A 72,089-nucleotide genomic window follows, 5' to 3' on the forward strand; every position below is an offset into this window, starting at 1 on the left:
TTTTGATGGAAAGAGTCACTGGTTTGCTTGCAAACACTTCTAACTAACGGAGACGCTCTTGCATCTGCGGGCGCAGGAGAAGAAGAGAGAAAGAAGAGGAACAAAGCGAAGAACATGACAGGAGAAAGTGGGGAGTCCATTGACCAAGATATGAGAAGTTTTCTTGCTAAATTGTTGAAGGTTTCTTGTATTAGTAAATAAGTGATTGTGAAACAATGAATGAATGGAGTATATCATATATATGAGAATCCTAAGGCCGGTATGGGTCTAAAATTTAGGAGCGTAGAATCTGGAGAACCATCTTCTTCTAACGTTGATGAACTCTTTCGTTGTTTTGTTATCTTCTGGGTATGTTGTTGTATTAGAATAATCTTTTGTAATTGATATGTTATTATTGTAATATGTCAATTATAGCTGTACATAGAGTAGTTTACTTGATATAGGTAGACAAATCCAAATCAATCCCTGGGATTGAGGATTACGCTACAGTGACTTTGTAATTAGTTGGATTAGGTTTTTTATTTTATTTTATTTTATTTTATTTTTTATAATTAGGAGTAAATTGGGTTTTTTGTTTGAAGGATGATGTGTCAATTTTTAGTTTAATGAGGTGGCGTATGAGGAACAAAAGTAAGCAGATCGTGACAGAGAAAATTGGAACAGAGGATCCGAATCTATTATTGTCAATACAACAAAATCTTTCAACTAAACATTCTTTACATGGTATCAAAGTGGGCCGGTTGACTGGACCCGATTAAATCCAAATCAAACAAACTCAAATCAAACAAAAAATCCCAAATTGAACCAAAATCAAACAAACCCTAAATGAAAAAAAAGGTGACCAATGTGGAATTGGTTGCACGTGTAGTCAACTAAAAAGTGGTCCCACGTGAGGAGGAGTGTTGAAGAATATATGAGTCCCACATCAGAAACTTAACAAAATAGGAAGTCCCATATAATGAACCACTCCTAATAACATGTGGTTAAGTTGGGGACAATATCAATGTTGCTAGTGCTGGGCCAAGGGTTTGTCCCTCTGAAATCTTAACATGGTATCAGAGCATTGTCCTAGTGCCTGATTACTTGACCCTTGCAAAACCCTAGCAAACTTTCCAACACCATGGTAGGAGAAGATTCAACACCCCCAAAAACCAAAAATTCGAACAATAGGAATGGTAATCCCGATATGGATTCATCAAACCCATACTATGTTCATAATTCATATCATCTTGGTCATATGCTCGTTCCAACAAAATTGAACGGCGCCAATTACCCATCTTGGAGTAAATCCATGGTGCATGCTCTCACAGCCAAAAACAAAATTGGCTTATCAATGGCTCCATTCAGCCCCCATTAGAAACAAAACACCAGGCACAATATGTTATTTGGAATCAGTGCAATAGTATGATTTTATCATGGTTTGCTCACTCAGTGGAGCCTGATCTAGCCCAAGGGGTTGCTCATGCCAAAATTGCCCAACAAGTGTGGGACGATTTCAAAGATCAATTCTCACAAAATAATGCACCAACAATCTATCAGATCCAGAAGTCTGTCGCCTTTCTCTCACAAGGAACCATGACAGTCGCGACCTATTTCACAAAACTCAAAGGCCTTTGGGACGAATTAGAGACATGCATAACTCCTCTCACTTGCAATGAGATGAAAGCACACAACGAACAAATAGAAGAAGATAACAATATGCAATTTCTCATGGGCCTCAATGACACATTCAGTGGCATTCGCAACAACATCCTCATGATAACATCATTGCCTAAAGTCCATCAAGCTTATTCACTCGTCATTCAAGATGAAACACAACAACATATGACATTGGGAACAACCGAGAACTTTTCTATTGCCGCAACTATCCAAAGCCGTCCAAACAATTCCAAAAATAAACATTATCATTGTGATCGTAATAGTCACGAAATTGCAGATTGCAAGCAATTAAAATTCCATTGCAATTTTTGTAATCGAAATAGACACACACATAAGAAACCTGCCGATTCAAGGATGGAACCTACACATCAAGTGGTCAATGAAATCATGCTAGGAATGAAAACCAAAGGTCCAATCGAGGTGCAAACTCATGTTGAAATTCCAGTTTCTCCTATAGTAACATGTGCACCTTCACGCAGTAGTCATATGGGTTTGTTCCACATTCGGGCTAATCTTTCCCATCCGCACACGTAGCCCAGCAAGCCAACTCTTCAAGTGTTGCACAACCTTCACAAAACCCAATTCAAGCTCCAGACTTTCTTGAGTGGACTTATTACTGAACAATACCAACAATTGGCCACAACCATGTCACTAATCAACAACAATGCATCATCATCCTTTGGTAATAACCATGCATTTGCGAATGAAGTAGTGTCAAATTTAGGAGGATTGAGTAGAGAGAATGGAAACTTGAGTAGAGAGAATGCAAAGAAATTGAAGGCTGCTCATATTTTCTGATTTCAACAACTTGTATTTCTTCTATATCTTGTAATAATTTATACAACTCATTTCTTTCTATTGTTATACAATCAAGACACACACACGGACTGAATAAGATCAAAAGACAAAAAAGCATGAAAACATGGTCCTTAAGACAAGGGAGAAAGTATGTTCCCTAAGACAAGGAGAGAGGTTTCCACTTTGTGTGTTTCCACTTTGTCACTTTGTGTTTCATGACAACTGCTAACACTCCCCCTCAAGTTGGTGCATAGATATCACCAATGCCCAACTTGATCAGTGAGTTGTGGAATACTCTGCTAGAAATTGCTTTTGTCAATATATCAGCCAGCTGGTCTTCGGACTTGACAAACGGAAGCTGAATTTCTTTATTTTCAAGTTTCTCTTTAATGAAGTGTCGATCCACTTCAACATGTTTAGTGCGATCATGTTGAACCGGATTGTGTGCAATGGATATTGCGGCCTTGTTATCACACTGTAGATGCATTCCTAATGTAGGCGCATATCCAATCTCTGTAAGCAATTTCTTCAACCAAAGGAGTTCGCAAATTCCTTTGGTCATTTCTCTGAATTCGGCTTCTGCACTAGACAAAGCAACAACATTCTGTTTCTTGCTTCTCCAAGTAACCAAGTTACCTCCCACAAATGTGAAGTACCCTGATGTTGATCTTCTATCAGTGACATTCCCTGCCCAATCTGCATCTGTATAGCCACTGATATTCAGATGACCATTTTTAGAGAACATAAGTCCTTTTCCCGGTGTTGACTTCAAATATTTAAGAATCCGAAAAACCGCATCCATATGATCTTCACTTGGACAATGCATAAACTGACTAGCAACACTTACAGCATACGCGATGTCGGATCGGGTATGGGATAGGTAGATTGTTGCATTCCTAAGAGGACACAAATTAATGTGCAAACAACCAATTAAAAATACCCGCAAGTGCACGAATCTATTGAAGTATAGATTATGTAAGTACGGGGTCGATCCCACGAAGAACTTGTCGGCTTCCTATAAGTTCTAATTTGAGTACGTAAAGAACACTTAATTGACACACCACAAATGTAAAAATGCAAAATGGAAACTAAAAATAAGTAAGGAAGTGTAAAAGAAATGAAACAACACAAGAAAACTAAAGAAAAACACAAACAGCACTTTCTATCGCCCTTTTATCACCTATTTATCACCTGTGATCAGTGCTGTGAATAGTATCACGAAACAATTTATTGAAGCACCTAGATTAATTAAAGCTTTCTCAAACAATTTATCACCAATTACACATGGAATTGTGAAACTTCCTGGATCTTCCAACTTGGGAGGAAGCTTCCTTTGCAAAACAACAGAAACCTCTTCCGTTAGTGCAACAGTTTCATCATCTTTGAAGTTCCCCTTGTTGGTACAAAGATCCTCCAAGAGAGGAATATTGACTTGCACCTTCCTACAAGTTTCCAATATGTCCTTGGCATGTTGAATTTTTTTAGAACCCATCAACCTGTGAGGAAAAGGAGCACGTGAGATATCTTCATTAGTAGGTTCACGACATACCTTTTCCTTTCTTGCCCTTCTTGCAATTTCATGCTTTGGGATCCACTCAGGTGAAGATGCTACTTGTGTATTTTCCTCCATGTTGATTGCATCTTTTTCCTTAGGCCTAATCACTTGCTCAACCTGTATCTCATCATCAATTTTAATTAGACTTTCAGAATTATCAACCTCACCATTTACCTTACCAGTTCTCAAGGTAACTGCTTGAACATGCTCATGCCCGGTTGGATTAATCGTTGTTTGGCTAGGCATCATCCTAGCTTCCCTTTGACTCAAAGCTGTAGCAATCTGCCCCACTTGATTTTCTAGATTTGATATGGCATTATCTCTCTTCTGCATGTGGGTGTCATTCCTCTGCATGTAGCCTTTTGTCTCAGTGATGAAACTATCTGTGTTTCTAGCCATTGAAGCAACAAGTTCTTCCAGAGTCGGTCCTTGAGGTGGTTGGTAAGATTGTGGTGGAGTGTAATGTTGAGGTTGATCATGAGGTGGACAAATATGATGTTGGCCTTGATATGGTTGATATGGCTCTTGTTGAAAATTTGGATTGTCGGTCCACCAGAAGTTCGAATGATTTCTCCACTCCGGATTGTATGTTTGTTGGAAATATTCATTCATAGTCAACTCATTCTGAAATGAGCCAAAAGCCTTTGCTTCCTCCATCCCAAATTTATTGGAGTATTCTTGCATAGTAAGTTCCACAATTTCAGTTGCGGCTGCCATTGGTGATGGTGAAGGTGACTCGTCGGATGTTCCTATAAGAAAAAGAAACAAAAACAAATCAAGATAAAATGAAACAACAATCAATAAACAAAAATAAAACTAAGTACTCTAAACATACTCAAACAAAACAGATAAACAGCCGTGCCAGTTCCCCGGCAACGGCGCCAAAAATTGTTGCATTCCTAAGAGGATACAAATTAATGTGCAAACAACCAATTAAAAATACTCGCAAGTGCACGAATCTATTGAAGTATAGATTATGTAAGTACGGGGTCGATCCCACGAAGAACTTGTCGGCTTCCTATAAGTTCTAATTTGAGTACGTAAAGAACACTTAATTGACACACCACAAATGCACAAATGCAAAATGGAAACTAAAAATAAGTAAGGAAGTGTAAAAGAAATGAAACAACACAAGAAAACTAAAGAAAAACACAAACAACACTTTCTATCGCCCTTTTATCACCTATTTATCACCTGTGAACAGTGCTGTGAATAGTATCACGAACAGTGAAAAATGAACAGTGATGACCGGTCGCATGAACAGTGACGACCGGTCGTTTTTGGCAGAGTCGAAACTCAAATTTGGACGTGATGAGCGACCGGTCGTTAGGTGAAAGCGACCGGTCGTTTTTCACAGAGTCGTTTTCTCTGTTTTTCAGTTTCGACCTCTGTCCAGTGTTTTGCCTATAACTTTCCAACCGTTTGTCCAAAATTCACGTTCTTTATACGGTTGGATTCAGCACAGAAAATGCAAGAACACAGCGTGGACCAAAAGTCCAAAACAATTACAGAAACAAATAAAATTCAGTAACAAAGACACATAACGTGTCGAACACACAACTCACACACACATATTGGGGGGGGGGGGGGGGGTTTGGTTTGGTTCAAGTGACCTATTTCTATTGCATGAAAGTAAATGAACTTTGAATTTAAATGAGAATAGCAGGGATGAATTATCAAAATGTGAAAGTACCAAGTAACAAACACTAGGGTTTCGGAATCCACCCTAAACAATTCTACCAATGTTCATGGATACTCAAGTGATGAACTCTAAACGTGTTGATGAAAATGTTCGCAATCAAGACCATGGGTCGTGGCTCAAGACGCATTGATTCTCTCTAATATACGTAAAGTGCATGGTTCGTGCTACAATACTTGTGCCCTCCCCATAACCGAACCTAGGTATGGTTCGTACTTCGATTCAATTATAAGGAGAACCCATTAAGTTCAAAGAGAATATGAACATCACAAGAATCCTAATAGCATGGTGTTTACATTAGGTATTCAAGAAACCAATTCACATGGATGATTCTTACTTCATCCATTTATTGCTTAGGACAACATGAAGATACACATAATCCCAACAATCTCAAGAAGCATGCTTTCAAAGGTGATCAATCAAAGAAGAACATACATCAAGGATAGATTAATTTGGTGAATTGGAATTCATCAACAATATCTAGAAATTCATACACTCAAGCATCAAAACAATAAGGTAATCATGTTTAGGGCTTCAACCTAAGCCCTAGCTATGGAGTTTAGTTCCTCATACTTATTTCAAATACAAACTCAAAACAAAACTAGAAAGAAGTTACAGATTTTGTGAACATGGGAGCTCAAGGTCTTCAATGGTGGAAATCTCTTCCACTTCTTGCTTTGTTGCCCTTGTCTTCCTCCTTGAGCTCCCTAGCTCCAAGCTTCATCTCCAGCTCCAAAATCTCTGCAAATTGTGGAATGATTCTGATTGCCATGGCTGATCCTCTTTGCACTCCTCTCTCCTCCTTTCCAGCTTTTCCAAAATATCTTTTAATATAAAACAATTACTTTTGTTAAAGCCTTAAGCCTTGTCTCCTTGCCATGATGGGCTCTTTTGTTATTGTCTTCACCAAGATGCTCTTTGTTTCAGAAAATAACTCTTTTACAAAGGTAATTCCTTGTTACCAAGAGTTATGGTAACAAGAAATTAAGATGACACAAAGGAGGTGAAAGCTGGCCAAAATCGGATTTCCAGAGCTGTGGTAACATGCTAGATTGGTTGGATAGGCAATACTTGTCCAATGGAGCTCAAATTTGGATATGTTGTAGTTAACATCCATTGGAACAAGTCTCATGAAGATCATGACCTCATCCGAGTATCAGAGCATGCTGATCCCAGGCCAAGAAGTTGACCTACGAAAATGAACAAAAACAAAGTTTATAACCAATAATGCACTTTTAGCTCATTTTCATTCCAACCAAGGTAAAATCTAAGAAAACACAAAAAGGAAGTAAAAAGCTATAAAATGTCAAGAACTAACTCAAAATAGTGGGTGAATAACATGAAAAATCATGTGTAAAAATGAACCGAACATAGATCAATCGTCCCACTAATCTTTGATACCTTTCTTTGTTAGTGGGTACTTGATTGGGATATACCCCAAGGTGGTGATTCTGAACGATTGGAGTGTCCACAGGTTTGCAATCTAACATTCCTGTTTCTGCCAATAAATCTAGAACATACTTCCTTTGTGAGAGAAATATGCCTTGCTTTGATCGAGCAACTTCAATGCCCAAGAAGTACTTGAGTCCACCAAGATCCTTCATTTCAAACTCCTTTGCCAAACATTTTTGTAGTTGAGAAATTTCCTGTGTATCATTCCCAGTAATAATCATATCATCGACATAAATGATTAGAGCTGTTACCTTTCCTCCCTTGTGTTTTAAGAATAGAGTATAGTCAGAATTACTTTGCTTAAAACCATAATTCTTCATTGCCAAGGCAAAACGCCCAAACCATGCCCTGGGAGACTGCTTCAATCCATATAATGCCTTTCGTAATCTGCACACCACATTAGCATGAGAAGATGTAACATATCCTGGTGGGATATCCATGTAGACTTCTTCTGTGAGTTATCCATGGAGAAAGACATTCTTCACATCAAATTGGTGGAGAGGCCAATCAAGATTTGCTGCAATTGACAATAGCACTCGAACGGTGTTAAGTTTTGCAACAGGGGCAAAGGTTTCTTCATAGTCAATACCATATGTTTGCGTGTATCCCTTGGCCACAAGTCGTGCTTTGTAACGTTCAATTGACCCATCAGCATTGTATTTCAAAGTGTAGACCCATCTGCATCCGACAGTCCTCTTTCCTTTAGGTAAACTTTCCAGTGTCCATGTGTGATTTTTCTCCAGAGCATGCATCTCCTCCTTCATTGCTTGAACCCATTTTGGATCCTTCAATGCCTCACTCACTTTGGTTGGAATATGAATTGCGGATAATTGGTGTACAAAGCCTTGGAGGGGTGCAGATAATTTTTCAGCAGAAAAATAGTTTGCAATTGGATACTTTGATGCCTTGCCATTATCCGGTGAATACCGAATTGGCGGTTTTCCATGGTTCTGTCTATCAGGTAATTGATATCTAACAGGTTCATCAATTAAAGCAGTAGATGTAGTAGAATCACGTACCTCATGATTATTCACAGGAGATTGATTAGCGGGTACTGAGATGTGAGGGGGGTCTTCATTATCATCGTCGATGAAGTATGAAAACAGGCCAATTTTCTTGTTGTGGGGCGACCGGTCGCTGGTCTCCTCGCGACCAGTCGCATTTGGACAGGTTCGAATTTCAGCTTCAGCATTGTGGTGCGACCGGTCGCTGGGCTCCTCGCGACCAGTCGCATTTGGACAGGTTCGAATTTCAGCTTCAGTACTTCGGTGCGACCGGTCGCTGGGCCCCTCGAGACCGGTCGCATTTGGACAGGTTCGAATTTCAGCTTCAGTACTTTGATGCGACCGGTCACTGGGCTCCTGGAGACCGATCGCATTTGGACAGGTTCGAATTTCAGCTTCAGTACTTTGATGCGACCGGTCGCTGGGCTCCTGGCTACCGATCATGGGTGGGCAGATTACATTTTCTCTCGGACTTTTTTGGCTCGTTTTGCTCCAATCTTCAAGTTCTTGAATTTCCAGAGCCTCCTTGCTCATTGGTTCTATTTGTATGTCTCTTTGGGGCAGAGAGTTGGACGTCGGATCATGGAAGAACATTTCAGACTCCATAAAAGTGACATCCAAGGTGACATAGGTACGACGAGTAGGGGGATGATAACACCGATATCCCTTCTGATGAGCAGCATATCCCATAAAAACACATCGGAGAGCACATGGATCAAGTTTTCTACGTTGATTTTTATGGAGATGAACAAATGCCACAAAACCAAAGATTCGTGGCACATCGAAACAGATGGCAGGGGCCCATAATTAGCAAGCGTTTGGAGCGGATTGGCAAGCGTTTGGAGCGGAGTCCGGAAGTCCAAGACCCGCGAAGGCATACGATTGAGAAGATAAACTGTCATGATGATGGCATCATCCCAGTGGTTCCGGGGAATATGAGCCCAATCAGTAGTGTTCGAGCTGTTTCAAGGAGATGTCTGTTTTTCCGTTCCGCAACACCATTCTGTTGTGGTGTTTGAGGACAAGTCGTCTCATGAATCATGCCGTGCATCTGGAAGTATGTTTGAAAGTCATGATTGACATATTCGCCCCCATTGTCGGAGCGAAGAACTTTGATCTTGGTAGAGAACTGAGTTTCAATCTGTCTGTGGAAAGACTGAAACATAGTAAACACTTCATTTTTGTTCTTCATCAAGTACAACCATGTCATCTGAGTACAATCATCCACAAACGTCACAAACCACCGAAAGCCAAAATGAGAAGTTATAGGTGAGGGCCCCCAAACATCAGAGTGAATTAACTTAAACGGAGTAGTACTCTTCCTTGAACTCAACAAGTAGGGCACACGGTGACTTTTAGCCAAAATGCAAGTGTCACATTTGAAGTCGGAGTCCTTGAAATCTGATAATAAGTTTGGTAGAATATGCTTCATATATCCAAAGGATGGATGCCCCAATCGACGGTGCCACAACCAGACTTGCCTTTGTTTGATATCATGTGTCACATTGTGAGCCATGCCTGTACTGAAATCCTCCACATAATATAGCCCCCCTCTCATAGTACCACGACCAATAATCTCCTTAGTGTGAATATCCTGAAGTAAACAAAAACTCGGGTAGATTAATACACAACAATTCAATTGTTTAGTAATCTGACTAACTGACATTAGCTTATTTGATAGAGATGGAACAAGTAAAGTATTAGATAATGAAAGAGAGGATGAGAGAGCCACAGTGCCAGCCCCTGTCACAGGAGAAGTAACTCCATTGGCATTAGCAATCCTAGTTCTTCTGGGTTGACTGGTACTCAGAAAATCATCAGGATCAAATGTCATATGATCGGTTGCGCCAGAATCAATTATCCAGCCCGTTGAATTTCCATCATCCGAAGTATGGAATACATAGCCAGAGTCACTACTTGCAGCTTCATATCTTTTTTGATCTTTTTCACATCGTGTAGTTTCAGTCGGGGTTGAGGTCTGGATCATCGGGGTCGGTTGGTTGGGTTGGCGACAATACTTAGTCCAGGTGAGGCCAATCGGTTGGGTCGGTGTCTGGGTCGGGATCGGTGTCTTCAATGCTTCTAGGTAGGTAGGTTGAGAAGAGTTGGTGGTGCTATTTCTAGCAGGGAAAAAAACATCTTCCCCCATGGAGGTAGCAAAGATTCAGAACAAGAGTCAGCAATTCTAAGATCGCTGCTCTGATACCATGTCAAATTTAGGAGGATTGAGTAGAGAGAATGGAAACTTGAGTAGAGAGAATGCAGAGAAATTGAAGGCTGCTCATATTTTCTGATTTCAACAACTTGTATTTCTTCTATATCTTGTAATAATTTATACAACTCATTTCTTTCTATTGTTATACAATCAAGACACACACACATGGACTGAATAAGATCAAAAGACAAAAAAGCATGAAAACATGGTCCTTAAGACAAGGGAGAAAGTATGTTCCCTAAGACAAGGAGAGAGGTTTCCACTTTGTGTGTTTCCACTTTGTCACTTTGTGTTTCATGACAACTGCTAACAAGTAGGTCTTTCCACCTTTATTGTCCTTTCAATTAATTCTGTTTCTAGCAAACCTTGGATTTTGGATAGCAGGGCTATAGATCATATTACATCTTATTCTACACTTTTCACAAAAATTCAACTAGCTCACACTTCCATTGTTAACTTACCCATTGGTTCTTCCGCACCAATTACTTTAATTGGCACAATTCCTTTTAATAACACCATCACCTTAGATAATGTTTTGTGTGTTCCTTTCTTTTGTTTGAATTTAATGTCAGCCAGTAAAATTACAAACTCACTCAATTGTTGTGCTATCTTGTTTCCCACATTTTGTATCTTGTAGGACTTGGCTACCAGAAGATGATTGGTATGGGTAAACAACGTGGTGGTCTATATTACATGTCGCCTTTGCCAAAGACACATGTTTCCTATCAAGTTTCACAAACGTCCAATTTATGGCACCTTCGTCTCAGACACCCTTCACCTGCTCGTTTTCATTTACTTTCTTCATTGCTTCCTTCAAAAATTGTTTATGTTGACAATAATTGTGGCATTTATCCTATGGCCAAACAAATAAGAATTTATTTTCCATTAAGTGTTCTATTTCATCACGTTCAACATTTGACTTATTACATTGTGACTTTTGGGGTTTGCATAAAATAGCCTCTCATTTAGGAGCTCGTTTTTTTTTTCCTAACAGTTATTTGAAGGGAATATTGTGGGAATGGTGTTGTGTAGAGATTTCTAAAAAACTCTACAACCAAACTTTGAGAGTATAAATCACCTAGCAAGCCATATCTAATATGAAATCAAAGTAAGAGCGGAAACATGAAATAAACTAGGGATTCATGCAAGTCTCATTTGGTCCCAATCTTTATAAGTCTATGAAAGTGTGCACCAAAGACTCTCTAAATCCTATTTGAGAGAAAGATAAGATGTTCATACCCTTGGAGCGAATATTGAAACCAAGAATGGTGTTTAAGTAGAGGGAGTGGTCCCTTTGTTGTTGGCTCTCCCTTTGATGTTGATTCTCCATCTTGTAGCTCTCCAAATAGATACAAAGATATGCACCTCCCCAAAGCTTTTCTCCAAGGATTGAATGGGATGAGAGAATGAGTAAACAAGTGAAGAGTGGTGCTAGCACCCTCACTTGATGTGATAGATTGAAGGGGTTAGGGAGAGAGAGCTTGATGTTTTCTCTCTTCCAATTTCACTAACTTGAAAACCCTAGGATGATAAGATTCCATAGCTACACACTTATAGGATAAAAAATGTCACAAGAGTGACAAAAATGCCCCCAAACCCTAGTGTAGCCACCCCCCCATTTGTGTGTCATCTTTTGCTATCTTGGTCCAACACATTAATCCTATAATGTGTCACATATGTGCCTAAGTCCATATGAGACCTTTAATTAAAGTTTCATAACTTTAATTGAATAATTAAATTAATCTAATCAATTTAATTACTCTAGTGACTTGACTAATTCAATCACTCATTTGTCTAACAAGTGTTGGTCCTGGTCATCCTTAGTTGACCGTGTCAAGTGTCGGGTCAACCGTTTGACCTTTAATGTTTGACTTTTGACTTTGACCAAGTCACAAAATCATTCATTCTCTTCATAATTTCCCAATCAATTCCTTTTCGATGAGCGATCTTATAGGTTTTAATTAGCAAGGCAGTGGGTATGAATGATTCACTCTGAATCAAGTGTGAATTGTATCCCTCCATACAATTCTCCCTATTGGCAAAGACTAATTATAATTAGTCATTACATGGCTTCCACAAGCCATGAGTGACACCTAGCAGTATGTCATGGCTACCCAAGCTAAAAAGAATTCATTTAGAGAACCTAGTCTGTTTGTGATTACAATGCAATTCGATCCTTCTCTAATTCAATACTCTATGTCATATTCTCGGGATATGGTAAACTTGTGTCAAAATCCCTAATATGACATCTCTAGATTATATGATTCAATTTGATGAAATTGCAAACGTTCTTGTTTCAATTTTCATCCAATACTTTGGCCAAAGATTCACGAATCATATCTTTAGAGTATTCTCTCTTCTTACTAAGAGCAAAGATTCCTTGTTGTACATTCACCTGTCTCTGCGTACACGCTGAGAATCCTGAGGAACACCTTTAAGTCACATCATTTTGATACGACCGTATAGTGCTCTCAAAGAGAAACAACATATACACAAGACAACTGTGATGTCACAGGTCTAAGGATTAATTTGCATTATCACAACTTAGAATTCTTTGTTTGACACTTGTGAGTAAGACTTCCATACAATAATTCTAGAGTTGATTGCGTTCAATGGGCTCCATCTTCTATAGAGCACCTACATATCTGTCTCAATGTCTCCACACGAATGACTTGAGACTAGTCATCCTCCCAATTGAGCAGACATAATGTTTACCAGTCTTTGCGGGTCACCATTGTCCAATTGGTGATCCTATGACCAAGAACATTTTAGGATAAGATATTTATATGTATGGAAAGGTCTCATGCATCTAACTTCTTTAGACCACTTTCCATTTATATCTTAATCCATGGCCTTGTTACTTTGTGAACGTTATGTATCTAAAGCAATGTTCTTGCCCCTTTGATTATTATATATTATTTCCTTAGAATTATCCATTTTATATTGGCTTATAAGGCATATATCTAACATTATTGATGACTTTACTCGATGCACTTGGCTTTTTTTGATAGTTTACAAATCTGAAACACAAACTCTTCTAAAATTTTATTTTACTTTTGTCAAAACTCAGCTCAATTTCAATGTTAAAGCCATTCGCATTGACAATGGTTTAGAAATTTTATCCATGAGAGAGTTTTTGCGAACCAATGGGATTGAACATCAACGATCATGCGTTCACACTCCACACAAAAATGGAGTTGTTGAGCGCAAACATCGCCACATTCTCAATGTTGTCCGTGCTCTACGTTTCCAAGCCAATTTCCCTCTCAATTTTTGGGGGGAGTTGTTTTAACCGTTGTCTATCTCATAAATCGTTTGCCCACTCCATTATTGTCTAATAAGTCACCCTTTGAGTTGCTCTATCACCGGCCACCAACCTTTGACCATCTTAGAGTTTTTGGGTGTCTTTGTTATGCTACTATGACTCATCCCCTACAAAAATTCGATGCTTGTGTCACACCCTGTATTTTCGTTGGCTATCCCATGGGACAAAAAGGCTACAAACTTTTTGATTTGCACAACTCCAATTTTTTTTTTCAATCGAGATGTTCAATTTCATGAACATATTTTTCTTTTCTTCCCTGTCCCACCTCAACTTGCTTCCTCCACTCATGTTCTTCCTAACCCAATTTTTGACATTCCCCAATCACTTTCTCTAAATCAAACCCATCTACTGTCTCCACCCATTTCAACCTTAGCCCCAATTACCCCTGACACACCTACTCAAGACCCCACGGGTCCACCTCCTGATGCATCCCTTGTAGAACCTACCAACCTCACTCATTCATCTTCACAACCCTACCTTGCCAACACCACTCTTCGGATTGCCACCACCAGTCTTGTGGCCCCCCCCACTTTTCCCATCTCCCGTTCATCTGACAACACCTTGTCTTTTATTCCTTTTCAATTAGAACCGACCTTGCCTAGTCCACCACATTCATCTCCCACAACTCCAACACATCATTCCACTCATCCAAGGCAGGCTCCAGTATGGCATCAATATTACCATATGTCCAACCATGCCTCCTCATCTGCCTGGTTGCCATCTGCTGTTACAGGTACAAAATTCCCATTCTCTCATTTCTTGTCTTATTTTCGCATTTCATTACCCCATTTTCCCTTTTTAGCTAACATTTTAGGCACCACTGAACCCACCAGTTACGCTCAAGCTATCCTTGATCCCAATTGGCAGCAGGCCATGCAAACAGAATTAGATGCTTTGGCACAAAACCATACCTGGACTCTTGTCTTGCTGCCACCTTGACACAAACCCATTGGTTGTAAATGGGTTTTCAAACTCAAATATAAATTTGATGGCACCATTGATCATTAGAAAGCCTGGCTTGTGGCCAAGGGCTAAACACAAGTGGAAGGCATTGATTATCAGGAAACATTCTCTTCTACCACCAAACTCACCACATTGTGTAGTCTTCTCACTGTTGTTGCTACTTGTAATTGGTTCATCCATCAATTAGATGTTCATAATGCCTTCCTCCATGACGATTTACATGAAGTTGTGTACATGGAACCTTCTCCCGGACTTCGTCGACACGGGGAGAATACCGTATGTCGGCTAAAAAACGACCTTTATGGACTTAAACAGGTTTCTAGGTATTCAACATGCAGGTTTTCATCAATCAAAAGCCGATTACTCATTGTTCACCAAGGTTTGAAATAATTTTTTTTTGCTGTAGTTCTTATTTATGTGGATGATATACTTATTACAGGGAATGATTTGCAAGAAATGGAGCGTCTCAAATCTTTTCTCCTCAAGCATTTTCGCATCAAGGACCTTGGTGATTTAAAATACTTCTTGGGTATTGAGTTTTCTCGTTCCAAGAAAGGTATTTTCATGTCTCAAAGAAAATACGCATTGGACATATTACAGGATGCAGGTCTCTTAGGCTCTTGCCCAGATAAGTTTCCTATGAAATACCGATGGTTAGTGGGACGCTTGACCTACCTCACTATAACAAGGCCCGACATAGTATATTCAGTTCGAACATTGAGTCAATTCATGCATGAGCCTAGAAAACCACATTGGGATGCAGCACTCCATGTTCTTAGATTCATCAAACATTCTTCAGGTCAAGGCTTATTATTTCCTACATCTAACAATCTTGCTTTGAGAGCTTAGTGTGATTCAGACCATGCCGATTGTCGTACCACAAGACAATCTATCACAGGTTTTTGTATTTTTATGGGAAATTCTCTCATCTCATGGAAATCCAAAAAACAACAACACGTTTCTCTTTCATCCGCAGAAGCAGAGTATCGAGCCATGGCTAACGCGTTTGGAACTTGGCTACGATACATACTACATGATCTGAGAGTCCCTCAAGTTAACCTGGCTCCATTATATTGTGACAATCAAGTTGCATTACTGTGAACCCTGTATTCCATGAGCGCACCAAACATATTGAGATAAATTGTCACATATTTCGAGAAAAGCTGCTTGCCGGACTGATCATTCCTTCATATGTTCCTTCCTATGCTCAGTTAGTAGACATTTTTACGAAGCCTTTGGGAAAGAACGACTACACTAGATTAAGTAGCAAGTTGGGACTTGACATTCACTCTCCAACTTGAGGGGGAGTATTAGAATAATATATTGTAATATGTCAATTATAGCTGTACATAGAGCAGTTTACTTGATATAGGTAGACAAATCCAAATCAATCCCTAGGATTGAGGATCACGCTATAGTGACTTTGTAATATTGGTAGTATATATTTTGCTACAAAATCTTTCAACCAAACATTCTTTACATGTTGTGCTTTGTTCTCATCCTGCCAGTTTTTTTTTCTTATACCAAATACCAAACACCAAGGGGGGGTGTATTCAATTAAGATTTTAACAGATTGTAATTACATGATTTTAATGTAATGGATTTCAACCGGATTTGAAATTATATGATTTTGCTTATGATTTTAATAGATTGCAATTACATGATTTTACTTATGATTTTATTCACTTATGATTTTACTTATGATTTTAATAGATTACAATTACAGGATTTTTATTTCTATGGGAGTATTTTTGCTCACCACATTAACCAATAAAATCTCATAAACCTTTCTGCCCATTTTGCAACATAATATTTATAATATTATAAAAATGTTATTAATTGACAAAAACAATACACCCATTGAAGACAAAATTTGTTAAACCGAAACCAAAATTGAATTCATAGAAAATATTTCAAAATAACTCAATAAGTGACAATAAAATGTTCTAATGACATTGAAGTAATTTTATATAGCAATTAAAATATTAAAGTTGTAGATATAACATGATGTTGTAAGGCTAACGGCTGAAAGAAACTAGAACCAAAATAAATAAGTTTTTTGATTCCATACCTAATATGATATTTAACGGTCCATGCCATTACACATAATTTGAACGTAGTAGCGCTTTGTTCAATAGATAAAGACCTTCGTTTTACTTGGAACTTCCCATTTGAATAACCAACGGAAGAGCTTTTACAAAATTGGTTTGCAACTTTCATCATCTAAAATTGGTGGTTGTTTACTAAACACTGAGGGAGAGAGGAGAGTGCGAAGGAGAAAGAGGGGTCAGGGGAGGGAGGAGGAAAGAAAGAAAAAATTAGAAGAAAAAAAAGAGGTGGAGGGAAAGGAGGAAAAAGGGGGACTGTGCTGTGATGTGGACCCTTTATCGTCTCTCTTATGAATTTTTTTTTATATACAGTAAAAGGCATGAAAAAATAATGGGGAAGAAAAAGTATGAGAGCATATATGAGAATCATGCATAGGAGGGTGTGATTTGTTATGTGATTTGGTATATATATCACACACTCAAAAGTCTCACACAATACACCATTTAATGAAATACATTAAAATCAGTAAGTTTTTGAATACCACAGTACTTTTTCTTATCTATTAAAAGTCCTAATTGAATACCACCGGACTTGTATTGATTATTTAAAAATCCTAATTGAATACCACCAGACTTTTATTGTTTACTTAAAAATCCTAATTGAATACTGCTGTACTTTTAAGCTTCAAAATAATCCATTAAAATCTTAATTGAATACACCCTCCCAAATTTCTAATCACGATCATTAATTAACGAGATCCAGTGGTCAAAATTGTGCCACATGATCATTCTAAAATCATTCACGTAAACCTCCGAGAAAAATGAAAACGAGAAAATAAATTTGTGTTTTAAAAACCTGTCTGCTACTTTATTGGAAAATAATTTCAAAAAATGAGTAGAGCCAAAAGCGTCTGACACCATATATATTGTTTTTGTTACAAATTAATGAAGTAGCCATAATTGATTTTTTGGTTCATCATTTCCACATTTTTTCCTCAAAATTTGACACCATTTATAAAACTAATGAATCATATCCTTCATTTGGGATGTTTGTGGGATTTAATCATCATGGAGAGATTGCTATTTTTGAGGCGGCACCATGGAGCAATGAGACTGCCAGTTGATTTACATATATAGTGGGTTTTTAGGTTTAGTGGTCCTTGAACTTTGATTTAAATATAAAATACTGAGAGCTGGAAACCAATATTAAGTTTCAATTTAAAATTTTACAAATATTTTATGCACCCATTTTCTGCTCTCATTTTTTCATCTCCAATTTAAATATATTAGGTAAAAAAAGGGGGAGAAATCATAAGTGATGAAGGAGTGATTGAAGAAAGAGAGCAACAGAGTTGCATAATTTTTACAAATTGAGAAACAAGAATGGAGGAGAGGGATGGATGCTGGAGAGAGAAGAGGAAGAAAATGGGTGCATAAATTAAAAATAATACAAAAATACCATTTTAACCTTGCATTTAACAGAAAAGATAACAAATTGACGGCAAGACCATTTATCCTAACAAAAGTGAAGTTGAAGGACCACGGGAACGATTTTGAAAATTGAGGGACCAAAATGCGAATTGGGTCAAAGTTCATGGACCATTAGACCTAAAAACCCTATATATAGTTGTTTGAAGCATTTTTGGAGGTCATAAAAACCTTATTTATTGAACAAGATCCCGCAGTGGCTTGTGCACATGTGCCTAATATGTATCTCATGGTAGACTCTACTCGGTAGAGTGATGCTCTCCAAATTGTTTAAGCCATTTGAAGTACATCCACTGACAGATCCTTACTTCGGCTTGTAGTAGAGGATACTAAGAACTTGTTGATGCAGATCAGTGGAGATGGTTCATCTCTGCTTCTTTTGAAATCAGATTTGAAAAGCGAGTCAGAGCCTGCTTTTAAAAGTTACTATCAAAAGGGCAATGATTTTAAAATAATCAGTATATTTTATTTTTACCAAATACCTTAAATTGCTTAATTTTAAAGTAAAGCAGGTTTTTGGCAGAAAAAAGTAATCCCACACAGGGCCTAGTGGTAAGTCATTACGTGCGTATGAAGCTGTTTCTTCTTTTGTTAAGTCATTACCCAGCAATTCGAATCCAATGTTGTGAGAGGTGACAAATTTGAATCCCTCTCTCCCATAATGAAAATGAGAGGAAAAAAAATAAGTCATCACCTATAGAAAAAGTAAATTGGTTTTTTTATTAGTCATAATTTGTGTCTATTTTATTATTTTGTTTGTAAAGAGTCTTGCATTCTACCATTTTCCATGCCAACTTTCCTAAGTTATCAGAAATGCAAAAAGAAGTTCTATAAAGGGTTTAAGTATTGCTGGCCTAAAATTCTTATAGATATTCTAAGCAAGTATATAACTACAGAAAAGATGTAGTTTTCTGAAAAATTGCAAGGGCATTGCCCTCCTTCTGGAAGCTCGTAATTACAGAAAAGTCATCAATATAGTATTTGTGTGCTGGCAAAGAAATTATATATAGAGAGATTTTATAAGTACAAGCAAAAGAGGAACACACAAATCAATATACAACATGTTTGTGCTTCTCCGAATGCAATGCTATTCTGTGTGTTGTTTGGCCTCCTGGTTGGCTTCAACCAGCACTTGAGAAGCATGTAAACTTTATCTTCGATGAATAAAACTTGGTGATATCTTTCACTCATTCGCTTTATTCACTTTGTATAAAATAATCATAAATATATTCTTCATCTGAACACATTCCTAGTTCTGATTAATTAAGTTTTCCGTTGTACCGGAAAATTCCAGATGGACCCGAAGTGATAGCGAATGCAATGTCCCTATACAACGTGGCCACACGAATTGAACTGGGAACCAGAACCCCATCAAAAGTAGGAGTACCCAACGGTGGCGCCACCGCATTTAAGCAGATATCGTGGTACTTTTGGACCATTTCGAGGATGTAGTTAACAACATCATGATCCTTCTTTAGCTCCTCTATTGCGACTTGGAAACCTTTTACTACTAATCCGTACAAATCCCCGCAAAGTTGAACATCTGTGTTCCCGCTGTTGCTAATGTGGAGAAGGTTGTTAAACGAAGCCAGGGTTACATTTGCATTTTCTTTTGCCAACTCAAGAGTGGCTATGCCGAGATCTTTGAGATTCAACGCGGATTTAATTCGAGTATCCGCCCAGAGAGCTTTCACACATTCGCCATAGTTTAAGTTCATGGATAGGGGTTCCTTACAAACACTTCTAACTAATGGAGACACTGTTGCATTTGCGGGTGTAGGAGAAGAGAGAAACATGAGAAAGGATGCAGTGAATAATGCATAATGTAAAGGTTGTGGGGAGGTCATATTGGTCAATTTCTATGTGATATTTTCGGTGCCAAAATTAGACCTTGCAATATTGCTAATTATTTTACTGTGTTTGAGTAATGAATGAATGGAGTATCATATATATATATGAACCCCAAGCCAGGTATGGGTCTAAAATTAGGTGCAAAGAAGATGGGGAACCATCTACTTGTAACGTTGATTGGAACATGTTTTTGTTTGTTTTCCTCAAACCGCCTTAAAATTGGTTGCTTTTCACTGGAACCTGTTATTGAAATTCTGGTTTTTTGTTTTTTGTTTTAAATTACGTACAGTATTCAATTTCGTTTGTTATAACTTATATAAGTATTTTTGGATATAGGGTTTAGGCTATTGAGATGCAGACCAGATATCTCGTGTTCAATCAATTTGATATCTTGGTTGTGTGTGTGAGAAAACTCATTCGCTTCGCCTGTAGTTTAGGCTATCGCTTGTTCTAAAAAAACAACAACAAAGTTGCTGATTGTTTTACCTACAATCCGCTATGAAAACAATCAGCTATGAATATTCTCAAATATAAAGTTCAGGAACACAATATATAGTAGATAACATGAGATTTGTTCTAAGAGATTAAGAACAACAAGGCAAGTTAGGAGGAGGCATCTGAATACTGGTTTCGATAGTGGGCCCATTTTTCACAATGAGCACGGTGTCTATACCCCAACTAGCATGACGTTCCAAATGACAGTGCATAAACCATACTCCTCAAATTAATATAAAGATTTATTTATTATGTTGTCCATATACCCATACTACCTGAATAATATGTACGCATGTGAATAATATATCTACGTTTGAGTTTTAAAATGTGTATTTTTTGCCTACGTGTATAATATATATGCGTACTATAGGAGAATTTACTAACTATGGACGATTTATTGAAAATTCAAACATATACTTGATGTAAGAATAAAGCATCTCGATATATATTTCATTTTAGTAAATTATTGAAAAAAAGAAAAGAAAAAGAGATATAAGCTCACGAATGTCTTAAGAGCTAAGCTAGGTGTAGAAATAAATTTTATCATCAAAAGTGAGCTAGAGGATTTACCAGGATGGTTGGCAACGAATCCAATGGTGGCCCATCCATTGTTAGGCACATCAAAAGTGTTGAGTTGGGGTGGATCCTCCAAGTTGTAAGATTCCGGGGCAGTGCTCAAATTGAAGTTTCCATAACCCATCCCAACTAAACTGAAGCTACTATAACCATGCAGATGGATTGGATGGGTTTTTGTATAAAACTCCTGGCCAACCGTTGATGGTGAAGCCATCTGTTGTATACCGTTGAAGCAATTGTATTACTGCTAGTCAAAAAAATGTAATTTATAAAAATTAAATTAATTCAAAAACATATTGCAACTTCATTAGAAAATAAGAAAAAAGAACAGGATGGGAGTGGTTGGGAAGAGGAGTGGGGCGACGACTGCATGGCAGAGTGCGCTGCAAGATATGGGTGGCGTGGTGATGTAGACAAAAATGCGTTAAAGTTTATGTAACATTTGGATTGAAAGCATTAAAGTTTTTCTTTTGGCCTGTATAATAGGATTAGTGCATTAACTAAACTAAAATTAATTGGCTCTAGCACATATCGTTCCTTAAATTTAAGACCATATTTTGGGATTCTAATCTAATGAATTGCACATACCATACACTGTCAAAATTTTCGGACTTGCTTGAATCACAACTGGTTCGCTACCTTCCTTTATGGTTACCCTCAAAAAGCTAAACAGAGGCAGCTATGGAATGAAATTCTTTCTGTCAAACTTGCTGCCTCTTTGCCCTGGGTTCTCCTAGGAAATTTTAGTAATATATGTTTACTGAATGAATTAATTTAGTTAATGGGCTCTTGCACATATCGTTCCTTAAATATAAGACATGTAATATTATTTTATTTTTTAGCTTGATATGAAAATATTATTACGGTAACTTATATCATTATTAAAGAGTAAATGAGTTAATTATAAAGACTAGAATGTCCATGGCAAAGCAACTTGTAGTTAGTAAAGAAGTATTTTTATTATAGAAATACGATAGATTGCATTCATTATTCAGACGACTTAACACCGTCAATCGCGAAGACCGGATTGAACTGACCTTTTTATCTACACATGGTGCACACAGTGGACTCAAATTGAACATATATACTATGGACAAACCAAAAGACGCATGAAGAGCATATGTGCAATTTAGTTAATTTGATATTTTCAGTTTCGGTTTGAATTACAGGAGAAAAGTGTTACCACCCTTACTAAAAACATTATTGGTGTATTATAGTGGTGATTGCCACTGTCCCTTTAAAAAGGATAAAGGAAGGGAAATAATATACATTTGTTACAAACTTCTCAAATGTAAATTCAGATATTCTTTTAGGAGAGAGAGAGGGGTTTATTTGGGGGACACCCTTTTAGAGTCCACCGTGCCTTGTATTTCAATAATCTAAATTGTCTAAAAAATCACTCTAGTTTATTAAATCACTCTAATTTGATAAATCGTCTAATTTTATGCTATTTCTTCTCAATGTTTAAGTAATTTATACAATGTACTATCTATATAATTAAGTTTCGGTTAGTTATAAACTCTAGTAATTTATTGGGTGGGAGATGAAAACTTGTTCCGATATTCATTAGCCTCTGGAATTTATTTGGTGGGTATTGATGTGGAACATTGCTGTCAGTCTTGTTTGTGCCTTGCGTCGCTCTTCCTACTCACCCCCTACTGCTTTTGCAATGGTATTAGGTACGACATGTGTTTGGTTTGGTTCCATATGATTTAGATGATATTGGTCATTTGAAGGACACTATTTGTATTTGTTTCTATAAATTTCCCCATTTTGTGTCTTATCTTTTGAAGTACAAAAAGTAAAAACTACTTTTATTAATATATATTTTTTTTTGGAGAAGAAAATTTGACAGTTCAAATTCTCTTTCACAGTTTTACTCTGCTACAAATTGCTTGCTTTATAATTATCTCGTGTGTATTTCATCCGTGTTATAATTCCTTTTCCTACTCCTCAAGTCATCTTCGTCTCCAAAACAAAAAACAGAGAGAGAGAGTGTGCATGTGTTGATTTTCGATTGCAATTTCAATATGAGGAATTAGGGATGAAGAAACAAGTGCCACTCCAAGTGTGTTCCACTTTCACAAGGATTCTGAAAGTAATGGCTCCTCCTACTCCTACCATTCTAACTTCAAAAACTCTTGTTTTCGGTCCTCCAACACTGCTCACAAGAAGATTAATGGCTTCCAACTCCAACTCCAACGGTGACATGGCCAAGAAGATCTCCGTGTCCCCTATTTCTTCCTTCTCTTCCTACGGTGATCCCTGCCAAGATCTGTTTTTCCACGTGAAACCATCAGACAGAGTCAGTGATGACGACACAAAGCAGCAGCAGAACCAGGCCTCCCCTAACCACCCTCAAGCTCATCTTCAATCTCCTTGCTATTCGGAGCAGCGGAAAATCTTATCAGGAAGCCTTCTACAAGGCTGTGTTCTGGCTCCACCAGAACCACCCCAAGACGCTATTATGCAACCTTCCCTCCATTGCCCATCCATTCGGGAGTTTTTATGACCTTCTCGAGATTCTCTACCGCCTTATAGAACAAGGCCAAGATGCTGCAGAGCGGCTCCACTGTGACCCAGACTATAAGCTCTTACACGACCGGGTTATGGATGTCTTCGTGGAGCAGTTGAAGTCTGATATTGACAAATTCAAGCAGCACAAGCTCGATTTGAAGCCATCCGATTATATAACTGACGATGATGAAGACGACGAAGATGATAAAGATGGTACTCTTGATGCTGACACTTATGCTGATCTTTTTGTTAGCGAGGCTGCAGTGTGTTGCATTAGCAAACGCCCCGAGGACACCTGTGCTTCCCACGCCGTTTTGCTGTGTGAAAGAATTGCAAGGAGGCTTTTCCCACGCAAACCATATCAATCAAATCAATCATATCAATCATATCAATCACAAGAGTGGGAGCGGCTTAGGAATGAGGTTTTGGCGCCCTTATACAGGTACTGGAATCATCAAGTCATGTTTTTGAGATGACAGCGCTCAGAAGTTACGATGTATTTGGAGGAGGTGAAAAAAGTAGGAGGAAGAGGAGGCAATTTGAGTGGCCATGGCAGCATAATAAAGCCGGATGCTATGCTCCCAAATGAGATCATACGCTACGTAGTAGAAGATGGGGATGTCAGAGAAGGGGCCGAGCTTCAGTGGAAGGCAATGGTGGAGGATATGTACCTAAAGCAGCAACAGTAGCAAAAGCAGGGTGAGGGTTTGGGAAAATTTAGAAACTGCTTGGCAGTGTGTCACATCAGGGATTACAATGGCCTAACGCGCTTGGCGGTGAGTTTCGGACTTGGTGTCTGAACTTAGTGAAGAGCCAGCATGCCTCGTATAGAAGAACATCATCCACGGGTGACGCTGTTGAGTGGCGTCTCTGACAATTTGGTCAAGTCCTTCCTGGACAACTGTGGGGAAATTGGCCCGCACCATCTGATGGAAGCAGCCATTGCTGACAAAGCGTATCAAGCTCTCTCTGTGGTCGACTGAGCTTCTACCGAGATCAAAATCTATCTATTGGATACTTTTGGAGGAATTGATGATCTAATTAATCTGATGATTCATCATCTCTCTATCATGAATTAGTACCTTGGCTTTAGAAATTAGATATTGCTACCAGCTATGGAATGATTTGACACCAGACTTGCTGGAGGAGCAAGTGTTCAAGTTACAAGGATTTGCAGGACTAGACATGAACTGAGATCTAGATCACGATTACGATCAATCCATTCAGTATTTGGAGGGACTGATCTGATGATTCATCATCTGGTATCATAAATTTGAAGATTATTAGTACGTAGAATCTCATTGAATTAGTTTAGTAACCTTGAATTTAATTTGCTTAGAATTTTTGCACTGATATAGTGTCTGTCTTAGCCTAACCAGTGCTTAGATGGAAATATGTCTTAGATTCCTGATCAACATTTCCAATCATCATTGTACATCATCTGTTTTAGTTAAATTTAATTTTAAAGTTGAGTTATTTCCCAAGGTAGCTAGCTAGCAACATTGGGAACATTAACCTGACTAGAGCATTTACAAAGCATTGGACATATTGAGACATAAATCCCAAACACCATGAAAAACACTAGCAAAGAATACATGGACTTGGAACAAATTTCTTATTGTGACTATCCCTTCAGATTTTATACTAGAAAAAGCATTGGGCATAATGGCCAATTCACTGCTCATAAGTCAACTAAAGGAAGCAGACCATCACTTAAGCGGGGGCAAAACCGTTATTTAAACTATTCCTAATGAACATCTTAGGAACAGTGAGGTGTGAACTCAGTTTTAGTTTATATATAATTTGCCCCCTAAAAGCAACGGATACAAATCGTAAGAGAATTTTTGTTTAGAATTCAAACACAAAACTACCATCAACCCAATAAACTAAACAGAACAAAACTCACTCCATATATTGAAGAAGCGTGGTCTATCTTCACCCTTGCTCTTGCTATAGGGACCACTATCATCGCCGCCATGAAAACAGTGATTGGTTTGTCAAAGTGAGTTTGACCAGAAGAGGGAAAGTTTCTCTCGCACAAGAGGCTGAAGTACCTAGTCCAGAGAAAACTTGCCCCGTTTTTTTGGTCTAAAGTGTTGTGTGGGTTTTTGGGATTATTTTTGTTGAATGTGTTTATTGAATTATGGGGTTTGACACAACTTTGGGTAATCAATCAAAGCTATGTCCTTTTCATATTCTTTTTTCGTCAAAAATATCCTTTTCATATCAACTGGATACTTCACGGATCCTTTTGTTTTGTTTGGTGTGTGTGCTGCCTTTCTATTTATTTTCCTCGTGTTTTATAGTTTTGTTTGGTGTGTGTGTGTTGTATTTCTATTGCTTTTCGTAGTGTTTTGCAATTCTGAGTAGAAATAAAGAAAGCAAATATTTTTCTCGGAAGAAAAAATAATAATAATCAAGCAAATACAACCTCAAACATATGTATTATATCGAAACAATCCTAGCCAACAAAGCAAATGAACTGTTCAACATTCACCATAACCTAATCCTTCACCGTAAGCCCAGCTTCAATCATCGTCTCCCTTATACTTGAGAAGTTTGTAAGAAATGTATATTACTTCCCTTATCCTTGTAAGAAATGCAATCACCACTATAAAACACCACCAATGTTTTTAGCAAGGGTGGGAACACTTTTCTACTGTAATTCAAACCAAAACTGAAAATATCAAATTGACTAAATTGCACAGATGCTCCTCGTGCGTCTTGTGGTTTGTCCATAGTATATATGTTCAATTTGAGTCCACTATGCGCACTGCATGGAAAGATAAAAAGGTAAGTTCAATCCCTTGGCCATAGCTTGTGGTTTGTCCATAGCTTTCTCATGTTCGTGGATGAAAGGTCAGTTCATCCCTTGACCATGTTCACTTACCATCTACATGTTAACCACATTCAGTTTAATTGCATGAGGACAATGGATACATATGATTTCAATCATTAAATACCCCCTCCCCCTGCCCCTCAAGTATTGCATCTTTCTTTCTTGATTGTAGTTTCCAAAAATTTTACTTGCTAGTTGCTAATGTAAATTTTTTAGTTCTTTTCTAATTATATATACCTTTTTTAACGTGTGAAGGGGCGGAATCGTGGATTAACAACTTTACCTTCCACGGCTTAAGTTTCACCAAATCACAAAGGTTAGCAGCGTCTTCCTTAGTCTCTACATCAACTTTTGATTCAGACCTAAGAGAAGCTATGGACTCTTCCATGGCCTCTTCTTGTTTCATCAACCTTTCCTCCATGTCTTTCAATATAATTTCATTAGCCCTCTTCTTTGACTCACAAACTTCCTTCTTGAGTGACTTGGACATGTCAGAAACTTGTTTCAGATGACCACACGTTTAACATGAACATGGCCGAAGCTAAAGGATGCGGTGAGAAGAACGGGAGGGTGCAACTCATTGGAGAAGGAAGTTTCTGACATGTCCGAGTCACTCAAGAAGGAAGTTTGTGAATCAAAGAAGAGGGCTAATGAAATTATATTGAAAGACATGGAGGAAAGGTTGAAGAAACAACAAGAGGCCATGGAAGAGTCCATAGCTTCTCTTAGGTCTAAATCAAAAGTTGCTGTGGAGACTAAGGAGGACGATGCTAACCTTTGTGATTTGGTAAAACTTAAGCCGTGGAAGGTAAAGTTGTTAATCCACGATTCCGCCCCTTCACACGTTAAAAAAGGTATATATAATTAGAAAAGAACTAAAAAATTTACATTAGCAACTAGCAAGTAAAAATTTTGGAAACTACGATCAAGAAAGAAAGATGCAATACTTGAGTGGCAGGGGGAGGGGGTATTTAATAATTGAAATCATATGCATCCATTGTCCTCATGCAATTAAAATGAATAGGGTAGAATGTGATTAACATGTTAACATGCAGATGGTAAGTGAACATGGTCAAGGGATGAACTGACCTTTTATCCACAAACATGAGAAAGCTATGAACAAACCACAAGCTATGGCCAAGGGATTGAACTTACCCTTTTATCCTTCCACGCAATGCGCACAGTGGACTAAAATTGAACATATACACTATGGACAAACCACAAGACGCACGAGGAGCATCTGTGCAATTTAGTCAATTTGATATTTCAGTTTCGGTTTGAATTACAGTAGAAAAGTGTTCTCACCCTTACTAAAAACATTGGTGGTGTATTATAGCGGTGATTGCATTTCTTACAAGGATAAGGGAAGGGAAGTAATATACATTTCTTACAAACTTCTCAAATGTAAATTGAGATATTCTTTTAGGAGATAGAGAGGTTTAATTGGGGTACACCCTTTTAGAGCCCATCGTGCATTGTATTTCAACAATCTAAATCGTCTAAAAAAATCACTCTAATTTGTTAAATCACTCTAATTTGATAAATCGTCTAATTTTATGTTATTTCTTCTCAATGTTTAAGTACTTTATATAATGCACTATCTATATAATTAAGCTTCGATTAGTTATAAACTCTAGTAGTTTACTAGCAATGGTGCCCGCGCAATGCTGCGGGTTTTGAAATTGTGTGAAATGTGTATAAAGTCGTGAAAATATGCAGGGAAAATGGTACTATTTATATAGTCTAGCAAGCTTAAGTTACAAAAAATAAACTAATAACATGTTTTATGTGCTGCTTGTTATGTGAAAACATTGGGCATATTTTAATGATTCAAAACGAAAAACATAAAAAATAAACTCAGCAAGCAACAAAATCCCAGAAAGACTGCCTAAACAAATTATACTAATATAATCAATAACAATTTTCCATTTTTTCCTGTAAAGTAAAAAATGGAGAATTTCAAAAACTCATCACAAAGTCCTCTTTCATAATCTCGAACCTTAATTAATCAGAAAAAATGTACTAATATGGTATGAAAGTAAAAAAAAGAAGAAGAAAAAATTACCCAGGAATCCAATAAAAGTAGCAGATCAGTTGAAGTATTATAAAGTGATTCTTTAGTTCTAACCTTTTTAAGTATATTATTGGATTAAGTAGCACGTACTCAAGTTTTGTTGTCTTAGTAATTAAGAGATAAAGTGATTTAAAAATTACCCAGGAATCCAATAAAAGTAGCAGATCAGTTGAAGTATTATAAAGTGATTCTTTAGTTCTAACCTTTTTAAGTATATTATTGGATTAAGTAGCACGTACTCAAGTTTTGTTGTCTTAGTAATTAAGAGATAAAGTGATTTTTCAGTTCTAAGTATTGTTAATACTCTACCTATCATCACAACAACAAATTAATAACCCATTACAGCAGCAAAATCATTACAAATTCTCGAGTAATTTCTCTATTTACTTTCATCTCGCATTCCATATTTAAACAGCTGTTGATTGCATCAGTCAGATTTTCCCAACAAAAAAGCATAAAACCAAATTCTTATAGAAAGAAAAACCAAAATCAACCAATCAGGTCCAGAAACTTCTGACAAACCCATTAAACAGAATTTCCAGCATAGAGAAAAACATATAATACAATCAACCCATTATACATATTGAATCATAATTAAGTGAATAAAAAAAATTACAGAAACTTGTGCCAGATTGAGGGATGGACGGAGGTTAAGAAATAACCCTAATCCTAAATGATTTGATGGGAAATTTAAAACCCAACCCACTGAGAACTATGCAGGCAAAAAAATTACAAAAACTTGTGCCAGATTGAGGAATGGACGGAGGGTAAGAAATAACCCTAATCCTAAATGATTAGACGGGAAATTTAAAACCCAACCCATTGAGAACTATGCAGGCTTACCTTGAAAGTACCCGTGCCCGAGAATTAGAGAAGACGACTATGATCTCTAAGGCCTCTCTCTCTCCCACTTCTCTTTGGTGAACGCGGCTTTCTTTCTGGCTAGAGAAGTGAACGCTGGTTTAAGAGCTGAAGGGGCTTTTCTGGCTTGAGAAGTGAACGCTGGTTTGAGAGCTTAAGGGGCTTTTCTGGCTTGAGAAGTGAATGCGGGTTTGAGAGCTGAAGGGGCTTGAGTTTGGAAAAGAAGCGAACTGAGAAAAAGGGCTATGTAGCTGGTCATGAAGGCAAAAATGTCATTGTACTGTTCATTAGTGAACATAATTAAGAGGACAACCAGTTAAGCAGGGGCACAAACGTCATTTAATTATCCTAAGGAACAGTCTAAGAACAGTGACTTTATTCAGTTTTAGTATATACTAGCAAAGGTGCCCGCACGATGCTGCGGGTTTTAAAACCGTCTGAAATGTGTATAAAGTTATGAAAATATGTAGCAAGTTTAAGTTACAAAATAAAGACTAATAACATGTTTTATATGTTGTTTGTCATCTTAAAATATTGATCATATTTTGGAAAAACAGAAAATCCACAACAACAAAAAATATATGACAAGCATCTTTCAAAATAGAAACATAACATAGTGGATGAAACAATGAGGAAATTACCCAAGAATGCCTAGGAATGATGTTCTTGACCACATATCCAAGATTAATTTGTCACAAATAACAATCTAATGGTAGAAGATTAAAATGCAAAAAAAATTACCAATTGAATCAACCTAAGCTGATGAGAAGTGAATCCACTCAAACTAAGAGCAGGACGCATCTTAAAGAAAATGGTTCATAACTGTTGTTGGGAGTCATTTGAGTTTCCTGAAATTGGAGTTTCCCATTACTATTTCTCAAAAACCTAGCACAGCCCACTAATATTCGCACTCGTGCCGTGCTAGGCCGGCCCGTCTAGTTTGACACCTCTAGTTCGAAGAAAGAAGATGCAAAAGCACATTCATCTGACACCTCTAGTTCGAAGAAAAACACTGTAAAAGCACAGGAAGAGGGCTGTTTAAATTATCCTAGATGCATTTGAAACAAAGAGTATATAATCAAAAGTTATCTATGCAAAAGTCACCCTAAACAATCAAGATTTTTTTTATATTTTTCAATTCCATTTTTCTGTTTTTCCCTTTTTTCCCTTTAAACAGATATCAATATTTCATACTCTAATTCAACAATTGAGTTTTCCCAAAGTCTCTTCTAACAATCTAAAGATCAAGCTTCAATTTTGTAGTAAACATATATGTCTGAAAATCAACCCAAAACATCAATCAAATGAAACCAAAGGCAGTTTATAACCACTCCATGTCCTTTTTCATGTTAAAAAAGCTCCCTAAAATAAATAAATAAATAAATAAATAAAAAAGCTTCAGCACACGAAAAGGCATTAATATATAATCAAAAGCAATATCATGTTGTTATCACTCTTATCAACAACCTCTCCAAACACATCATATCTTCCATAAACTAAAAGGAAAAAGTCAAAAATATTAATATGTATCTAAGCACAGATCATACATGAAACAGCTTGTCATTGGTTCAAACCACATAAGAATTACTTGGCTTTATTTACAGCTGAACAACCATAGCAATTAGTTCAAATTTATCCCAACCAATTGTCAATTGATGCCATTAGCTAATTACTATGCTCCATTGACAGAACCGAAACAATAAATTGGAATTTCAACATAGAAACACACCTCTTGCTTAACAGAACCAAAAACAACCACCAAACAGCTCTATCAGCAAAACACCACCTACAAAACATCAAAAGCAGACATGGTTAAGAAAGAAGAGGAGAAAAAGCAAAAAAAAATCGAAAAAATTGCAGTTTCTGATTTTCTAGTCCCAAAACTGTCCAAATATGTTTTTATGTGCAGTGTTTTTATATGAGATGCTTGAACTTTGTTAGTCCACTACTAAAACAAAAGAAAAATCCGGGAAAACAAAAACAAACAGAGACAGAAGAAAACAGAATATCAGCCATCATCAAAATCCAAAGCAAAAATCACAGAGCAAAATTCAAGTTTTTTTTTTCGAAGGAAAGCCACCAAAGTTGATCCAAACATATTACATGTGAGGCCGTAACATAGGGAGCAAATAGGCATGAAGGTAATAACATTTGTGACTACTTGTTTCAATCCCATCACAGAGCATATCTTTTGTACAAATTTGTTGTGCATATCTTTTGAATCTCTGGGATTTACTTTAATAACAAAATAAAAATCATTCTTTGTATTTAATCCAGGTGATAAAAATGTTTATGGCTTTTGAACTGGTGGTTTAAGCCAATTAGGAGGAACTTGGTTGGTCAGCTATAAATAGTCTCTTTTTCCATTTAAATTTGGTTTTATTTTAATCTCAATAGAAGAATCTGTACAGGCAATATGGTCTCCAGTTTATAGTTTAACAACACAAACATGTTCAGTTGCCAGACTGCCCAAAAAAAAAACACATAATGCTTCTTTGAGCTCCTCTCAATTGGTTGTGTTCCTAACCATCCTTACTAAAATTAGCAGGAGTTCTATAGAGGAGGGATCCCAAAAAGAAATTAAGAACTTGATTAACATCCCTCAAATATAAATCCTTTTCAACATTGGCAATATCACAATGCAGCCATAATCAAGTAATTAATCAAATTAATTAACAATGTTAGCAGAATTGTAGATCGATGGGCATAGACATAAGCGTTGTTCTATATCAGATTTTCCAATTAACACAAATATTAGAGTATCTAGACAGCTTGAATCTAGCTTAGCATAACCAAGTTGAAAAATGGTTCTATAAAGTATCAGGCTGCCGGATCTCTCCTGTTCAAAGAGGGATCTTAATAAAATTAGAACCCACAAACTAAGAACGAATTGAGGATGGTTACATTCATATTTTCTGAGCATGGATATATTATACAGAAAGAAAAGCTGGCCAAAGAGAACTATATAAAAAGATATTTATTTAATTAAAAAATGAGGGTATATATATATACCTATTACCAAAGCAGTGTGTAACTTAACAATGGTTTCTTCCTCCTCAGCAGTGATGTTCCCTCTCTTCAAGTCAGCCCTCAGATAATTTATCCACCTCAGTCTGCAACTCTTCCCACACCTCAGCAATCCTTCAAATCACACACAAACACATTGATTTGTGTATATTTACAACCAAATGAATACACATTGGAAATATATATAAAGGATCCTTTATTGTAAAAATCTTTCAAGGCTAGCTAGCTACTATATATATATATATATATAATATTTAGACCTGCATTCTTGGGTAAAGATCTTCAAGAGCCTTCTCCATGAAGTTGAATGCAGATCTACAATCGCCTTGTATTTGATTGGCTCCTGACCTGTAAAATTGTTGGTCATCTTTTTGAATGAGGGATCATAGTTTCAATCTGAACTTTTTGCCAAAAGTAAAAAAGGGAAGAATTTCAAAAACTAATGACAGGTCTCATTCATAATCTCCATCCTTAATTAATAAATAAATAAAATGCATATGCAGAGGGTTCTTATATTAATTACTCCAGTTGGATGAGACTGTTCATAAAAAATAAAAAATATGATAAAGCAAAACAACAATTAAGCAGCATTAAGAAGAGAAAAGATAGTCTATTTTTACTCTACACACAAATATATTGGCATTTTTTCATGTCAGAATGAACAAAAGCTAGTATATTTTTACTCTACAGACAATTCTCTGAACACGCAACCTTCTGATCTTGCTACATCTCTTGCCAATCATTCTGGCTACATCTCTTAGAATTATAGTTCTAATCTGGAGTCATAAAAAATAAAAAATAAAAAAGGAGGAGTCTATAACCACACGCAAACAGAAAATCAGCCACACAGACATCAATTACCAGATTGATGAGCAGACTGGGGGTTCTCATATGGATTACTCCAGTTCTTTTTCCTTAGATCTTCGTCCCTGTAAGAACAAACGAAACTCAATTTCTGATTGACTTCTCAATTTTCGACATGACAATGAATAAACCAACCTAGAAAACCAAAAGAACATTAAAGCCAACCTTTTTTTACGAAACCTAGAAATCCCTTTGAGCTAAACGCGTGCGATGAGAAGAAGGATGAAGCTCAGCTGGAACGGCAACACTCGAACGCAACATCTGAGAGGAAAACCAATGAGATGAAGACCAAAAGGGCGGCTGGATTCGCAGCGCGCCTCCCTAAACGAAAATCGACAGATCCCCACGCATTTAGAACAGTGAACGCTGATCTTCCATGGCTGCCCCCCAACCAGCCCAACCAGCTGGTTCGAAATGGACTGGAAATCTCTGAGCGAACAAAACGTTGCAACGAAAGAGATGCGAATGGGAAAGGGCAAAAAGAGGAGCAGAAAAGGTTTAGTGGAGAACAGTACTTATGAATAGTATCTGGTTGCATTGGGCTTTAGTATATATATATAATATAATTTGGTGGGAGATGAAAACCTTGTTCCGATATTCATTAGCCTCTGGAATTTATTTGGTGGGTTGGTATTGATGTGGAACATTGCTGTCAGAGTCTTGTTTGTGCCTTGCGTGGCTCTTCCTACTCGCCCCCTATTCAAAGGAATCATAGTACAATTTTGACTGCTTTTGCATTAGTATCATTTATATTAAAACTTTGAAGCAATGATAATACTAAAGATTTCAGGTTCCAAATTCCAATACTGATTTTTCGTGTGTTTGGTGCATTAGGTACGCCATGTGTTTGGTGTGGTTCCATATGATTTAGATGATATTGGTCATTTGAAGGACATGTGTTTGGTGTGGTTCCATATCATTTAGATGATATTGGTCATTTGAAGGACACTATTTGTATTTGTATTTGTTTCTGTAAATTTCCCCATTTTGTGTCTTATCTTTTGAAGTAAAAAAAGTAAAAACTACTTTATTTTTTATTTTTTATTTTTTTGAGAAGAAAATTTGATAGTTCAAATTCTCTTCCATAGTTTTACTCTGCTGCAAATTGCTTGCTTTATAATTATCTCGTATGTATTTGATCCGTGTTATAATTCATTTTCCTACTCCTCAAGTCATCTTCGTCTCCAAAACAAAAAACACACAGAAAGAGAGACCATGTTCACCTACAGTCTGCATGTTAACCACATTCTACCATATTCATTTTAATCGTTGAAATCATACATCCATCGTCTTCATGCGATTAAAATGAATAGGGTAGAATGTGATTAACATGCCTACGGTAGGTGAACATGGTGATTTTTCATTTAGTATGACTGAATTGAATGGATACAAGGCTAGTACCAAAATAAATACTTAGTTATTGAATAATTACTAATTAACAATAATGGCTACTGGTAGCCATTAATCTTAATTTTCATTCTTTAATTTTGCACCTACAGTCTACATGAAAAAGAATTTTACTCTCACACTCTCACACTCATTCATCAGAACACCAGTAGATAACAAGAAATAAAACAAAAAAATAAAACAAAATAAAGGAAAGGGAGTGTTATGTGGGTTTAGAGTTGTCCAATAGGCAGTTTTAGGGTGGGTGTCCATTAAATCATTCCCATAGCATGTGCCCGAAACCAGTTTTCATTTCTAGGAAATCACCATGAAGATGCCCAAGGAGGGTTTCCATTTTGAAGCCTCCTTTACCGAACTTGAAGATTCATGCGGTTATGGTTTTGGGCACTAGAACATTCGAAAAAACAAAACTACAAACTTTTTTTTTTTTTTTTTGGTAAAGAGGAGGGCAAAGCCCAACAAAACACTAAGGAACAATAAGTCTGGGTATGCACACCCTACACATATCCTTAAAGATTAACTGGTTCACAGCAGCAGGAGCATTAGCCCAAGTATGGAGACCCAAAGGCTTGGTGACTCCAATAGAAACAAGCATATCAGCAACAGAGTTGCTTTCTCTGAAGACATGATGAATACGACAAACATTACCAGTCATGATAGCTTTACAACTAGAGATAAGAGTGAACAAAGGGTGAAGAGGGTCACAACTAGGCGCATTCACAAGATCCACCGCCAAACAGGAATCAGACTCCGCAATAAGGGGAAAATAGTTAGAATGGTTAGCAAGCCGCAATCCATAGAGGATGGCCCATAACTCAGCTTGTAAAACAGAACCCCTCCCAATATTAGCAGAGAATCCACCAACCCAGTCCCCATTGGCATTTCTGATTACACCACCAGCACCAATAATCCCTTCCTCACCTTTCCTGCAGCCATCAGTATTTAGTTTCCACCAACCAACAGGAGGAAAATTCCAAGTAATAAGGACATCAACCTTAGCAACCTTCCTATTGGTTACTAACTTGGTATATATCCACTCATTGGCAGCTCGACAAACATAGATACCAGAAAGAGAAGTGAGGGGCTGATTATCTTCAAAAGCCTCAATGCAACGGTTTTTCCATATGTGCCACACAGCAAAACCAAACACAACATTCCATTGCAATTGGTTATAACAGCTCTTGCCATCATTCAAATTAAAGAACATCCAATCCCACATATTAAAATTAAAGGATTGCCGGATAGATTCACTAAGACCCATGGAATTCCAGACCAGCATGGCATTGGGGCAAAGCCTGAGAAGATGGGAAATAGATTCAGAAGGCCACTTACAGATATGGCAACAAGCATCAAGAGAGAGACCTTTATTCCTTCGAGCTTCATTAGTAAGAATTCTGCCATGGCACAAAGTCCACAGAAAAGTTTTAATTTTGGGGGGGAGATTCAGGTTCCAGATGAAATCCCATTGCCAATGGTCCACACAATCATCCTGGATAAGAGCAGAATAAGCAGAGCTCACAGAGAAACGACCATTAGAGTTTGCAGCCCAAATAAGTTTATCAGTAACCACACCAGGGCCTGACACATGGATACAAGATATCTTCGTGACAATCTCAGTAGAGAGCCATATGTTAAGTTTAGGCAAATTCCATTCACCATTAGTAATGAAATCACTAACCTTCTCCTGCAAATGATCAAGAGTAAGGGGGTGGCAAGCATACCTTTGGAGCGACATAGTATCAACCCAAGGGTCAGTCCAAAACCAAACAAAGCACCCATCACCCAATCTATACTTCAAACCTGTGGACAAGGCCTGAGTCCCATATAAAATTCCTTTCCAAGTAGAGGAAGAATCAATAAAATCCTTTTTTTTAACCTCAGTCACCTTTTTACCTTTCAGATATTTCCCATTCACAACATCAATCCAAAGGCTGTGATGGTGTTGTAGAATCCTCCAACCAGCTTTAGCAAGCAGGGATTGATTAACAACAATGGCTTTCTTAAGCCCTAGCCCACCAAGGTGTTTAGGCCGAGTAACCTTCTCCCAACTCACAAGGTGGACTTTCTTTTTGCTATCAGTAGAACCCCAGAGGAAGTTTCTGTTCAAACGATCCTGCTCATGGCACACTGTCATAGGAAGTTTAGAGGTTTGCATAGAGTATGTAGGAATAGATGAAGAAACCGCCTGAATCAACGTCATCCTACCAGCCATTGATAGAGTAGCACTTTTCCAACCTGTCAGCCGTTTCTTGACTTTATCAATAACCTCCCAATAGGTGGCTTTATTGATGCGGTTATGAATTAAGGGAACACCAAGGTATTTCCCAAGGTCCTGAGTCAACGGGGAACCACAAGTCTGAGCCAAAAGCAAAGCATCACTTCTTTTCACATTAGGAGAGCATAGAACTTGAGACTTCTCATAACTCACCATATGACCAGACATACTGCAGAACCCATCTAAGCACTCTCTCATGACTCTTGCCTGCCTAGGAGAAGCCTCAGCAAACAGGATCAAGTCATCAGCAAAGAAAAGGTGGGAGATAAAAGGGCCCTGCTTGGATACAGGCACCAGATTCCACGTACGACCCTCAATATTTTGGGTAATCATATGAGAAAGCTTCTCCATACAGAGGACAAACAAATAAGGGGACAACGGGTCACCTTGTCTAATGCCACTTTGGGGGGTAAAACCAACAGTCCTTTCCCCATTAATGAGAGCCTGGAAGGTCACAGAACAGACGCAAGACATAATTAATTCCAGGAATTTACCATGAATACCAATCTCCATAAGCACCCGCTTGATAAAGCTCCATTGAAGCCTATCATAGGCTTTTGCCAAGTCAATTTTCCAAGCCATGAAGCCCTTTTTACCTTTGGTTTTCCTGAATTTGTGAAAAATTTCCTGAGCGATAATAATATTGTCCGTTATTTGCCTTCCAGGAACAAAGCTAACTTGGGTAGGCCCAACCAAATTGGGCATCAACGGACGAAGCCTCGCCACAAGAATCTTAGAGACTACTTTATACAACCAAATTGGGCATCTACCGGTCTCAAAACACTTCTTCACAAAGTGAATGATATCATTGCCACATAAGTCCCAAGAATGTTGAAAAAACCCAGCAGGAAGGCCATCAGGCCCTGGAGCCTTTAGCTTCCCAATGGCAAACAGACTTTCCTTAATTTCCACATCCATCACCTCTCTATTCAGCGCCACCATTCTACTAGGCTCAATGATGGGAAAAGTCAAGTGATAGGTGTCAATGTGCTGTAAGTTCCTAGCAGTGAACAGCTCCACAAAATACTTAACCACAATTTCATGAATACCAATCTTATCATAGAACCAATCCCCATTTTCATTTTCAAGGCCTTCAATTTTGTTTCTCCTTCTACGGATAATGGTAGAGAGATGAAAGAATTTAGTATTTCTGTCGCCCTCCCGAAGCCAAAGATTTCTGGATTTTTGATGCCAAAAAGTCTCTTCTTGAAGAAGAATAGCATTAAATTCAGAAGAAAGATCCTTCTCCAGCTGGGCTAAAAAAGAACTAGATTTAGAGGTCAAGGCTCTTTGAATGCCATCAAGTCTAGCAATAATTCTTCTCTTCCTCTGGAATAAACAACCAAAGGTCTCTTTATTCCACATCACAATGGACGGAGTAAACTCCTGGATTTTATGGAGAATACAAGAATCACTAGCAGGCCAAGCCGAAGACACGAACTTATTGTACTCATTATGTTGCAACCACATGGCCTCAAATCTGAAAGGCTTGAGCTCAGGGTGGGGAATATGATGGCTGTCCAAACTTAACAACATAGGATTATGATCAGAATTAATACGAGGAAGGTGCTTGATAAAAGCCTCAGGAAACAAGACTCTCCAGTTCATAGAGCAAAGACTCCTATCAAGTCTCTTCCATATGGTTTTACCACTCTCCCTTTTATTAGTCCAAGTAAAGGGGCTACCAAGGAACCCTAAATCCACAAGATCAAAATTATGAATCCAATTAGCGAGACCCCCAGGTTTAAATTGGGATCTCCCACCTTTGCATTCTTCCAACGAAGTAGTTTCATTGAAATCCCCACTAATGAGCCAAGGTAGAGAGTTGTTATCCCCAATGTCAGCCAGGTGTTTCCAGAGACCCTCTCTTTTCCTAGGACAAGGACTCCCATAAACAACAGTCAAAAGCCAATTCTGGACACCATACCCAGAAACTAAGACAGTACAGGCTTGGCTCATAGACACCATGAGCTGCACATGTAGCTTGTCGTCATTCCACAAAAGCCAAATGCCACCAGAAAAACCATTAGCCTCCACAACCAGATGTTGATTGAAGGGCAACCTTTTAATGACATTAGCTGCTCTCCTGCCATTAATCCTTGGTTCCATAATCGCCAAGACATCAAAATTATGCATTTTTTTTAGGTGAGTGATGGTACCGGAGAAACCCTTACCACCAGCCCCTCTAACATTCCAAACCATTAGTTTAATCATCATAATAAACAAACTAAGAAAGGATGAGAAAAGATACCTGAAGCAAAAGCTTCTAAGACACTTGCATTTCCTCCACAGAAATGGAGGGAGATGCATCGTCATAGTTCAGCGCCTTCTGGGCCATAGTCACACATGCATCACCTTCATCCATGGAATCCAGTGGGCTTTGAGGGACCATAGAAGCTAGGGGATCCTCCCCGTCATCAGTCTGCACCCCACTGCCCTCCAGCGACTGCAAGATATTTGGAGGTTGGTGTCCCGGCACAAAACTACAAACTTTGCTTACATACAAATGAGAATTAAGTGGCCTCATTTTAATTTTTGACATGGGCCATTCAAAACTCAGAATTGGCCCTACTCTGCGTGGGCTTAATTGAATATTTAGTGTTGGGTTCATGGGTTTAAAAGTTTATCCTCATAACAAATAAGATATATGACTGTTAATAGTATTTATCTTCTTAATATAAATTTTAAAAATTAAAATCGACCACTGTCTTATATTTCAACCGACTTATATCCCTGGATTACCCCATGAAAATTTTAAAAAGAACGTTAGTCTTTTTGCATTGACCATTTTTCGTAAACTATAAATTTGGAGAATAAATTGCAAAAGAAAGTCTTACAATAGTAAGTAATCAGATACTTATACAAAAAAGCCAACGAAGTTGGCTCGGGTGGCTCAAGGGAAAGCAACTCTGTAGATTATTCCTTTAAATTAAGCAAAAGATCCCAAAATTAAAAATTAAATTGAAAATTTCCCATATCTAGTTTCAATTTCCCGGATGAGAAAATATGTGCATAGAGCAAATATAGATAACACGGTTTGCACCCGATCCAAGTTTATCCAGCTGTCCCTGACTTCTCTTTTAAGATTTTAGCAAATAGGTAGTTTCAATTCAGGAATCAAACTTGGGCTTAGAAGAAGCATTAAACACGTGCTTCCAAAAAAAATTTAAAAAATCAAACTGGGGCTTCAAAATAAAAAGAATCAAACAACGGCTGCTGGTGTAAAACTAAGGTCGTCCCTGAGATTTTGAGGGCCCTATGCAAAACTTAAATTGAGGCCTCACATAATCTAATATGAAAAATACTATAAATAAAAATTTACCATAACTTAATGTCATAAACAATTTTTTTATAACTAAAATAACTTTTACTGTGTCCAAACAAGTTTATTAGGATTTATATATGGATAAATAGAAGAGTCAATCAAGCAGAGCGGTGACAACATCTCCAATACTACTATACAACTGGGCAACATGGTTTCTAACAGATATTTCAGGAACTTTAACCCCTTTAGAACTCAACGCAGTTTCGCAGTTGCCGGCATCGTCACCTGCGATTTTGGCGTCGTAGTTGGCCGTCATTGGGTCCTCCTCAATCTCAACTTTCGAGCTTTTGAACGATGCCACAACGGCTTGATACAAAGAAGCACACTCTTTGATAGCATCCTTCGGATCACTCTTGAGCAAATTGTTGATGAATGTTTGGCTATCTTCTGCATTGGCTATGGCTAAACCGAGAGCTGCTTGAGCAAGATCTTTGTAACTGGATGCTGATAGGGCTTGAGGATTGGTCTCCAGAATTTTCAGGCATTCTGCGTTGTTTATGGTCTTTTTGCAAACATCATCGATCAGTTGAGTCGATGCATTCGCTAACGAAGAAGAAGAGAGAAATAAAAACAAAGCAAAGAAGAATGCTAAGGCGTAAGAAAGTGGAGACTCCATTGTATGCAAGTAGCGAGTTTCAAAAGTTATTAAGGTTGTGTTATATATAGTAGTGAGAGTCGTTGGTGCTATTAATGAGATATTATTAGGTTTCCCATAATGCGTGCTTACCAAGAATCCTAAGATTTGGAGAATCGACCCATTTAAGTAAAATTTCAAGTCAATTCAGTGAATGCGTGCATACTCATAATAGGAAATTTTTGATATACTGAAAAACCAAAGAGATGCCAAATCCTACTAGGGAAATCAAATTTATACAGGAGCATTTTTGCTCACCAAATTAACCAAAGATTTATGCTCATCACCACCTTTAAAGGTAAATAAAAAAATTGAAAAAGGGCCCACATGCCTCTCTTACTTGAATTCTTTGAGAGGATCACCATGTTGTAATGGAGGAAGTATTGTTGGCCTTGAGCCAGCTGAATAACAATATCTAGATAGAGAGGCATGTGCTTCACAGAATCACTCTAATGAGAATCATGAATAGTCACATTATCATATTTTAATTAAAATTGACACATATAGTTAGCAGTAATTCAATTATTTTGACACAGAAATTAAATAATAATATTTGTTAGTTAATAACCTAAAGCAACAAGCACCACCCAGTCTAAAATACTATGGATAGAAAGTAGCACTCCGTTTGGATAGAGGAAAAGTCGGGATTTAGTTAAAAGTCGGGAATTGAAGAGGAGAAATTGATATTTCTATTGTTTGGCAAAGTATGTAATTTATTAAATGGCACACGGAAAAAATCGTGAAAATTGGGAATCGAGATTAATTTCCTCCAAAAAAGGCATCATTTCGCAATTTCTACTGAGCAGGAATTCATTTTTCACTGTAATTTTTGTCATTTACAAAAGAGTGCTGCTAGACGAACCCTAAAATTAATTGAGTACACCCTATGATCTAAGTACACCTTAATATTTTAATGAAAATGTAAAATTAACTAAGTACACCTTATTTAACTACCAAAAATACCCCAGGTATACCCTAATACACTCTATCACACAACACCCTAATACCAATCCTCAACCAGATTTCTCTTTTTACATGAATTCGTGTCCTCTTTTCAGATTTTGGGTTTGCATCAAAGTCTTTAATTTCGTAAGCTGTTGTCTAAGTAGATTTGCTAGCTCCTTCAATTCAAAGCTTGATTCTTGTAAATCCTTGTGAATTTCTTTATTTTTTTCTTATTTTTTTATTGAACTTGTTGCCCTCCGTTTGCAAATTTGCATAATTTCAAAAGTAACCCAATTTGCAAAAGTAACTCTCTCTTGAAACGTTTGTTCTTGTATTTGAGAGGCCTTTTCTTTTGTTCTGATGCCTTTCCATTTTGTTCAATGCTTGTGCCTTTTGGGGTTTTACCTTCCTCTGCAGTTGGCTTCATTCGAGAAGGTTAAGGAAGTAGATGAATTCTTCAAAGTCCATCCCAACCCCTCGATAGCGAGAACATTGAAGCAGAGCATTGAGTGGGTACAGATTAACACCAAGTGGGTCCAAGAGTGTAGCTAAACCATGAAAAGATTTCATTCACAGTCAAGGAAAAGCAGTTTATTAGTTGTAAAAATCAAATTAAGCAGCAATTTCTACAAACACGAAACTTGGAGATGGAGAACGAGAAGCAAAAGAAAAAACCATTCCTTACAGAGCGCATTGACATGCCTTTCCTTGCACCCCCGCCAGTGCTTGCCGCATTGTTCTCCGTGGGCACAATGGCAGAGCCAGGAATTTATGTGTTGGGGGCCAACATATAAACCAAATTAGACATTAAAAAATTTCAAATTTTCAACCTTAACAATGTTTGTAAAAATAAAAGGAAGAAAAAAATTGTTTATTCAATTAGGTATCAAAATAACACTCATCATTCTTTCTTATCTCGAAAACCATCTATAATTGAGTCAATGCTAAACTTTGCTTCATATTGGAACAAAAATTAAAATCCCAATCCTTTTTTATTTGGGTAAAAGTCTACTTCCTATTTGATAAAGGAAATTTTTTGAAACTTTATTTGATTGGCTACTTTTATTTTTTATTAATATCTATTTGAAATCACTTACTCTTTTACTTGCAAAGAGAGAGAAAGTATTTTTCTTTTGTGAGGGGGCCACAAGCAATTTATTATTATATAGACTTCCTAAATGTGTAGGAAAGCAATAGCAAAAATTAAATGGACTAAAAATTTTGGGGGGGCCCATGCCCCTTCAGGCCTTAACAAGGCTCCGCCATTGGTGGGCACCAAGCAATACGAAAACTTCTCTACGTTTGATTAGGGTTAATATGGTGAGTATGGTGTACTTATTAAAATAATATTTGTTTCACAATTATCCTTTTTGGTTATTTTGATATTAGGGTAAATTAATAATTCAATAAATACTTTTGTAGTAGGGTGTCAGTTAATTTTAGGGTTCGTTTATGTAACATCTAGGAAAAAAAATTAAAAATTATTATTTATTTATTTTAACTTAATTATGTGTTTGAGTGATTTTAGTGCGTTGGAGAGTATTTTGAGTCACTTGAATGATAGAGAAATTGAATTACAAGAGTTTTGAACTTTCAATTTCGGGTTGGGTGGATAGAGCAATTTTTCAAGTGTGGGTGTTTACTATTTTGTTTCCATTTTGAGTTTTTTATAAGTTCCCATGATATGTATGAACTTTAGAAGAGTTTTCGAAGCTTTAGGGACAATCTAGGAGTGTTAGAATGGTGGAAAACAACTTAGAGGCAAATCTTGAAAATTGAGTTTTTTGGGTAAGTTTTAGTCCATGAATCTCACTTTGGCTCTCTTTTTCTCCAAATCCTTCTAGTTATTTAGGAATCCATTTATTGAGTTTAAACGAGAATGGACATCTGATCGTAGGCCTAACCTCTCATGTATGTTGGTCCTTGGATCTAATCTTGAACGGGCACTCGATCTACTTTGACCGGGGCTTGCAGACGCTTGTGACATGCATGCGCGCTGAGCAGCTCGTTCTTGTCCTTCTTCTAGCTTGCTCGGTCCTGCTCTACTTGCTAGGGACCTCTTGAATTGTTGTCGATGCGGTCGTCCTAGGGATGGCAAAAATTCCTTCAGGGGCGGGTCCCCGTCAGGTTGGGGGAGATTTCAGGGCCAAACAGGTATCAGGTACGGGGATCCCCGAACTTGAAAAATCCCCGATGGGTATGGAGAGGGATGGTATTGGCGTCCCCATCCCCAAAATCTGACCCGAAAATATATATGTTTATATTTAAATAAATAAAAATATATAATTATAATATTTATGTTTAACCCTAAGTTAACCTCCCTCTCCTAATTCTTCCTAATCTTCTCTGGAATTTCATATTGATGTGATTTTGAATAGTTGAGTTGAACTTTATAGTTACTTTGGATGTGTTGAATGATAATTTGGTTGAGGCCAAGGTTTCGGACCAAGTCAATCTAGTTGAGGAGCTGTCCCAACCAAGTTGTTTTGGTCGTCTACTCTTTGAGTCAGCTAGTCAATTCTAAGACTGAGATATGCTTGACTACGTGGATCAGGAGGAGAGAATTATGTGGAGCCCAATTGCACATGGGCTAGGGTTTCGTTAGTAGTGTATAGGGATGGCAACGGGTTGGGGAGGGGCCGAGTATGACAATACCATCCTCGTCCCCGCTCTCTTTCCCCGCCCCCGTTCCCGAATCCATCCTCGTTTAATAGGTTTAGGGGAATCCCCGTCCCCGTCCTTGTAGAGGGACTGTCCCCCATACCCGCCCCGAATCCTCGACCCCATACCTTGACATTTTCCACATATGGCAGTGAAAGGTGTTTACCCATCTGCATCAACATGAAAAATCTCAATAGCCTTAACCGCCCACTTCCATGAACTAAGAGCATATCCAAGGTGTTGTCATCATGCTCAGCTTTTGGTGCCCCAACTTGGGAACTTTGAACAGTTCTGCAAGCATTATTGCAAACCAGAATACCAAGAAACTGACCCTTTTTAACAACCCATTTATCTTCTAAACTGAGAGAGAGAGAGAGAGAGAGAGAGAGAGAGAGAGAGAGAGAGAGAGAGGTGTGGCTGGAGACCAAAGGAGATTATGAAGAATTAGGATAGGGAGGCTAACTTAGGGTTAAACATAAATATTATAATTATATATTTATTTAAATATAAAAATATATATTTTGGGGTCGAGTTCAGGGATAGGGATGGGGACGCTAATACCATACCTGCCCCATACCCGTCAAGGATTTTTCAAGTATCAGATACCTGTTTTGCCCCGAAATCTCCCCCGCTAGTGTCGGAGACCCTTCCCTACAGGGATTTCTGCCATCCCTAGTGGTATACACAAGAGCTTACGTCGAGTGCGGCGGCAAATGAGGGAATGAATGAAGTTGTTCCACAACAGAGCCAAAGTTGGCAGCGGAGGCAAATTGGTCATAAGCGATGACGTCAGGATGGACCACAGCACCGTCATGGTGGTGAGCCTCCAATCTGGCCATGAGGCCGTCAGGACGGTGGCTGGATCCAGCTGTAAGGTTGTGAGGCTGCAAGTTTATGGTGTCCACGAGCCGTGTGCTTGAACCATGGTCTTGGACATGGAGCCTTGTGGTTGCACTAGGCTCATAGTGGTGGCACGATGTGGTGGAGCGGCGGTGATGGCTAGAACCCTGGTGGTAACCACGATTTCAGTGGCGGAACGTGGTGGAAGGCTTGACATCGCTCCATCGTGATGGCTCAAACTCGTAGCAGATTGAGTCGTCTAGGCGGCTCGGCTTCTCGTGCGCATGCTTCCAACCATGGTTGTTTGGAAGGCTTCGGTTGAGTGATGAATATGAGGGAACGAATTCCTTTCATTCAAGAACACGCATTGAGTATAACTCGCACTCTCAATGAAAGCACCAAATATGTTTGAGCAAATTTCCTCACGGGGAATATTCGCAGGTTGATTCCTCGATCTTCGATCTTCCTTCCCTTTCTTCTCCCTTGGTTCCTGTAAAACAAATCTAGCTCAACGGACCACACACGAGGGATGTTGGCTAAAGGCCCTCCGATGCTTAAGTTAGTTTGATTGGATCTTGAAAAAGATAGGACAATAGCTAAAGTGGATGGAGTTTTCTCTCACGAGGAGAGCCGGGTGGCCGGAGCCATGTGTGGTGGCTGGAGTCATGTGGGAGAGAGAGAGAGAGAGAGAGGATTTTCAATTAGGGTTTTAGGATTAAAAAAGAATTTAGAATTCCTTATGTAGCCATGTATTTATAGGCTCCTTGTATGCTAGGGTTTTGGGAGAATAATTTTTATTTGGTTATGATTATTCTTATCCAAAAAGATGGTAGGAATTAATCCAAGAGATTTGGTTGAAATTGGTTCCTTGATTTAGAAAGATATTTCCCTATTAAATCAAAGATAATTTCCCTAATTAAATAGGATTTAATTAGGATAATTAGTTTACCAAAGGAATATTCCTTTTCCACGTGTCGTCTTCTTATTGATCAACGAAATATGTGTTCCCACAGTTATTTGATGATGGAGTTGAGTGTAGGATTTGGGTTAAATCTGAAATCTATGATATTCTTAATTATATAATTTTGTAGGATTTGTCTCAAGTGATTGGTCTTAATAGAGGTTGAATTTAAGTTTTAACTCTCAAGTGATCGAGCGCCCGTAGTCATTTTTGATATAAGGAGTTACTCCACTACAGAGTCTGAAAGATCAAACCCAACAGGGTGCATGGAGCACAAGAAAGACTCCCAAGATTAATTGACAAAAAGAAACACAAAAGACTCTCAGATTGATAGCAAACAAACCAACAAAAGAAGTACAAAACTTTTGTCCTTAATCAAACCAACAAAATAAGAAAATTGCATGTTCTCCCATAAAATTACAAATACTGCCGACCAAAAAGACTAGGCATCAACCATCATGCCATCGCCTAGCTAGCTAAAGTACTAAAGAGAAAAATGAAAATAAAACAATGAATGCATGAAAGCAACTTCGTAGTGTAGCCACCACCAATTAGTGTCCGTTCAGAAAGACGGTGGAGAAGCTGCAGCAAAAGAAAGAAAGAAAACAAAATATGAGTAAAACAGTACGAAAGGGGAGACATCCTGTAGAGAAAGGAAATAGAAAAAAAATATTTATACAATTGCATAGATTTTTTAGAAGAAGAAGAGAGAAGAGATAATATACATGTGCAATAGGGTGGAGAAGCTGAGAGAAAGAAAGAAGGAAAAAAAATATACAGTAAAACAGTAGAACTGTAGGAAAGAGGGAGGGATTACGTTTTGTAGAGAAAAGGAAATAGAAAAAAAAAAAGAAAACTATAGAGAAGCAGGGACAGAAAGAAGTTAATAACAAAAAAGAAGAAGAAGAAGAGTATAACAGTAGGAAAGGGGGAGGAGGGATGATGTGCTTTAGAGAAAAGTTTAACGATATCTGTTATGTTTCCTGTTAGTTCAATTAGGGTTATTTTTCTCTTTTTTAATTGTGAGAAAATTGGGTTATGTTGTAAGAATGATGTGTCAACTTAAAGTCCCTTGGATAAAATTTTAATGAGGTGGCGTATCCAGAATAGAAGTCAAGCAGATCATGGCAGAGAAAAAACAAGCAGAGAATCTGGATCCCTGTTTTAGAATAGTGATCTACTTCTATGAACTGTGTGTGCATTTTCGAAGAATCTTGAACTTCATATATTTATCTATATCCCTTCATTTCAACATTATGGTTTTTACTTGTTATTTCCCTTACACGAATATGTGAAGTTACAGTTCCACCTCTTGGCCTTTTCACCTTTGAACGAGAAACAATGAAGCATGATACAGTGCAATTATGAAGGCAAATGCACAAGCTATAGGGATGACGACCTTTATGGCAAGTGGTCGTTGAGATGAATGAGACTTTCTGCGGGTGCATGCACAATTTTGGGAGGTCACCACATGGCCTATCGTTGACAATAATTGAGAGATCACTTGCATTTGAAAATGTCCCTTCTTTATAAGAAAGATTGAGATGATTAAGAAATGTAAACTTGCCACGAAATTCAGGTATCTCTCCAAATAAGTTGTTGCGTGAAATATCTATTTCTTCCAAGCTTCTCAAACTTTAAAAAGATTGAGGAATTGTTCCCAAATAAAGTGAAAGGGATGAAATTCCGACAATCTCTCCAGGTATGTATGGTGCCTGTTATGTTAGATTGTTATTAGAAAGGTCAAGTGCAAATAGACTTCGGCAGTTTCCAAGACTTAGAGGTATACTTCTCTCAAACCTAGCCTCGCTTACGCACAACTTTCTTAATGAAGTCAAGTTACCTTGAGAGGACGGTGTCGGCCCAGAAAATTTGTTTTCATTCAAGTACAGTTCCTGTAAGTTTTGAAGCTTCCCAATTCCATCAGGGACACTACCACTGAAGTAGTTTTTTTCCATTCCAATATGGGTCAAGTTTACAAGGTTTCCAATGCCGTCAGGGATGCTTCTGTGTATCAAATTTCAGATTTTAGTTGTGTAGAAAGGTTGCCTATGAACTTGGCATTTCTCCTCCGAAATGGTTAGTGTCCATACCAAAGTCCTCTAGGCTAGTACAATTAGCCAAAAAGCTGAGAAGGTTCAAGTCGCCAGTTGTTCCACTTCCCAGTCTATTGCGGCTGGAGTTCATGGAAACTAAGCTTCGCAAGCTTCCAAGATTTTCAGCAGGGAGTGTCCCGGTGAGACCATTTTCAGCTAGATTAATTAAGCATCCGAAGTCTAGAAGAATTTGACAATGACGCAGGAATAGTTCCAGTGAATTTGTTGCCACCAGAGTCAAATTCTTCGAGATTATTAGGAAGATTAACGCAGACATTTGGTGGTAGCTCTCCGTGCAGTTGATTTTGAGCAACACCAAAATAGTATACGGAAGAAATGTTATAGATTGAAGAACGGACATTTCCTTTGGAACTGTAGTGTGGGCTTGTAACTAAGCAAGGCATTAAAGTGATTGGTTGGTTGATGGAAACCTTCTCAGGTGAGGTATAGTGGTCTTGGGCAGTTCACCTTGGCATTGGTGGGTGAAGTCGCACAAAGTACCTACCCTCGGGGTTAGTAGGGTCCCCCAACCACAAAGGGTGGGTAGCAAAAGGACATTACCAATCTGAAAGCGAGAATTTCTCTAAGCTTTACAGACGCCCGAGCTCATTGGGTATGCTTCCATGAAAATTGTTTTGAATAAGATGAAGATTATTCAAAGAAGAACAGTTTTCCTATCCAACCTGGGATTGCTCCAATGAGATTGTTAGCAGAAATGGATACATAATTCAAATTTAACAATAAACTGAGGTGGTTTGGAATTGACCCAATAAGCTCATTGAAACTAAAAGTGAGCACACTTAGTTGTGTACAGTGAGATATATTAGTTGGAATTTTGCCGCTAAAGGAATTTCACGACAGGTTGATATATTGCAAGCTTTGTAGACGGTAGATGACTCATTTCTTGAGGAATTTCTCCATGAAAGCTGTTGGTGCGTAGGTTAATTCCATTTAGATGAGTAAGATTCCCAATAGAAGGTGGTATAAGGAGCCTACAAGCTATGGTTCAAAATGAAGACTCTTTTGGTGGAATGGTTGCATGTAACGCCAACCCAACTTCATAAATCAATGGAATCATTCCATGAGCGCATGACATGAAGAGGATCTTGAGTGGTTCTTTTCTTCAAGTCCAGCAGCGGCAGGCGATCAATTTCATTTCCAAAAGTATTGCTACTGGGTAGCTTTGCAGAAGCCAGAGGTATGCTTATGCATAAAAGAATGAACCCATGAAGGAATGTGAACAAAACCAGCCTGACATGAGTACTTTGTGAAAGCTCCATATATATCCTGTTCTAACAAAATACAGAGAAACTCAAAACCAAGTGCGCGCTGGCATCTTTCGCTTTCTATTTCCTACTTGTGGGCTTTCTTTTAATGAATTAATTAGACCAAACAACAACAACAACAACAAAAAAGAACATTTATTTTCTATCCGAAGGCCTTACTCACTGTGGTCCTACAAGTTATCAAAGACTAATTAGGAGTGCTACAATGTGAATCCAAGAATATCATCTCTTGACTTTTGGCTAGGTGAGACGGTGAGCAAAGTCATATGACCAAGACAGATACTGCAACTCCCTAATGTTTTTAAAAATGCATCCTGAGAAAATATCAGAAATTTTGGATCAATCAACTAGTAAAGAGATCTCAAAACATGAATACTGAAAACTTGATTTGTGTTCATATTTTAATACATCAAAACATGAATTTCACCAAATTGTACATATACATATACAGAACATAGAGAATTTGCGGAAATCCGGACATTGTATTTAGGTTAAAAGGGAAGGGAAACAAATAAAAAGAATCATTTATTGTTTGTGACCACACACTCTGAACCATTCTTACATTCATATGCAGAAGGCCCAACTAAAGCTTAGGAGTTGGGAAGGATAAGAGCAGCTAGGAATTCTTGCATGCTTAATGGAAGATAGAATTTGTAAAAAGTGGACAGAAAACTAAACCAGCAAGGCAGACAGCATGCAGTGTTCAGCAGAAGTTAAAAATTAAAGACTGGTAGTCCACTAATAAACGTTAAAATCCATAAGATCTGCAGCAGTTTATAACTACTTTAAAATCCATTAAAATCTCGATTGAATACTTACGCACTGCGCTAGCTTCCTACTTCCTACAGGCACACAAATTCTATTCCTTTGGGCACCCTTCTTTTAAAGTACTTCCTAGCGCGATCTCTTACAGTTTCTTGCCACTTCAGTATTTGGTCTTTCATTATTCTGTAGTTGAGGCTCTGTAGAAGCCAGGTCTGGACAGGATTAACAACAATTTTCTCCAGATTTACAGCAGTCTTTATCAAGTAACGAACCAGCGCAAAATCACTTGTGCTACCAACATACCCTACCATTTCCACAACCTTGAGGGAATTGTGGGAGAATTTCGGGGCTCTCGCAAAACTTTTCAGCAGACCTTCGTAGTGCATCTGCATCAAACCAACATTTTTTTAGTCTATGTAACAACCAAATAGAAGTGAGAAATTCTCTCAGAATATGTAACAATACAGATGGGCTCAGAAGAATCTAACCATAGTTATTAAAAACATTGAAACTCATAAATATTTATCTCAATGGACAGTTAAACCAACTTCTATTTGGCATTGATGTTACATCAAAATCTTCCATATCTTCAATGAAGTCAAGGTTGCCATTAGGATCCTCTTTTTTCTTCTATTAATGGAGTGAATAGAAGATGAAGATTGTATTCTCCCTAATTTAAATTTATTCTCTCAGCAAAGTCAAGGACAGCTGGGGCGGCCCTCAAAAATTTCTTCATAAAATGGCAATAAGGAAGTATTGAACCCATGACCAAGTAAACAACTTTACCAGAAAATACCACTAGGCTATGCATGTCTTCATGATAAATATTTGTGTTCATTACTTTTATTGGTTGATGTTTGTTTTTCGTTAAAATTCACAGTATTTTTTTATATAGTATTTTCGTGTTAGAAGCAATGAGAGCCCCAATTTAAATTTCGCACAGGACCCTCAAATTCTAGGAGAGATGAGGTATGTGCATAGCTCATTAGTGGAATATACTAGATTATTTAAATGGGAATCGAATCCTATTAAAAACGTTTATTATAGAAAACCCAGCCTCTTTCAAATAAAAATATTTCCCCCCAAATGTAAAATCCATCAACTACAAATAAAAAATTGTATATATAGTTTAATAAAGCCATAAAAGATCCAACAAACAGCATGCACTACTATATCGAAAGTCCAAATCCATCAGCCAATCACATAAAAACTAAGAATAATTTCTTAATCTAAGAATATACACATACCTGCAACACAAGTTTGTGCAAGCAAGGGCATGCCTGAAGGAAGTAAGTTAGGTTAACAAGAGCGAAAGCATCATCTCCCTCAAATATTAAACCCAAATGCCTGAGATTCGGCATTGTAGGAAATATACGATCGCACCTGAACAACTGAAGACAAAGAAAAGTAACATAATCTGAAAAACATATATATTTTAAAAGAAAGGAAAACTAACACAAAATAATAACATAATACGTACTAACCACATTGTAAGTCAAGTTGAGAGTCTCTAGCTGAGAAAGACAGTATGAAAGTTGGGCGAAGACAACCTCAAAGAAAAGATTGTTGGGCTCACAAATGGATACGTCAACAAGACGAGGTACATTCCTGATAAGCAAGTTTATCATTGTATGTCCAGCATAAGTAAATGAAACAAGGTTTGCATCACGAATCTCAATGCTCTCCATCATGAAACATTCCCAGATCTCTAAGTACTTCAAGGCAATTGATGTACCGACAACTCTTAGACGAGACACGTATCGGGAATTATAGACTGATAATCGTTCAAGAACTGGACAATTAGACAAGAAGTACTGGAGAACTTCTTCTGCAATATCAACATTTTTGAAACGAAGATCTTTGAGGGACTTAAAGCCAGTGTACATGCAAGGGTCTAGATTTGGAACCTCAAAACAGAAGGGCCTCCATGCAGACCCTTGTTTGAAACCAAAAACTTGGTGGGGAAACAAAGTATAGCTCTGGTGAAAACCATATTCTAGGAAGTCAATGTCAAGCATTTGAACTCCCTTTTTCATTGCAAATCGGATCCATTTATCAATGGAACTTGAAGAACGATTATCGAGATGAAAGCTAACTCTGAATTGTTCGACTTTAGGGCCTCTGTGTTGTTCCACCACGCTATTGACCCAATTGACATACCTGAGGTTTGCCAACTCTTGGGCTTCTCCTCCTGGTGGCTTGGCAGTACGGCATAAAGTGTCCTCATCATCGAAGTTGAGATTCATAGTAGACGTCCACAGATACTGCCATTGCCTAGAAAGGATACTAGTTGATGCTGCTTCCTTTAGCGGCAAGAGTGACAATATAGTGACAAGAATTTCATGGGGTAAATAACTGATTCGGTCCACCAAGTTGTCATGAGTAGTTTTCCTTCTCTTTCTCAAGTTGTAACGACCCTTCACCAAAGAAAAAAGATATAGCAATTTTCACAAGAAAAGGTTGAGCAGGACTAGGATTAAATACCAGCTGGCAAGAGAACCCATTCTCTTACCGTTGGGTTTGAATGAGGAAAATAAACCCGTAATTTAGACCATAATTTTTTAATTTACATACGCCAACTCTCCTATTTAGATTCATAAACAAAGAAATTTATAAATTTCATTTGGGAAAAAAAAAAAAAAAAAAATCTTGGAATTTTATCATAATAAATTTTAAATTTCAATTTCATCTAAATACTTTTCATTTCTAGAATTCTAATAGAGTGAGAGACTTAGAAAGAAAACCACCACCACCACCTTGTCATGGTCATCACCACCACTGCCCCAGCACTATTACTAGCGCCATCACCTCATCCCATCAACATCACGGCCACAACCAACTCCATCCCCTTTGTACCACCACCTTACCACTAACTAGAAACCCCACCACCAACATTAGACATGATGGCACTGCCAACCAGTACAATTAATGTATCTACCCACCACAGCTACTCATTTATAGATTGATGCCACTAAAAAGAAAATCATGTAAGCCCCATTATACTTTTAAATTAACCAAACAACCAACTTCACAAATTTAAGATCATTAAATCCAATCATTTTTTAATTTCTTAGTATTCCTAAATTTCCTCATCCAAAACGCATGATTAAATTGTTAATTTTTATTCCCAAAATGAAGAACAATAATGTTTACAAATACAAAAAAGGATATCATGTTGATGATTTTACCTCTCTCGGTTCGACCATTTTGAATGAGAAATAGGTAAAGACTGATTTACGAGAGAAGACGATGTGATCTAGACAAGCCTCAAACTCCTCATCCACGCCTCCGTCTAGCACTAGTTTGGTTCGCCAACGGGTTCCAGGGCCTAGACCGCCTCTTAACTTGATTCGTTTTGGCTAGGGCACCCAAATCAGCTATATATTTGACATGGATTTTCGGTAATGGTAAATCTAATGGAAAATGCATGTATCGTCATTAATGCATAAAGGCTTTTTATTACAAATAGTTCCTGAGGTTTACGAAATTGTCATGAGTCGTCCTTAAGGTTTTGTTTTGTGACATTAATACTCTTTAACGTTACCCTTTGCACATCAAAATTGTCCTTGCTGTTAGAAATTCAATTAAGTGGTTTATGTGGAAGATAAGTGGAGCTCACATGTCCAATGACATCATGGACACATGGAATTAGATAAATAAATAAATATTTTAAAAAGTTTAAATTGAAAATCAATTATTAAAAATTAAAAAGCCATATTTTTAAAAAAGTTACAGGGTCCCATCCCCCTTGTTCTCCATCTCTCCCCCATCCACCCCCTCTCCACCCTATGCCCTCTCTCTCTCCCGCATTGCCTATCTCTCCCTCTCTTCTCTCTCCCCCTTTGCTCTCCCTCTCCGTCTTTTTTCTTTCTTGCCCACAACCCGACCTCATCCCCACTTGCAACCCACGCCCAACCCTACCCTCTCCCTTTGTTTTTTTTATCTCACCCTCTACTCTCCCTCTCTCCCCCATGTGTTCTCCATCTCCTTCTTCTTTTTTTATCACCCACGACCCGACCACCCCCATCCCCACCCTCAACCCACGCCCAAGCCATAGCCCCAACCACAACCCACCCATATCCCCACCCTCTCACTCTCTTAAGGGCGGAACCATGAATTTTTCAACGGGTGGGCTAGCAAAAGTTATTAGCTTAAAATCTATGACCTTTTTTCTTGTACTTACAATTTCTATAGTCTTTCTAGAAATAAAAGTAAACATTAAATCATATAAACCACGTTAGTTCATAACTCCATTGACTAATTTCCAATAAGCATTATCATATAAAACAAATACATATGAATTGTACGGATTTTTGTAGAAATGTCACCGCACACAAGGGATGGGGTTGTGATGAGGGAATGGGGAGTGGATTTCTAGGGGACGGGGTTGGTTGGAGCCACCAATGGCACACCGGGGATGAGGAAGCTGATTTATTTTTTTTCATTTTTAATTTTTTAAAAGATATTCAATTTTTGTTATAATGATTTTTCCATTTTTAAAATACCCTTAAAATGGAAAGACTAAAATACCCTTAAAATATATAGAAAATTGGATGGTATTAAAGTCAGATGACAAATCATGAATTTTGAAAAATTAAGGTGACATTTCTTTTAAATTTTTCTTTGAGATGACAAATTAAAACTAAGGTATAAGTTTAGGTGGCATTTCTACAAAAATCCCTTCAAAATAACTGAAAAACACATTATCAAAATGAAAATATATTCAACAGAATTGAAAGTGTACCTATTTTAATGTGCATTTTTATTGCTTGTCTGCAACTAAATTCATGAAGAATTGGAATTTTTGGGCTTTAATAAGTTAATATATACTAGGCTAATATTTAAAACAAGTTAAATATATAGTTTTGATGTTTCTTCCCTCAAAAACCACATATGTAGCCCTTAGTGTGGTTCTACAAGTGCCCTCTCCCCTTGTTTCCCTTTCCTCCTCTACTCTCCCTCTCTTCCCCCTCTACTCTCAGTTTCTCTCTATTTTTAATGTTTTTTTTTTATTTATTTATGGATTTTCAATTTTAAAACTTTTCAAAAAAATATATTTATTATCTAATGCACATCTCAAGATGTCATTGGACATGTGTTTCCACTTTTCTTCCATGTGTTGATAGAAATTCTAAAAATATGGACGACTTTGATGTGCAAAGGGTAATGCTAATGATTATTAATGTCACAAACAAACCTTAAAGATGATTTGTGAGAATTTCGTAAACCTTACGTACCATTTTTTATTATATATAAAAAAAGCCATACATAAATAAAGAAACCAATTAGTTCTAATTGAATTCCTTCTATGGTTCCACATGATAAATGTAGGAGCAAGATTTCACCTGAAAGGAAAATAAATACATGCGGACAAGAACGTAGGCAAATCAAAGTACTAATCAAGGCTTTTTTCCAGGGTATGGATTCAAAATTCAAATCTCAGCAGGATGCACTTGACTTCGCATTCTGATTTACAAAACAAGGAGTTAAGCAAGGGCCAGGAGATTGATGGAAGAATTGTTAGTTTTAGGATTGTTAGAATTGGCTTTCCTTGCCAAAAGTACACTTTCATGTAATTCCTCCTAGCTCATCTTTAGAAATTAGGCATTGGGTATTTGCTACAAAGTTGAAGTATATTGAAGAACTTATGAGGCTACAAAACAAAGGTAATTTGTGCATTCATCTATAATGGAAATCATTAGGAAAATCAACATTTGCATCCATATACTTTGTCGAGATGACTAGTCATATAGGCCAAATCAGCATTTGCTTCCATATACTTTGTCGAGATGACTAGTCGTATAGGCCAATATTTACAGCATGGATTTTTAACCAAAGCACGTGATTTTGCTTATTATCAATCCAATCTTTGGCTGCCAAGTGTCCTTTTGTCCTATAAAAATGGCTGGGGCTGGTCTGGACTCAAGAACTCTCTCATTTACATTTTTCAAAATGGGTTTTTAGAGAGAGAGAGAGTTCTAGTGAGAGATGGTGCATAAATTAGGTTTTGATTTTTGGGAGAAGAGTCCATGGGTTTTTGAATTCCTTTTGGGGCTTGATCGGTTCATAATTGTATATCATTTTGTACCCTTCTAGCTTATGATTTGGTTATGTTTTTGAGTTAAACTTGTGCTTTTAATCCTTTTTGTGTTTATCTTTCAGTTCATTGAGCTTTAGGTAATAATGATGGCTTTAGAGAGCATAATTCATGCAATTCAAGCATGTTAAGGCCTAATTTGGATGAATGGATGAAGAGCTTAAAGACAAACTCATTTTGGCTACAGCCCCCTGCCAGTCCAGTTCCGTAGGTCATATTGCAAGCTTTGTTTCAACAACCTACATAGCTCGAATGAGGCCACATTCTTCATGAAAGTTGTTCCAATTGGTGTATACTATAACATATCCAAAATTCAGCCCTATTGGATAAATCTGGAGTCCGTTACCTAGCAAACACAGAACCATGCTCAGGATGGATCTTATCAGCGCGGAAAATGAGTTAGCAATTTGTTTTGGCCTTAACTTCCTCCTCCGACCTTGGATTGGCCCAAATAACATATGGATGGAAAGAAGACATTCTGAACTTCAATTTCGAGTGCTTAAAGTCCTAATTTGATTAAGAGAAGCCCAAGTTGTAAGCCCTTGAAGTTGCTGGTCATGCTGCCCTCAGCATGTGCTGGTTGGATGCTTGGTCATGGTGAGCTAGGTATGAGCTATCATTTCTGGTTGGAAGCTTGGTCATGGTGACATGAAGATGAGCTAGGGCTGCTGGTGGGATCTATTGGTGAAGTGCATCAACCAATTCAAGATTTTCTAATACAAGTGCATCACCCAATTTAGATTTTCTAATACAAGTGCATCAACCATTTCAGATTTTATAAAACAAGTGTTGTATGCATTAGCCATATTGAATTCAGATTTTCACTTCCCCTAGGCCTATAAATAGGGAAGTTCTCTAAGCTTGTAAACACACCCCAAGGGGGGGATCTCTCAAACACTTCTCTAGAGCTCCCTTCCCTTCTCTCCCTCAAATTCTCTTAGTTTCTCTTTCTAGTTTTCAATTGTTATAATGAGATCTTTGTGCTGAAATTCTCCTTAAGTTTTTCCAAGTTCTACTTAATTTTCATTGTTATGTAAATTCTTTTCTTTAGTTTCAAGTTTGATTAGTTTCCAAGTTTCAATTATGGTTTTTGTTCTTATTCATTATGCTTATAAGTTAATATGCTAGTTTGAATGATTGATCACCATTTAGGCTTGCATGTTAGCTATCTTGGTTTGAATTAAGAGTAGACACCATGCTTTAATTCGAATTGAACTATGAATAGGAAGAGTATGTATGGACATTCGACAACAGGGATTAGATACATACTTGGTTGTTTAAAATGTTCTTCTATGCTTAATGGGTTCCTAATGCTTAATTTTAGGTTAGACAACAAATGATCAAATTAGGGAATTAGGAACACAAGGTTATGACCACACACCATGGCTTAATCATACTTTAGCTAGAATCAATCCATTAATCTAATTGAACTTGGGAACTTATCTGCTTGAGTTAGTTATTTCTTTCTTCCTTGTTTTATTTATTTCCTTTCTTTTTCATTTCTGTTTTGTGTAGGAAAAATGAATTGGATCATTCAATCACCAATCCTCGTGGGATCGACCTCGCACTTACATATGCTATACTAACAAACGGCTCGTGCACTTGCGAGTATCACAAGTTGAGGATGCAACTGAATCCATTTTGGTGCAGCTGTATCTACGCAACAGGGCTTTCATTGAAATTTCTTTTCTCAAACTTTTGTTTAGTGATACAAAGTTTTCATTCTCATCACTTTCATTTTCACCATTTTGGAAAACTTAGTTTTCTCTTTAGTTTGTTTGAGAGTGTTCATGGCATAGAAATGGGTTTTCAAGATTTCATTTTGAAAGCTACTTCGTTTTTAGAAAATCTGACCATAGCTTTGCACATCAAAGTTTTTATCTCTCATCTCTTTCATTCACACCATTTTGGAAAACTTGGTTTTCTCTTTGGTTTGTCTGAGAGTGTTCATGGCTTTTGAAATGAGGTTTTCAAATCATTTTTGAAATCTTCTTATGTGTTTGAAATCTACTTCACTCATTGAGAATTTTTTAGAGTAAAACTTTTACTTTGCATTCTCTATTTGGTGAGGTCTAAGTTTTCATTATATGATTTTGAAAATTATTCTTTGAAATCTGCTGTGCTTTTTAAAATCTGCATCTAGGTTCAGTCACGACTAGGCATCTTATTCAGTCTACATCTAGGTTCATTATGACTAGATCATCTTCTTTAGTCAAGATTAGATTCTTGGTTGATTTCTTCAAGAGGATGGTTTCTTGAATTAATTGACCCTTTTTCATCTCAGAATCTATATTTCATTTGTTCTATTCGATCCAGAGTTGAGTTGTGATGCCATGGGGTGAAGAAGCTTATGGACTAGCTGCCATTTCCATGAAGGACAAACTACTAGCTCAACTAAGTTTGGAGAAGAAGGTTGCACAGGGAGGTAGTACTCATTTCCTAAATGGACCTAGGATTTTTTTTGAGCTTGTGATTACATTTTTTGTAAGAATCTCCTTGACTTAGTGGATTGCCTGGTCGGAGTGATGACCCCCAGTTTTTCCTAATGGTGGGTTTCTGGGTGTACATTTTTTATGTGTTGTTCTAGATTTTATGACTAGTCATACTGTATATATTATCTCTGAAATGTTGATGAATGTTCACACACCTTTCACTCTAGTTGTTGCTAGCACAAAGATTGATGGATCTTTCTGAGTGCCTGGGTTGTCATGTAGTTATCTTTTAGGCTTGCAGGTTCTTATATTTGATTTGTGATGAATCTGCGCTGGGCTTATTTGTTCATAGGCCTATGACTAGTAATTGACTAGTCATATTGTTACTAGGAACAATTAATCATTGTTGTCTTAGATCTGTCCATTAGGATTTTAATTTACCCCTTTCACCTAATTAACAATTTCAAGAACTTAGCTGAGGTCAGTGTTGTGCTCAACTCTTCAAAATCCATCTACGGATACCCGGAGCTGGTTACACAAAAATCCACTTATATTCTATATCTGAAATCCCCAGGAGTTGGTTCCTTGAAAACTCTTCCCTTGACTTCTATACGAATTGGTCAAGATTTCACTTCTTTTTCTTTGCCACCGCCGTCCTCTATCAATTCTTTCATTGGAAAAGAAGCAATAAATGCTCCATTAATTAAGAAGAAGAAGAAACCAAAGAAAAAGCCAATTGATTCTCATCTCATAGTTAATCATGGCCCATTATTAGTATCTATCTTTGCTAGGTATATAGTACTTGCTCAATAAAGTAACTATATTTGTACATGCTCAATGAAAGTACCTATATAGTTATAGCAGTCCTTTCCACACAAACAAACAAACAATTTTACCAACAATAATTCTAGAAATCTACTAATATAGCCAGTACTCGAGCCAATAAATCAAGAAACATTTAGGTTGGACAAACCTCAAATGTTGATAATCAAAAGCAGGATCCTTGGCTAAAGCAGAACCAAGATTTCCTCAAATCTTGGTCGTAGTGCCTAGCCAAAACCTAAAACTAGTCATTACATACCCTAATCGACCTATTGTTAAAGAATGGAAAAGAGCCTCACCTTCCAAAGGCTCATATCTCGAACATCCCATCGTCTTACTTTTGCAAGAATGAATAGACTGATGTTCAGAATGAAGGTAGAGGAGAGCGAGTGCTCTGGATTAATGCTAGACAAAACAAAGATAAAGGAAGTCATGCGAGGAAGGCCCATGAAGGAGATAGCCCACTCTTGGGATGACCCTAACAAGAATTGTTCACCACTTCGACCTCTAGGTGTTGCAAGACCTATTTTCCCTGTGGGCACGTCTACAGGTCAACCTAGAACCCATGGTGATGATTCATAAGTCCAGAAACACGTATATGAGACTCCTAAGGAGACTTGGGAATCATGAAATCAACTCAAGCTCTAGTCATCAAGAAAGCAAAAGCCCAACAGAATGGCCACCAAAATATACCAAAGTTGGCTCTTCTCCTAGGAATACTGCACACGCAAATTCCATTATTGAAGTCATACAATTAGCAACGAATGAGGCTGATCTGTACGGTAAGACCTTTTGCCATAGACAGAGACAAGAAGTCAACCGCTTAAAGGAGCCTAGCAAGTACTCCCTCGAGCATATAGATGAAGAGCAATCCATTGCCTCTTGCATAGGCAAAAACGTCATGATATTCAAGATGTTAGATTATCGCTTCAGAGATTTGAAAGTCATAACCTTCGCAAAGTAAGAATAACTACATAGGGATTGTTGGCGAGTCCTTACTTAGTTAGGATTTTGGTTCCTTACTATGTTAGAATATTTGGTTATTTACTTATTTGTCTAGTCCTGAAAATTTGCCTAACTTTGTTTGACTTGGTATCAAAGCCATTCAAGATACAGGGTCGAAAATTTACAAAATCAAAGATGGACAAGATCACCAGCAATTCTACACTAATTAGAATAGGCAGATTTGGAGAAGCCTGCCATGGCAATGTGGAAAATAATACTCGAGTTGTCGTGAAAATATTGAATTTATCATCATAATAAGGCTCAAAAGAATTTCAAAATGAGGTTAAGTTATTAATGAGAGTTCATCATAGAAACTTGGTTTCTTTCATTGGCTACTATGACGAAGGTGACACTATGGCACTTGTTTACGAATACATTGGGATGGCAATTTGAAGCAGAGACTTCAAATTGTGGTAGATGCAGCACAAGGATTGGAATATCTACATGATGGTTGCAAACCGCCAATACTGCACAGAGATTTGAAGCCTTCCAACATCTTGTTAAATGAGACACTGCAAGCCAAGATAGCTGAGTTTGGAATTTCTAAAGCTCTTGAAACTAAAATAGCTACTCATGCATTAACAGACCTCAGAGGTATGGGTACCTGGATTCTCAATATTGCACAACTGGACAACTCACTAGAAAGAGTGATGCATACAGCTTTGGGATTGTCTTGCTAGAGCTTATAACTAGCAGATCAGCAATAATAAGAGATGTAGAACCTGTCCATGTTAACGTCTCCGATTGGGTGAGGGCTAAGTTTAATCTGATTGGGTGAGGGCTGAGTTTGAGAGAATGGAAATTGAAAGCATAGTAGATTCAATAGTACAAGGGACATACAAGTATTCTTCTGTGCAGACAACTATAGAAACTGCTTTGGCTTGTGTGTCAAAACACCAACTGAAAGGCCAAAAATAAGTTATGTGTATTACAGATTGAAGGAATTCTTGAAAATTGAGAAGTTTAAGCAACTTTAGTCAAATGAAATCCCAAGTTCTCTTGTGACCTGTGTTTGCGTTCTCTTTGCAATTTAAGTGCTCTCCTCCCCTTCTCTTCAAGGGGGAAGGGGGAGTGGAAATTATATGTTTATTAACGTATCCCCCATTACCTTGACGTATGAAGATGTTGCCTATTTCCTGGCTATGATAACCCATTCTCTTTAAAGGGAGAGGGGGAATGAAGAGACTGAATTAGAAGGAATCCCCCTTTATTTCTTCACCTGCTTCTGGTTCTACTTCATCTATTGCTTCTCATACCCCTATTGTACTAATTCATACTGAATCATCCACCAACCTACTCTTGGAATTCAAATTGAATGGACCCTTCTGTCGTGCTCACAAGGTTTCTATGTCCTGCCTTACCTACTACCGTGCTCATAGGGTTTCTGTGTTTTGTTATGTGCCCTATTTGTTAGGGTTTGCTCTTGTGCTTATGCTGCAAACTTTTATTTGGTTTGTCAGTTGTTTCACTCATGGTTTATGACAAGACCTTCTCTACAGTTGTTCGATTTGGTTAATGTCGACTATGGTGTTCTATGACTCGCTTGTCAAATTGGGCATGGGAAACATCTTTGCGCCAACTTGAGAGGGAGTGTTGGCGAGTCCTTACTTAGTTAGGATTTTGGTTCCTTACTATATTAGGATTTTTTTTGTTACTTACCTATTTGTCTAGTCCTATTATAATTAAGATTTATTTTCTATTGTAGTTTAGATTTATTTCCTATTTACGGTTGTACTTCCTTATAAATACCTCCATATTGGGGAAGAATACATATCTGAAAATTTTCCCTACTTTGTTTGACTGGGATATTGTTGACGTGAGCCCTGATTTCCTAGTGTGATTCACGTTACCTAATTAGAGTAGTTACCTAGTTAGGATTCCATGTAATTAGCTAATTACTTTTCTTTGTAAGAAAAGTCAACTTATACTTGTATAAATATCCTCCTTATGGAGAAATATGAAATATAATTCACAACCATTCAATCTTGTGTTTTAGTTTAAGTTGGTATTAGAGCCGACTAACACCGGTCTCTCGAAACAAAACACACACAAAAAACCTAGCCCATCGGTAGCATCTACCGTCCACGACAACCAAAAACAAAAAAACCTAGCTATCGCAAAACAATGGCCAAACCCGAGTTGTCACAAACCTAGTGCAGCAAACTTCTAAAACAGCAAATCCATCCAAACTCGTTCTTTGTCCTCCATGGTTTTCGAAGATACCCTCGACAGCCCAACCACAGCTGCCAAATCCAGTGCTTCAAAGACCCGCAAAACTCTTGCTATGCCACAACCAACTGCTACAGTTCACAATGATAATTTCGCTGCCCTGTACAGCATATGGTTGAATGGAAAGAACTATATCACTTGGTCGAAGATGATGTTGCTTCATGTGTCAGGCCAAGGAAAAAGAGGTTATTAGACAGAGAAGGTGGCTCAAGTGGAGGAGGATGCTCCGGGCTTTGAATCATGGTGTAATAAGGACTCAATTGTTAAAGGATGGTTAATAAAAACCATGGAAATAGATTTGGTAGAATAATTCTTGGATCTACCAACCACTAAAGATGTCTGAGAAAGTGCAGCCCATATGTATTATGATGCGTCTGATGAGTCGCAAATTTATCAATTAATGTGCAAAGCAACCTGTATTACTCAAGCGGGTCACGATATTACTTCATACTTTGCTGAGCACAAGAGCGTTTGGTTGGAACTTGACTGTAGTTGTCCAATCAACATGAAGTGCCCTGATGATGTGAAGATTCGACAAGCTGAGATACAGAAAGACTGTATTTATGATTTTCTTGCAGGTCTATATGATGAGTTTGATAAAATTTGAGGAGATTTGTTGAGGTTGAGTCCATTGCCCAAATTGGAGGAGTCATTTTCTTTTGTTCGTATAGAGGCTCAAAGCCGGGAGACGATGCTCAAGAAGGATGGAAAGCCTAAATCCTCTGCTCTTATCATTTCCAAAGCCTATGCTGCTATTTTTTCTTTTCCTCATCCAACCCCTGAGTTAAAACAAATCATGCATTGCAGTTACTGCAATGGTAACTATCATACAGAGGTAATGTGTTTTCACAAAAATGGGTTTCTGGAATGATTCCTTGAACGCCAGAAGCAATGAAAGGTTGCATAGGCAAAGATAAAGAATGGTGAGAGTGGTGTAGTTGCTGTAGCCGCAACCGGCCAGCCTTCCATAGGCCCGGTCTCCGACGCTACCTCGGGTATCCCGACCTCGCCCACAACAGCTCCTTCCCTTGATGATTCTCTTACTGTTCTCTCTCAATTATCAATTCCAGAAACTGCTGACTATGAAGGAAATTAAGGTAAAGCATTGGTACTTTCCAACCAGCAAAATACAGGTTGGATTATCAATTATGGTGCTACTGATCATATAACCTATGATAAATCTTTTTCCCATTCTATAACTGCTCCTACCAAAACAAGTGTGGTTACTGCCAACGGAGAATCTAACTTAGTCACTAGGGCTGGTTCTATTACTCTTACTCATACCCTCTCTTTACATAAAATTTTACTTATTCCTTCTTTATCCCATAATTTATTATTTTTCGGGCACGTTACCAAATAGTTAGACCAGGGGGATCATTGGGCATGGTACTAAGAGAGGGGGGCTTTATTATGTGGATGACATTGCATCGGGTCGTGTTCACCCTATTTGGGGCATTGTCAGTGAGAAGCATAAGAAGATTTGGTTATGGCATCAGCGGTGGGCCATGTTTCCTTGGGTTATTTGTAGTCTTTGATTCCATCTTTATTTAGTGGAGTAAAAAAAAATTATTTTCAGTGTGAGACTTGTATTCTTACACAAAGTCACTGAACTTTTTATCCACCTAGTTTGAATAAAAGCACAGCTCCTTTTAATTTAATCCATTCAGATGTTTGGGGTCCATCTGATTACTACTGTCTTTGGTGTTTGGTGGCTCGTGATCTTCATTGATGATTGTACTCGGTTAACATCGCTTTATATAAAGTTGGTTCTTTATTCAAGAATTTTTACCAGATGATTCAAACTCAATATTCTTATTCGATTAAAGTTGTTCGCTTGAATAATGGAGGTGAATTTGTTAAGCACATACTCGCAAACTTTTTCATTGAAAAATGCAATCTCCATGAAACTACTTGCCCACAGACTCCTGAACAGAATGGTGTGGCTAAACACAAAAATCATCATATTCTTGAGACTGCCCAAGCTCTCCTTATTGGGGGGCGTGTTCCCCAAACCATTTGGGCTGAAGTTATTCAGTATGTCATCTACCTTCTTAACCCTTCATTCCCATCTCAATCTCACTTCTCACATTTTTGGTTGTGTGGCGTTTGTCCATCTCAATAAATCTCATACGATCAAGTTGGATCCCCGTGCACTCCGTTGTGCCTTTGTGGGTTTTACACCCCCAACAAAAGGGTTACTGATGTTACCATCCATCCAGTCACTGGTTTTATATTACCATGGACATTACGTTTGTGGGAAACAAGATTTTTTTTCTATCGGATGTGCCCAATCATGTCCTTCAGGGGGAGAATGCAGTAAGGGAAGCACATGATTAGTTTGAAGTACGGGGGAGAGAAGCGCAAAATCTTGGGCCGAAACAAGGTCTAGCCGAGCCGCTGACCTCAACTAAGCTGAGCAGCCCAGTCACTATACCAAACCGTATGTTGCCGAACAGTCCAACCCAGCCAAACTGAGCAGCCTAATAGCTGAACCGAACAGCAACACCCCCTCTCTGTTAAACATACCCGCTCATGCTCCACTGAACATCCCTAAGATAAGTTCTTCAGATCACAGTACTTCTCAAAATATTATTGATTTTGGGAAAAATTAACTACACGAGCAAACAGGGGAATACCACGAGACAAATTCTCACCAGAAGGCAAAGTAAAATATGACATTGTTGCTTATGTCTCTACACACATATTGTCTCCCCAAGTTAAAGCATTTGTCAATCAGATGAAAGGAATTAAAATTCCTAATAGATTGGAAGAAGGTTTGCAAGACCTAAAATGGGTGGAAGCAATGAATGTGGAGATGAAGGCTTTACAGAAGAATGGAACATGGGAAATTGTTCAACAACCTGAAAGAAAGAAACCTGTTGGATGTCGATGGGTGTACACAATTAAGCACAAAGCTGATGGCACAATAGACAGATATAAAGCAAGACTTGTGGCCAAAGGGTATACGCAGACATATGGAGTTGATTACTAGGATACGTTTGCCCCGATGGTGAAAATGAATATGGTGCAAGTTCTATTGTCATTAGCATCTAATTTAGATTGGCCTCTCAAGCAATTCGATTTGAAGAATTCCTTTCTACATGGAGATCTAGAAGAAGAGGTGTACATAAACCTACCACCTAATCATGGGTTGTCTAATAATAGTGGGAAAGTGTGTAGGCTTCGAAAAGCCCTTTATGGTTTGAAGTGGTCTTCGCGAGCATGGAAGTTCACTGAAGTAATGAAGAAGTATGGATGTCATCAAGGTAACCCGAATCATACCCTATTTATCAAATGTGTGGGTGGTAAGGTTACTTTACTGATAATCTATGTAGATGATATGGTTGGAATTGGTGATGATGTTGATGAAATGGGTAAATTACAAAAGTACTTAGCCTCAGAGTTTGAGATGAAGGACTTGGGGGCTTTGAAGTATTTTCTGGGAATCTAGGTAACTCGCTCTGCTACTAGTATTTGTCTCTAGCAAAGGAAGTATGTTTTAGACCTATTGACAGAGACTGGTATGTTAGGGTGTGCACCAGCTGAAACCTCTATTGTGCAGAATTATCACTTAGAAATCTATCATGATCAAGTGCCAACCAACAAGGAGAGACATCAGAGGTTAGTAGGAAGACTAATTTATATTTTGCACACTAGACCAGACATCGCATATGCGGTTAGTGTTTTTAGCCAGTTCATGCATTATCCTAGTGAGTATCTCTTAGCAGCAGTTATGAGGATTTTGAGTTATTTGAAGAAAGCTCCAAGCAGAGACTTGATATTCAAAAAACTTGGACATTTGGATGTCAAGGGTTATACAAATGCAGATTAGGCAGGCAATATAACAGATAGACTTCTACATCAAGTTACTTCACTTTCATTGGGGGTAATTTGGTTACATGGGTAAGTAAAAAGCATAATGTAGTGGCTCGATCTGTAGCTGAGGCAGAATACCGGGATGTGGCATAGAGAGTTTGTGAGCTTCTTTGGCTAAGGATGCTCCTGTCTGAAATTGGTTTTCCACCACATAAAGTCATGAAGCTTTACTGTGACAATCAAGCTGTTAGGGAGATAGCAAATAATCCAGTTCAACATGACAGAACTAAGGATGTTGAAGTATAAGGTCAAAAGAATAGCTGGCGCATGTCTTAATACATGCGATGTCAGCAAAGGTTTTTCATCACTTAACAAGTTGGGCATAGGAGATATCTATGCACCAACTTGAGGGGGAGTGTTGGTGTGAGCCCTAATTTCCTGATGCGATTCACGTTACCTAATAAGAGTAGTTACCTAGTTAGGATTCCTTGTAATTAGCTTGTTGGCACTAAAACTGAACAGATAGAGATGAGTGCAACTTACAAGTGATGTGGACAATCGAGAGATCAATTGAGCGTTGGATGCAGATTCCTTCTGTCCTTGGATGCTGATCCTGAATAGAAGGAAGCCGAGACTCGTAAGGTCTATGGAACCAATGTGGAACCAGCCTAAGACCCTCCGATGCCAAAGTAAGTTTGTTTTCTAAGAGCTTTTGCTGTTGACAATATATTAGTATAAAAGTCAAGCTAAAAATTCTTACCCTTGTATTGTAGTGAATGGGCCTCTTTATAGAGGGCATTTTGTATGCTCTTAGTACTTAATTTCGATGTGGGACTCATGGGAGGGCCCTATGAGGTTGACACGAGTCTTTAGATATTTCGGGCGGGTACTTCAAGGTTGATTCTGCAGAATCAGTAGGGGGTACCGATTGTAGACTCTGCTGGGCCTGTAGCGACTGTTTGATGCTTTGAGACAATATCATAGGTTGCCGATGCCGATTGTGTGGAGCCTTGGGCACTTGGAGAGTTTCTCTGATCCACGTGTCATTAGATGAGTGGAGGGTCAGATATGGTACAAACATAGCTAATTACTTTTCCTTGTAGGAAAGTCAACTTGTACTTGTATATATATCATCCTTATGGAGAAATATGAAATATAATTCAAAATCATTCAATCATGTGTTTTAGTTTAAGTTGTTAAGATTTCAGAGGAACGAAGCCATGGCCCACTACTAGCAACATCGATATTGTCCCCATCTTAACCACCTGTTTAGCAGGTGTGGGGTTTTATACAAAAGGTCTCGATGTTATTAGGAGTGGAACCATTTATTATATGGAACTTTCTATTTTGTTAAGTTTCCGATGTGGGACTCTATGTATTCTTCAACACTCCTCCTCACATGGGACCACTTTTTAGTGGGCCACACGTGCAACCAATTCAACATCAGTCCCCTTTTATAATAAAAAATTTGGGGTTTGTTTGATTTTGGTTCAATTTGGGTTTTTTGTCTGATTTGGGTTTAATCGAGCCCAGTCAACCGGCCCGCTCTAATACCATGTTAAAGTTTAGAGAGACGGCATGCGGCCCATTACTAGCAACACCGATATTCTCCCCAACTTAAACACCTACAAAGCTTAGTAGGTGTGGGGTTTTATCTCAACATGCCTTAGTTTTATTAAGAGTGGAACTACTTATTATAAGTTGTAATTTATTCAAGTTTCCAATGTAAGACTTTATATTCTTCAACACGGCCCCTCATATGAGACCATCACATAGTGAGCCACATGTGGAGCCTAGTCCACATCGAAGTCAAACATTCATACCCAACACGTAAACACCACGTATTGGGTAAAGATAAACATTCAAGCCCAACATGTCAACACCACATGTTGGGGGCCGATTCTATAGTGAGTGGAAACTTATAAGTGTTAAGTTATAAGGGGTTCACTTTATAGCCATCAGATCAATCTAAGGGCTAGGGAGAATTGAGATAAAGTTTTGCAATCGGGTAGGTGAGGAACCCAAACCCGAATTTAATATCCAGCATTGAAGTTGGTTCGAAAAATTAAAAAAAGAGGCAAGTTCGAAGTTTGAACAGAAAAAACCCATCGCTCTAAAACCCATAGCTCTGAGAAACCGCTAAGCTCTGAGAAAAGGTTGAAGGCAACTGTTAATGACGGTTGAAGGCAACGGTAAACGATGGTTGAAGGCAACGGTTGAACGCAACTCCTTTCTCTAAACCCTTAAAAAGTATTTATTTTGAGTGGAAGGGGCAAAGGCGTGGATTCCGAAACAGTGAAGAGGCGAAGCAGTGGAAGGGGAAGGAGAGAATCCGTAGTCGTTGGAAGTGATAGGTTCCATTTGTGTTGCAAAGCCGCACAAAGACCCCGCACAGACACCTTGCGATTGTTCAATAACCAGCATTTGGTGAGTAATTTATGGAATTTGTGTTTAGGGTTAGAGTAAAGGTTTTCCCCAATTTGTACCATCAATGTTGTTGGATTTGGCATCTCTTCCTTGTGCTTCACTTGCATGTTAATTTTTGCTTGTGTATATGTTAAAAAATGAATGAAAATCAAGTCAATAACATATCAATAACATATCAATAACATATCAATAATGATATGAATAAGATAATGGTGTTGAATTGGAGGAGACCCTCAAGTCAATAACATGTTAATAACATGTCAATAACATATCTCTGGCGCTAGAATATATATATTTTTTGAAATAAATATTATTTCCCTTGTTGCTAAATTTGCCTGTGAAAAATGAGAAGATATAATAATAAAGTCATGAATAAAAGTGCAAAGCATTTGAAATGAAGGTTGATCCATGACCATAGTGGCTGACTGAAGAAAAAGCTAGAAAGAAAGAAGGATGTGGCAATGGCTTAGCAAGCAGATAGCAGAGCAGATGCTTTGCTTTGCTTCCTTCCACTATCTTTCTTATTTATTTATTTATTTTGTGTTGTGTATGAGATGACAATAATTGTCATGTGTGTGAAGTGCAGAACTTGCCTAGATTGCACTCACACTCACTCATGCATCAACCATTGATTGGAGTTTGTATCCAAAAATAAAACACATGCTATTGGTTGTAATTCACAGAATCATTGCATTAACAGGTATTTGCACAAAATTTGTCATATTGCTTTGATGATGTTAAAGGCTGTGATCAGTAATCCCTATGCGCATGTACTTCATAAAATTTGTAATGTGCCTGGTTGACTAGTTATGTAAATACTAAATACCAATATGATTGTGCAAATACGTGGTGGTAGTATATGTGTTAAGGTTATTTCATCTTGTATTTTAGGAAATGGGATCCAACGTGCAGCTGGTATGGCCAGAGTCAGAGGCATATGCGTCACGGGTGAACAACTGCTCACATGCAAATTCAACCCTAGCTGCAATTCGAGCGAAGTTGAGTGCGGAACAATTAGAACAATTCAAGACATCATGCTTTGGCCATCTTCTGAATATAGACAAGATTCAGTTTAGCGGGCAGATTGTGCATGGAGTTGTGTTGCGTCGAGTGGCGGGGCAGGGTGTGAAAGACTTGGATGGACTGAGTTTCTTAATAGGGTGCGACGTTGCTCAGTTTACTCGTCAGGATTTCTGTTTGATCTCGGGGCTTCGTTTTGGGGAAGTGCCTGAAGTTTCCAGTGGAGAAAGTGCTGAAATTAGACTTCATAAAAGATATTTTATAGACGAAGGAATTACATGTAATGCTTTAGAAGAAGCATTTATGAGGTGCAAAGAGAGAGATGACGTCTACAAGCTAGCTCTTGTTTACTTTGCTGAGTTAGTGGTTTTGGGAAGGGACAAGCATTTGAACATCAATGTAAATTACATGACCCTTGTAGAGGACTTGGATGCGTTCAACAGGTATCCGTGGGGTTCGGTGTCATTTGACAAAACCCAAGACAGTCTATTTTTTGCACCAACAAAGTATACGAAAAGCTTTGAAAATGAAGAGGGAAGAGAGAAGGGGAAAAGTAAGGTAACGGGAACAAGCCGGAAAAATGAGAAGGGCAAGAAGCATAAGCATGGTGAAGTGCAAAGGGGTGGGTGGAGTTTTAAAGGTTTCACGTATGCTTTCCAGGTACATGGTAATAATGTTCATGTCAGTTATGCTTTGTGAACTTTAAAACTTAAATAATGACTTTTGTCCTATGAATTGTGTAGATTTGGGTATATGAATTAATTCCTAGAATGGTGGACCTGAATTACTGCAAGGTTGTTGATCCAACAGCTGTCCCGCGTATTTTGCGATGGAGAACGACTACGTCTATGCCCGAGATGAGGAAGTTGAACAATTATTTTTTCTAGAGCAAAGAGGTTTGGTTTGCAGCCCTTGAAACTGTTTATAAGATTCAATGAAATTATAAAGTAGAATGATTGAATATGAATATTGTCTGTATTCTGAAACAGTCAGTTCAGTTGCGGGCGCTACATCCGAGTGAAGAGGAAATGAGACAATCATATTGGAGTTGGCCATAGGATCGCCCTGCTGTTGTCTCGGCAGAGTCAAATCCTTCTTCATGTGCTGATCTTGATGAGTTGAACAAGCTGGTAAGCTTGTTGAGGTCCGAGTTGTTTCAAGTAAAGCGGGAAAATGACGTCCTTGAGTTAAAGGTCATACGGATGGAAAAACTTTTGGACCACTGTTTAGGTCCTCAGTTTAAGCAGGAAGTAAGGAGGGACCTAGCTTTACTGAAAGAGAGGACGAATCGTTGTGCCATCTCACATCTATTTAAGGGATCTGATGAAATGGATGACAGTGAATGGGATGAAGGGCCAAGTAACAGATATGAGGGAGAGGAAAAGGACGAGGAGGGGATTGAAGGGGGTGAAGTGCAAAGAAAACCAAGTGAGGTAGAGGAAGCGCAAAGGAAAAGAAGAGAGGGAGAGCAAGTGAAAATAAAAAGCAACAAGGGAAAGGAAGCGCAAAGAAAGAGCAGTGAGGGAGAGGAAGTGAAAAGAAAAGGCAATGAGGGAGAGGAACTGCAAAGAAAGAGCAGTAAGGGAGAGGAAAGAAAGAGCAGTGAGGGAGAGGAAGTGAAAAGAAAAAGCAATGAGGGAGAGGAACTGCAAAGAAAGAGCAGTGAGGGAGAGGAAGTGAAAAGAAAAAACAGTGAGGGAGAGGAACTGCAAAGAAAAAGCAGTGACGGAGGGGAA

General features: G+C 38.0%; 5 protein-coding genes, 2 long non-coding RNA genes and 1 pseudogene across 16 annotated transcripts in view; 2 read left to right on the forward strand and 6 right to left on the reverse strand.

The window, feature by feature from the left end:
- LOC148291178 (uncharacterized) overlaps positions 1–213 on the reverse strand; it is a 939-nt gene extending 726 nt beyond the window's left edge. Inside the window, exon 1 of the mRNA XM_088246358.1 lies at positions 1–213. This exon is cut by the window's left edge and continues 726 nt beyond it. Coding sequence (XP_088102484.1) covers positions 1–140 — 140 coding nt within the window. The 5' untranslated portion in view covers positions 141–213.
- A 21,144-nt stretch (positions 214–21,357) lies between these two features.
- LOC110773649 (uncharacterized) lies at positions 21,358–33,952 on the reverse strand. Of its 10 annotated transcripts, none has more exons than XR_015826257.1 (7): positions 33,476–33,952; positions 33,308–33,375; positions 32,707–32,794; positions 32,432–32,560; positions 31,149–31,205; positions 26,722–27,320; positions 26,015–26,538 (listed from the first exon to the last, which is right to left on the reverse strand). It is a non-coding gene; the product is annotated as an uncharacterized LOC110773649 (long non-coding RNA). The 10 variants fall into 10 exon arrangements; XR_015826260.1 differs by having other exon boundaries at positions 26,015–26,418; positions 27,260–27,320; positions 33,476–33,910; XR_015826255.1 differs by lacking the exons at positions 26,015–26,538; positions 26,722–27,320 and adding exons at positions 29,008–29,670; positions 30,161–30,431 and having other exon boundaries at positions 33,476–33,927.
- Positions 22,907–24,669, forward strand: LOC148291179 (uncharacterized; annotated as a pseudogene).
- A 1,231-nt stretch (positions 33,953–35,183) lies between the features above and the next one.
- LOC148291180 (uncharacterized) lies at positions 35,184–39,519 on the reverse strand. Its single transcript, XM_088245704.1, has 2 exons — positions 39,272–39,519; positions 35,184–39,177 (listed from the first exon to the last, which is right to left on the reverse strand). Exons 1-2 carry the CDS (start codon positions 39,517–39,519, stop codon positions 35,184–35,186), a joined length of 4,242 nt encoding a protein of 1,413 aa, XP_088101830.1.
- Positions 39,520–40,411: 892 nt separating this feature from the next.
- Positions 40,412–40,936, reverse strand: LOC110750675 (pectinesterase inhibitor). The gene has a single exon (XM_021951032.2). The coding sequence runs from the start codon at positions 40,931–40,933 to the stop codon at positions 40,412–40,414; it is 522 nt and encodes a 173-aa protein (XP_021806724.2). The 5' UTR covers positions 40,934–40,936.
- Positions 40,937–50,453: 9,517 nt separating this feature from the next.
- LOC148291181 (uncharacterized) lies at positions 50,454–51,888 on the reverse strand. The gene is made up of 2 exons (XR_015826617.1): positions 51,753–51,888; positions 50,454–50,891 (listed from the first exon to the last, which is right to left on the reverse strand). It is a non-coding gene; the product is annotated as an uncharacterized LOC148291181 (long non-coding RNA).
- A 68-nt stretch (positions 51,889–51,956) lies between these two features.
- Positions 51,957–53,838, reverse strand: LOC110747021 (putative F-box protein At3g58860). The gene is made up of 2 exons (XM_021947236.2): positions 53,694–53,838; positions 51,957–52,922 (listed from the first exon to the last, which is right to left on the reverse strand). Exons 1-2 carry the CDS (start codon positions 53,709–53,711, stop codon positions 51,957–51,959), a joined length of 984 nt encoding a protein of 327 aa, XP_021802928.2. The 5' UTR covers positions 53,712–53,838.
- Positions 53,839–71,451: 17,613 nt separating this feature from the next.
- The window catches only part of LOC110745258 (uncharacterized), a 2,430-nt gene continuing 1,792 nt past the window's right edge, over positions 71,452–72,089 (forward strand). Inside the window, exons 1-2 of the mRNA XM_088246210.1 lie at positions 71,452–71,825; positions 71,937–72,089. The exon at positions 71,937–72,089 is cut by the window's right edge and continues 458 nt beyond it. Of these exons, the coding sequence (XP_088102336.1) occupies positions 71,556–71,825; positions 71,937–72,089 (423 nt within the window). The 5' untranslated portion in view covers positions 71,452–71,555. The remainder of the gene's footprint in view (positions 71,826–71,936) is intronic.

This window comes from Prunus avium, chromosome 8, assembly GCF_965620075.1.
Source record: "Prunus avium chromosome 8, drPruAviu1.hap1.1, whole genome shotgun sequence".
In the NCBI taxonomy this organism is placed as follows: Eukaryota; Viridiplantae; Streptophyta; class Magnoliopsida; order Rosales; family Rosaceae; genus Prunus; species Prunus avium.

What these genes read in the sequence shown, in the direction of transcription:
- LOC148291180 (XM_088245704.1), bottom strand. Translation starts at nt 39,519, where the DNA reads ATGAGGCCACTTAATTCTCATTTGTATGTAAGCAAAGTTTGTAGTTTT. An exon ending in TCCATTTCTGTGGAGGAAAT is followed by an intron (nt 39,178 to 39,271) that starts GCAAGTGTCTTA and finishes TTGGAATGTTAG; the next exon opens with AGGGGCTGGTGGTAAGGGTT.
- LOC110750675 (XM_021951032.2), bottom strand. Translation starts at nt 40,933, where the DNA reads ATGGAGTCTCCACTTTCTTACGCCTTAGCATTCTTCTTTGCTTTGTTT.